The sequence below is a fragment of the Zalophus californianus genome, chromosome X (assembly GCF_009762305.2).
Source record: "Zalophus californianus isolate mZalCal1 chromosome X, mZalCal1.pri.v2, whole genome shotgun sequence".
In the NCBI taxonomy this organism is placed as follows: Eukaryota; Metazoa; Chordata; class Mammalia; order Carnivora; family Otariidae; genus Zalophus; species Zalophus californianus.
Window position 1 is genome coordinate 17,492,081 of NC_045612.1, and position 72,089 is coordinate 17,564,169.

General features: G+C 43.3%; 1 protein-coding gene and 1 non-coding gene across 2 annotated transcripts; one reads left to right on the top strand and one right to left on the bottom strand.

Annotated features, from left to right (window-relative positions):
• Positions 1 to 5,026: 5,026 nt before the first annotated feature.
• Positions 5,027 to 13,754, bottom strand: CCDC160 (coiled-coil domain containing 160). Its single transcript, XM_027608245.2, has 3 exons — positions 13,433 to 13,754; positions 12,232 to 12,289; positions 5,027 to 6,431 (listed from the first exon to the last, which is right to left on the bottom strand). The coding sequence occupies exon 3, from the start codon at positions 6,405 to 6,407 to the stop codon at positions 5,436 to 5,438; it is 972 nt and encodes a 323-aa protein (XP_027464046.1). The 5' UTR covers positions 6,408 to 6,431; positions 12,232 to 12,289; positions 13,433 to 13,754; the 3' UTR covers positions 5,027 to 5,435.
• An 11,747-nt stretch (positions 13,755 to 25,501) lies between these two features.
• TRNAR-CCU lies at positions 25,502 to 25,574 on the top strand. The gene has a single exon. It is a non-coding gene; the product is annotated as a tRNA-Arg (tRNA).
• The last annotated feature ends 46,515 nt before the right edge of the window (positions 25,575 to 72,089 follow it).

Here is a 72,089-nt window from a genome sequence, read left to right on the forward strand (position 1 = left end):
GTCTTTTCCAATCATGACATGCATCTTGACTGTTCATGTCAGCTATTTATGAAATGGCTGACTCAGGTTGAGCTCAGATCACAGTAATAAACCAGTTTGTCTTTGAGAAAGTTAAATAACCTCTATGGTGATTGAGCCTTGGTGTACAAGTTTTAGCACAAAAGGTGGCCTGATATAATGGAATGAGCATCTTATGTGGAGTTGGACAGTCTGGGTTTGGAATCTAGACCCACCACATACTGTCGGTGATACTGAATAGATTATTTAATAACTCTGAGCCCCGGTTTCCTCATCTGATGATCAAGGACTGTGCAAATCGCCTAAGACGACATACGTGGAAGTGTGTGACACGTAACACGGTTTTATAGCTAGGCTTTAACCCACAGCCCAACTGCAGCCTAGGGACTAGTGACTCTAAGAGAATCTCTCAGGTGTGTCTCCCATCATGGTCTGAGAATATACACGACAACAAATGTTGATGCTTCAAGGATACCTCAGAGAACCAGGTATAAACCCAGTCTCCTGGGGGAATGGCAACCTGAGCCCACTGAAATGTAGCAATCATCAGAAGACTGGGTGGGATCAGTGGTGAGAGAGGGGAGAAGAGACAGAGCCAGACGCTGCTCTGGCCACCACACCACGGAGATGCCACCTTGATGCTCCCTATGGAAAGGAGAGTGCACCTACAATACAAGGGGGACTACAACCTCAGTGTCTTATGGGTACAAAGAGGAAGACAATGACTTATTCTTATCTGAGCAGCTGTAGTAGTGGGGCCCCAGCTGCATGGCTCCCCGTGCCAAGGGGAAATGGAAAATACCATAATAGCCTCTCTTGTCTCCATTCCCTTTTCCTAGATGAGCTTTTTCCCACTGGAGCACTGGAGCAGGGCTTTCTTCCCACTTCTCGTATTCCGCCTGCCAGGGCCAGGAGCCAGCCTTACCCTGGGCTGATTGGAGGGGGGTTGGGTAGGCTCTGACCCAAGAAAATTCCCTTTACAGGGTCTGTCCTAAGGCCAGAAAGTCCATTACGACAGACTCAACACTCTGGCTTTAAGGCTTCATATACAAGTAAAATAGAAATAACCTCCCTGCAACTTGTCGCATCTTCTCAGACACATCACACATCATCGATACATGTACTGTGGGTGAGTTTACCATATTCTCTCCAGAGAACACAACTGGCGGGACAGTAAGTGTGAAAAGCTGGGCGAGAGTAATAGCTGGGAGGAGACAAGTAGACTTGGTCAATTTCCCCTTGTCAGTTACGCAACAATAATGATGATACCGACAAGGGTGATGCCCAGTGACTGTATGTGATCTCTTGTTAACCTCTCAACAACACTATTTATAAACCCCATCCTACAAAATGAGGAAACTGAGTTACGGGGGATTATGCAACTTGCCCAAGGTCACGCGGCTAGTAAGCGGATAAGCAAAGTCTGTGCACTTAATCTCTGTGCTGTTCTGGCTCTTCCGAGAGAGGTGCAGCGTGGTGTTTCTCTTTCACACATTTCTGCAACCAGACCACTCGTGGTGGACTTAGCTGGGTATCATGACCGAAACCCCTTAGGTCTTTTGTTTCCAAAACAAAAATGATGGCGGCCAAGGAACAGTGGCACCAGCAAAATTTTTTCCTGCAGTTTGTTATCTGGAACCTGGTCTTGATGTCATGAGACCTGCATTCTCCAGTCTATCGGCAAATGAACAGAACAGTTGGAATCACGGTTTTCAGAGCAGAACCTCAAAGGGGACTTGAAGACTCGGCAACATGCATCATCCCCGTGTTCTTGTTCATTGCTCTTAGGAGTCCTCTGAGCAGCCAAACAGATCTTCTGCATTCACATTCCAGAAATGCCCCTGCCCCTGCCCCCATGCTTTGCCTGGAAAAATCCTTCTTATCCTTCAAGGCCCAGCTCAAATGTCACCTCCTTTATGAAGTCCTTCCTGACCCCACAGGCAGAATTAATTGATCCTCCTCTGTGCTCCCAACAGCACCACTAGTATAGCACTTACCACACTGCATTAGTTAGTTGCATAAGTAAGATCCTTGAAGTCAGGGATGTCAAAATGTTAAAAAGAAAAAAAAAAAGGTATGTCTCAGAAGTGATGAATGATGGTAATAAGTGCTTAGCAAATGTTTCTGGAACTGGATTGTGAACCCAAGGTGGAAGAGATATTCCTAGGACCCTGTGACAGCCCATGCTTCTTAGTAAAGAAGGAATTGGGAGTTGGTGGGGAATGGTGTGCAACTGCATTGCTGATTTCAAATATTTAATCCCACAGATTAGTTAAAGGGATGAGTGGCCTGATGTGCTATTCCTGTGAAAAAAACACCTCCCCATCTCCCGTTTGATATACTAGAAGGTTCAGTGACAATATATTCTTTCTTTAAAAAAAAAGATTTATTTATTTATTTGAGAGAGAAAGACAGAGGGGCAGCAGGGGGGAGGGGCAGAGGGAGATGGAGAGAGAATCCCAAGCAGACTCTGCGCCAAGTGCAGAGACCCATGCAGGGCTGGATCCCATGCCCCTGAGATCACAACCTGAGCCAAAACCAAGAGTCAGACACTTAACCGACTGTGCCACCCAGGCGCCCCATCAGTGACAATATATTCTAATCAAAATTGGGGGCCACCTAATGCAACAAATGTGATTACAGTGACAATAGGACAGAGTATTTGCGTCTGTCTTGATTCTGCCTCTTTAAGCCATGTCAACCCAGTGCTGTTCACATCTGCTCATGAAGAAAACAGTTAACTGCCCAGTTTTCTCCCAGCTCATTATAGCCCTGCTTTGAAATATAAAAGCACTGGGGGTGGGTGGTGCCTGGCTGGCTCAGTCAGTAGAGCATGGGACTCTTGGTCTCGGGGTTGTAAGTTTGAGCCCCACGTTGGGTGTAGAGATTACTTAAAATCTTTTAAAAAAATATAAGAATTAAAAAAAGCGTCAAAAGGTGTGACCCCTTCCCAGCTCCAGACTGTTGGCTCTGTGAACGTTGCTTCCATTTCTCCTTGGCCCTCTGGACCTGGTGATTATATATTCTCTCCCTGGTTAGTGTCTGGACCTATGATTTTCATAGGGCCTTTCTGTAGGGCAGGCCTTACTGGGGCTCAGCATCCCAGGCTGTCTCATCAAGAATCTGTGTTCTAGGGGCACTTGGGTGGCGCAGTCAGTCAGGTGCCTGACCCTTGGTGTCAGCTCAGGTCATGATCTCAGGATCGTGAGATTGAGGCCCGTGTGGGGCTCCATGCTCAGCACAGAGTCTGCTTAAGTTTCTCTCCCTCTCCCTCTGCCCCTCCCCACCTCTGAAACAAATAAATCTAAAGAAAAAAGAATCTGTGTTCTAGCTCCTTCCAAGAAATACACCCCCTCCCAGAGATGGGCTAAGCCATGTGCTTACCTTTTCTAGACACACTCCTTCCCTGCCCCCTAAGCACACAGAAGCACACATATAAACTCATGCAAGATAAACCAACTTGTCACTGAAGACTTTAGATGTGTGGTTGGTTGACCGAAAGTCTCCTGGAGTAAAAACTCCTTTTTAAAAATTGAATTATACTAAGAAAATTGAGCCTAGTGGCTTAACACAATTTGTGCAATATTTTAAACGTGTAAGCAGCTCTGCACACTAGCAGTCAGGGACAGAGAGTCTTTCCTGGGCAAAGGACAAAAGGCTAACTTTTAAGGGGGTGATGAGGGAGAGAGCCAAATAGGCAAATTGTTCCTAGTTTGCTTTTGTGCCTAGACCCTTGGTGGGAAGCCAGGGACACCAGAAACCTGAAGGTCATCTTCCCCTTTCCGCAGGCTGCCAGCGCCCAGGTTGTTATCGGGGCCCAGTCAGAAAGCACCAAGGATTACTATCTTCCAATTTAGTCCGATCTTCCAAATTAGTCCAATTTAGGCCAGGCACACCCTGCTCAGCCTCCAAGTCAGGGTAGTCTGCCTCCCTCTAGTGCCTTCCCCGACCTTAGTGAATAAAGGAAGCGAGAAAGAACAAAGGACCTCATTTGTTTCTTCTCCTGATTTATTACTGACATAGTATTTGGGGGTGTTCAAACTACCAAAAAAAAAAAAAAGAGCCTATGTATATTTCCTTTGAAAGGGGAGGGGTCTGCCAAGAAGGTCCCCCAAGTATTAGAACTGAATGCATCCAATACCATAGGAATTCTACTTCACAGGTACAGTTAGACCTGCAAATCAAACCACTGAGAACATCAGAAGGGAACAGAATTTGGATGAGAGATGCACTCCCTCATTTTACAGATGAGGACTTTTAGGCCTGGAAGGTTAATTAGCTAGTTAATGGCAAAACAGGTCCTAGAACTCAAGTGTTTGGACTCCTAGTTTGGGGATTTCCCATCAGGGAAGACACCTAAACCCTTACAATTGTACCTGTAATTACGTTTGGCTCATTGGACTTAAAAACACCGTGCAAACAGAACTGCTATCACAAGAGATCTTGGTGATTGATACAAGCAAATGCACAGACTCAACGGGCCTAGCATTTCCACCAAAGGACCGAAGCAGTACATTGTATTCTAAGTACAAAATTGTCATTGCCCAGGCCCCTGACAGGACCGGATTCCCATACAAATCAAGCCAGCTGGCTAACAGCTCACCTAGGTGACATCTTATACCTTTCACTCCAGCCCCAGCCAGCGGGTGATATAAACCGGGCAGGAAGATTGTGTAAGTTTTCCTGGTAGAATTTGGGAAGAACTGTGTCAACAACGCCCCTTGCTGGTCAACACAAGAAAATGCAAAAGCTATTGCAGACAAAATCAGGGCTCTAGCAAAGGTCACAGCCATGTCTCTTAAGTCGTCTTGCAGTCTATGGGAACCGTGGCCAGGTCAAGGGAGAAAGCATGGGGAAAACAGCAGGGGGGGGGGGGGAAGCTGCATTTTTTCCGGAGATGTTTATATGTGCCTAATTAAGGTTGGATCTCAAAGAAAGCAGATACATTTTTAGTATCCCATTGAGTCTGAACAGGCAGCTATAAGACCCAGAGACACATGTTATGCTTATACACACAAACAAGATTTTTATTGTTAACATCAACGAACACAGATGGAAGAATATTCATGTGCCAAGGACATATTGCTCACAAGATCACAAAATGGCTGTTGATTTGTATTCGTAAATGATTTGGTGAATCACTACATGTTTTTGAGTGAAATAGATACATATAAAGAAGAGATTTCTGAAGCTTCATTTCCATTTGGACTCTCGTGATACCGTCCCGAGAAGGAGAAAACAGAAGCTTTGAAGTTAATGCTTACATACTTTTATGGATAGCCTGATTCCACCCAAATGAACACCTACTTCCCATCGCCCACGTTCTAAGTAGCACACAAAGAAAGCATGAGAAACACTGATTTGGCTCCATGATTTGCCTCATGAAAGGCTTTTTTTTTTTTTAATTTTTTTGAGTTTTAAAAAAAATCCTCCGTCAAGCTGTCCAGGGTGCTTGATGACGTCACGGAAGCAAAGTGTTTCCTAAGCAACTCCAGGGCCCTGTTATTTCTTGCTTGCAGGGTCTTCTCGGCTCTCAGCTCGTTCTTGATGGCGTCCAGCTCCCCGCGGACCTTTTCCATCTCTAGCTCATAATACAGTTTCATCTCTTCCTTCAGGAGTGCGTTTCCAATCTCTGTCTGACGCTTGAGTTTCCTAACAGCCTCTTTTAAATCTCGGTTCTCTAGGCTCAGCCTGTGGATGAGTTCTTTGGCTTGCTGGAGCTCTTCGGTTAGGTTCTGGACGTTTGTCGCTTTCTCGGATAGGTCATTTCTTAAAGCTTGAAGCTCCCAGTCTTTCTTCGAAGTTTCTGCCCCTGTTTCCTGAAACTTGAGGGGTTTTGCGGAGACTTCTTTTTTGGAGTTCAAAAGTTCTTTTTCAGCATTTTCAAATTCCTCTTCTATTTTCCTGCATTTCATGTTAAGTTCTTCCAGTTCTTCATTCAAAAGATTCAGGCGAAGTTTTGGAGACATTCCGTCGGTAAATTTCTTCTTTATGTCTGGTCGTGGTAGGATTGGTAATTCCTTTGTACTCCAGGTAGAATGGTCTTCTGTGCTGTTAAAGCTTTCTTCGGTCACCACATCCAAATTAGATGAGTCACAGGAGACAGAATTTGTGTCTGCTTCGTTTTTTGAAATGTTTATCTTTCTCTCTCTTAACTTTGGTTCTTGTTCTTTTTCATTTAGTTGAGAAATAAATTCTTTCCTCTTAAATTTATTTTCTTCTTGAAACTTTCTACTAGACAAATTATAAATTCCTTCTATTCTACTGGCCTTATCTAAAGTCATTTGTTCAGAAGAAGATTCAGGTTGAGAAGCCTCATCTAGAACATCCTGTGCACTAAAGAAAGGAGCAAACATATTCTCCTTCCAGTGTTTTCTTCTAGCGTCCATTTCTCCAGGTACGTCCTCCAATTCCTGAAAAACAAAATTTAAAATCAAGGCACACTGTTTACACTGGCAGCTGGTGTAATGGGAAGAACTACTTGTAGTGGCTCAAGGGGGAAAGAACCTCAATAGTGGAGGACGAGCTTCAGGTCCCTCTTTCATGAACTGAACACCAGTTACGTGTCACAGACTCTTCCAGTGTTAAACTTCTCTGTTGCTATGCAGTATAATCAATCAACGGACACTTTGGGCTATTTACTGTAGAGAAAACGTTTCTATGAGAAAGCAACCATACACATGAAAATGAACTGCTTCTAAAGAATAAAAGTGATTTCAAATTAACAGGTTAATATTAACAGTAGGTTACTACCTGTGCTTCCAATGTGCTTGATTTTTTTTTTTTCTAGTTCTTTTACGTTGGACTATTTATTCATTCTTTAAAGTGACTAAAACGTCAGGGCTTAATGCAATGTGAGCTGCTTTTGGTAAAGTATACCATGCAGACTTCCTTGTGAGTAACTCTGCCAAATGCCCTTCTGTCTTGACCTGCAAATTCCTGCTATTCCAGTCTTGGGCTTTGCTTTTAGGCAAGACTGCCAAGTGCACAGAATTCTATCCATTTTGACAGCAATTTCATGATGAGAACCGAATGTCAATGAGTGAAAATACCAATGCCACCGAATGTGTTCTTCTCGAGATACTGACTCCAAGTGTAGTTTTCAGGTGGAAAACGTAACATACCAAATCACAGCCAACTTTCCCAATTTCTAAAAATTAGAGGATATTTATTTGTTCCAAAAGGAATCTTCCCTATTCAAAGAGAATCCATAACACACAGCTTTCCTAACATACGGAAATATCTGATCAAATATAACTACTCCTCAGAGTAGGGAGAAAGAAGGACCCAAGCAACACACTGAAAGGCCACTGACATGTGAAACCACCAAACCAGCAACTGCAGTGATTGCCAAAGGGGAAGAAAAAGGAGGGGGTCCCGTTCTGCGGTTTATACATTCATTTGCTGCAATGCATTTACAGCATCGCCACTGAGAAAAATCAAAGGACGCCTGCATCTCTTTTTCCCAAGCACACAAATACAATTTTATCTTGGCAACTCTGAAAATGGCAATTGCTGCATTCCTTTTTTAAAGTAATATTTTCTTTACTATTATTCAAGATTATAATGTTAGAATATTATTTAGTATGTAATACATATTTACATAACATTGCATATAATATAAAGATTCTAAAAAAAAAGATTCTAATAGTAGTGGAAGCTCTTTGTAGAATTCTGGAAAATACAGAAAAGCACAAAAAACAAAAGGAATCTCCCTCATAATCCCACGGTTCTGAGATAACCACTTTTTGGTATATCATCTCTCCGGTATGTTTTTTTAACAACAGTAGTTTAAGTGCTAGGTTTCCCTTGTTATGGTGAGAGAGTAAACTTGCTATTGTGTACTGAACATGCCTAATCCCACCCAAGAAAGGGCGAAGGGACTCGCTATCCCCAAGGGTACATTCCCCACCGGCAACTACTTGGTTTTGAGGAAAGGGAAAGATACAGATATTCACTGAAGGTGTTAGAATGATTGGTTCAAAAGCCATAAACCAAGCTTTGTTTAAGTTTGGTTAACCGGACAGCAGTAATAAGCGGAGATTTGAAATTCATGGTCTATGTTTGCCATTGAAGCATCATCTCCTTTCTCTTGAAATAGTCCTTTCTGACTTTTATTATTCTACTAAATCACCACGCAGAAGCATCTATGCTCTAGCCTTCCTTAAAGGGGAAGATCATCCTAACCCTGGTTTCTCTCCTCTCTCAGGAATATGAATGCAAACGGCTGGGAGTTATCATGGTGGTCAGAAGAGAAAGGAACAGAGGAAAGATAGAAGACAGTGAAGCTAATTGCCAGTCACATTTTTTTAGCAGTCACAGTTTCACCAGACGATTCTGTAAAAGATACAAATGCCTCGAATCAGGTAGCAATGGGAGACAGGTTACTATTCCTTGTACCTAACTCTGGATGAAAGGCACTGGGAGATTGATCGGAAAGGGAGGTGTGCGGGGGGGGGCAAGGAAGGGGAGGCCACTGTATTCCTGGAGATAGTGATAACAAGAAATCTGAGATTGAGATCTGGGTACAGAAAAAGGTTAAAACAGAAAAAACTCTTTTCATTAATAAGTTTGCACCCTGAGAAAGTGACTTCTATCTCCAACCTTCCCATAAATCTCTGGCAAAAACATACATGCATTTTTTTTTCTCTTCAATTTCACTACCTTTCTTCCTTGAGCTTCTGTACAATTTTCCTGATACAGTCAGTGCTTTTCAAAGAACTGGGAAGAGTCCAGTTATTTTATAACCGAGGCTCAGAGAAGTCAGGTGACTTGACCGAGTCCACACAGCCTGTAAGTGGTAAAACTGAGACCCTGTCTCCCAGGTCAGTGCTTCTTCTAAAATTCCTCTTTATTCTTCTGCTAGGTTTCATTCCACAAACTGAAAGAAAACAACCCACTATTTTCAGAGCTTAGGTACTTTTTTTAAAGGGCCACAAAAGGAGAGAGGAAAAATGAAGGGGGGAGGGTAAGGAGAATTGCATGTCACATATCAAAGGACAGAAAGAGAAAGGTTTGAAAAGCCTTCTGGAATTTCCCTCCCATGGCTTACACAGGACAGGGTCAAGGGGTCTCTGAGCTGCCTCTTTCTTTCTTTCTTTCTTTCTTTCTTTCTTTCTTTCTTTCTTTCTTTTTCTTTCTTTCTCTCTCTCTCTTTTTCTTTCTTTCCTTCCTTTCTTTTTTTTTTTCCTCTTTCATTGGCAAGATATTCTTGAAGGGCTTGTTCCCAAATCTAGTCACAGAGTGTGGCAAAGCACAGACTGGGGGGTAAAAGCTGCCAGTCTCATTTTCCCTTCCCAAACTGCACTGTTTGTTTTTTATGCAGAACAAGTATGACATTAGTATTCTCTGGCAAGGCCAAGGAATATGCTTTGAAACAATGGCGCTCCTCTACCCTGCCAGGGCAGCCATTTTGCTCTCAATAAACTTGATTGGGTAATTTGTTGCAGCATAGGGCAAATCAAACCAGAAGCCATTACTGAAAGTATAAGCAGGCCTTTTTAGTGGGTCAATTGTGAATATTTATTACTGTAACTGCCTCCCTAACACTACATTGGTCACTGAAGGACTAAAGGGTAAGGGAAGGAGGTCCAAGAGAGATGAAAAATTGGAAGAAACAAACAAGCCAGAACACAGGAAAACACTATAAAGTCATGTGGCAAAAATAACATTAATGGTCCTCTAAGACAGCAATCCCCCAGAAGTCCTTGGGACTGCGCTGTTAAGACAAGGGTGTCCGTAATACGGCTACATCTATTCATTTGTGCCTGACATAAATTAGTAATAGACTCCTGATCGTTCTAGTTAGTGTCTCTCTGAAAACATCACCATTTATCCTCTGGTGACTTTCTTGTTTTGGTGGCAAAGTAGTAGGGCATTTTGGTGGAGTAAGGGATCGCCTGACTCATGGAAGTGGTTTATATTCATCGAAAGAATTTGGGAACCACTGATAAAATAAATTGCAAATAAATTTATAATGTAATGTGATGTAACATAAAAGAATTGTTGAGAGCTAAGCAAAGAGTGATCATTTATTATGGATCTTTAGGCAAACCATTCCATAAAAATCATAGGTGAACGCACAGCTATCGTTGAAGAGCTCCAGAAAATAATGCACCGCTATTTGCCGTGAAAGGAGAAACCCACAAAACCATCTCATTTCCATTTTCAAGGTAGCGGGCCCTGGGGAATAGACCCATATTAACGTGGATAAGTGGTTAAATATGTGAAATCTAATTATTTGTTTTCTAAAACATTCATTTTTAAAATCACACGCTTTAGGGAAATTTGCTAACCTAAAAATCAAAGACTTTTTTTTTTTTTTTTTCCGTTGCCTTATCTCATTTACATTGGAATTTGATTTCAAACTTTCAGGACCATCTCTTTTGCATAAATCTACATCTGTCTGCAAAATGCGATCATTCTTCCAGGCAGGGGTAGGCAGGGACTGGGAAACAGTTCTGGAAGACCTCCAGAGGCTTCCCCCACCCCCTCCCCTCGTCAGAGTGTTTCATCCCAAACAAACTTCGTAAATTGGGAATGGCAGTTGCAAAAGGTCATCTCCAACCTGGGACGGTCAAACTGTTGTCACGGCACTCAGCCCCCAGCCACCCTCAGCTAGAGGCGTGGCTTGTAGTCACAGCCCCGGAGCAGTAGGGGGAAGACAAAGGGCCCTTCTTAGCACAGGGAACTTTTCCCCATTATTCTTGGATGGTTTCAGTTCTCCCAACCCTCAGAAAAACTGCTTGGCCAAAATAAGGAAGGAGAAAAAAAAAAAAAAAAGTCTGCTACAAAGAAAGTCACTGGCCTGGCTTCTTTGCTCAATTGTCTGATCTGTTCTCACTTAAAACCAGTAGTTCTCGATCTTTTTTTTCTGCCTCCACTATTCCCAGGCACAAAGCATCATTACCCTCTCTCCCAATTTGAGAAGATTCTGGCCCCTCTAGGGGAGCTTCTCCATTCTCCACCCTCTTGAGAACCACTGGCTCGCAGAAAAATGTTAAATACCAAAATGAGGACCCAAATGAAGTGTCTGAAGTCAAGGTGGGGAAACACGTTGTTAGCGTGCAAAATTGTGGGGATGAAGGAAAAGGAAGTTCTTGCGAAAGGAACTGAGTGTGAGAATTATAGTGAAAAAATCCTGAGGGGTGGCAGGTATCTTGACTCCCACACTTTAGAACAATGGGAAAACTTACCTTATGTGAGCTTCAGTTTCTCCCAGTATAAAATAGGGACAATAGATACCCATTTTACAGGTGGTTAAGAGAAACGAATAAAAACAAAAACGGAAGCAACTGTAGTCTACTGTAAACAACAAGTTTTGTTCTTTTTCAGATTTTCCTTACCCTCCCTTGGAACAGAAACCAGCCAGTCAAACAACCCAACCCTTCTCCCAAGAGATGTGCTCCAAAATTGTCAGCCTGAAGTTATCAGACCCCAGAAAGAGTCAGTTTGGAGGGGGGGAAATGTAGGTGCTATTAAAACAAGCAGTGAGGACGCTAAACTCAAATCTTACATTAATTTAGCATGCATCCTCAGGGAAGGTCAGCCCCAAATCCCGAAGGTGGCCGATGCCCCCACATTTCTGAAGCCAAAGTGATTCTAAGGTAGTCTTTTCCACAACTGGAGATATTTGCATTTTATATCCAGTTGCTTTACCCAGAACTTTCCAAATGCCCCAGTGTTTTTCAGAGCCTCCAATAACTTCTTAGAAATATCACAGTTGGAGTGCCGATTTGAGTATTAGCGAGGATGACTCTGCACTCTTAAGTTTTTCCCATGCTGCTTCGACAGCATTTCATCATACCAATACACTGTGATCTCCTGGCATCCCATTCTTCTTTGTTTCCCTACACATAGTAACCACCAACAAATATCTGTTGAATGAATGAGCCTTAATATTCTTTCTGGAAATTCTATAATGCTGCAATTCTAACCGAGTTTTTGTACATACTTATAATTTCTTCTCTGGTTTATGCAATAGTATTTTGGGAAACATGGTAGGATTTCTTATTTTTTCCCTCAAAGTTTATTTGGCTTAGCTAAAGTCTCCAGGACACTTTTTCTTTTGTATTTTCGTGAGGCTTTTTTGAGAATGTACGGACAATGCAGATTAACAAAATAGTTACAAGGTTGAAGACTCGATGTTGGGTCAGGCTCTGGGCTTCTGAACACCAACAGTAACAAGATACCAGCCAGCACAACTGTACTTACACTCTCCAACGTCCAAGGTCTTCTATTGGATGCCGTTGTTCTCCTTCTCCAGTTTGAACTGAAAATAAAATCCCCACAGCATAATTAGAAAATATAATTAACCAGAATGCCCAAATCCGTGTTTATATCTGAGATGTAGCTTAAAATGACAAGTGATATACTTAGAATGCCGTGTGGCCTATCTAAAATGTGATGCCAGACACTTTGAAGCAAGTTTTCTTTTTAACTTGCCAACCCACTTTCCCAACTGTCAAGCCACCAAGTCTTCCGTCCCCAAGCAATGCAAATATCAAATAGGACAAGAGTCATGGTGGCAGGTTATTCCACACGGTATCTCCCAGCCTTTAGCACCTACTGAGCAAATGAGCCACTGCTAGTGGCCACAGGAGCATGCTTGTTATTAATGAGCGTGCCAAGAGCCACGTTAGCAAAGGGCTGGAGCCCAGGCCTTGCCTCCCTCCCTCGGAGTCGGGTTAATTTGTGAAATCATTAAAAAGGAAAGCGATCTCGATTTTTTTTGCCTTCATCTTTCAGGGTCCTAACATTTGAGCCAAGTGCTCACTTCACGGGACAAATCGTCTTCCCTATTGTCTGGCAGATACTGAGAGTGAAGCAAAGTACCATTGAAAACTGGGCCCTGTAAACGGTTTTTACCCTCCAATTCTTTGTTATTGGCGTCAAACTATTCCTTGTAGAAGAAAAGATACGGAATCACCTTAATTCCAAAGGCTGAGTACTTTATTAGTATGGAAGTCACATTCTTGCTATAAAGCTGTATCTATGCATGCATAGTTTGGGGGTTTTCTCGGTAAATGGTTCACAAACTCCTGCGATCCCTGCTTCCAGTGGGGAGAAGGGGGCTCGGGTCTGGGCGCTCCCTGCCACCTCCCCAGTCCCTACACTCTGGGGGGTGGAGTGGGGGTGCGGGGGGGGAGAGGGCAGCGGGCGAGGCCTGACCCCACTCCTCCTTCCGCACCCCACTCCCACACCCTGTTCCCCTGGCTCCCTGGCGCTCGCCAGCTCCCGCCCCGGGTTCGGAGGAGAGCCGAGAGCCGAGAGCCGCAGTGAGGCTGGGGGTGGGTGGGTGGTGGTGGTGGTGGTCCGAGGTGGCCGGGGGGGGGGGGGGGGACCGGGTGCTTCCGCCCGGGGTCCCTCAGCCGCGAGCCTGGGGCAGCCCCGGCGCTCCCGCGCGCACACGTACCTGGAGACGTGGGTGGGGTCCAGCGGGCCCTGGCCCCTCTTCCCCGAAGCCTGCCACCACCGGCGGGCGGCAGCCCTGGGCTCGGCGCTGGCCACCGCGACCCGGCCTGGCCGGCGCGGGGCAGAGCCTCTGCAGTGCAGCGCCAGCGCGGGCCGCGCCGTTGCCTAGCAACCGGCCGGCCGGATTTAAAGGGACCGGGGCTCCCGGGCCCCGCGCCGCGCGCCGGCCTCTGCCTGCCGCCAGTCGGAGCCCGCCCGGGCTCTGAGCATGCCCGGTGGGGCGGGCACAGCGGCGGCGGCGGCCCGCCGGCGATGGGAGCTCAATCGGTCGAGGGCTGAGTCAGGGCGGGAAGGGGCGAGAAAGTGCGAGGCGGCCCCACCCACCGTGGGCTTATTACGGAGGGTCTGAGTGACTCACAAAGCCACCTGGACGCGGCGACTGTGCGGGGAGGAGGGCGTGGCACAGAGCTCATCCCTAGGCCTGCCGTTTAGTGGCCTGACTTTGAAGAGGGTTAGCTCGGGGAAAGTCGCCTGGGTGTGCTTCAGGGTCCTTAACGATGTGGGAACTGCACCCTGCCGCCCACCCCCACGCTCACCCCTGCCCCTCTGCACAATGGTCTGGCCGGAATTTCTGCCTCTGGCCAGGGTTCCAAGGGCCCGCGTGTCCGGAGAGCATTGTCCCCGCGTTGTGCCCCTGGGGGAGGCTGGGCTTGTGTCTCTGGTAGCTCAGGCCTCCTCATTTGTCACCGGGAAACAACATCCCCCAAACCACTGCTGCACCCATGTGTGTGTAAAATCTACTGGGGGCACTCAGTCCTACACCACTGCTCTCTTCTAGCTTCAAAGTTTGCTCCCAGCTTCCGGCATTTGGTTGGGGGAACAAGCGCATGTTCTTCATTATGTTAAGAGACTCCAGTCCCGGTGTTTGGCTGAATAAATGTTCTTCTCAGACTGGGATTAGCCCGGTTGCCCGCTGCTGATTCTTCCATCACCAAATGGGTCACACACACTGATAACACACGGTGGCTCTGGTCCGATCTGGACCCAGCTGGGCCTGACCAGACGACAGACCCAGCAAAGGCTGTGGGGGCTGGAACAGAGCGGGTTTGGGGCGGTTCAAGATTGTGATAATTGTGACTTTTAGGAAGGCTCGTCCCTATTTTCTAGAAAGGAAACATTGGCTCTGGAATCTCAAGTAAAAGGTTTAAGCGCGTTGGAAAAGGGACAGTCTAATTTCTCCAGCCCCAGCAAGGGACTGATTTAGAAACAGTGCCAGGATACATTTCGAAACTTCAAAACTTCTTGAGAACCGGATCTAACAGGTGTTTGGGAGCTGGCAAAGGTGCATTCAGAAGCCCTGAGGCCTAGTTCTCAGTCTTCTTTTTCCTCCTTAGAGAACCAATGTCAACCAACAAGGGCTGGAGGCAGGAAGAGACCTAAAGTCATGGGTGTTTTGTTATGGACCCTGTCAGAATTAGTTTGTGGGATTCCGACAAAACTTCTTTTCTCCATATTAAGTCTCCATATTGCCTCGCATTTATCATTTCTGTTTTAATTATTTTAAAAGGGTTCCACTTGTTTTTGCGTGGTATAGGATCCCTTATTCATGTAATAAAAGAATCTTAATAGCTCTGTGCCTCAGTTTCCCTGTTTGTACAATGAGAATAATAATTGTGCCTAGCTCATAGAAGCGTTGTGAGGATTAAGTGAGTTAATACTTTCAAAACCTTCAGAGCAATGCCTGACACATAGCAAACTCTATATAAATGTTTGCTATTAGTATTAGTATTAGAATTACCTTCTTTGGGCGCCTGGGTGGCTCAGTTGTTAAGCGTCTGCCTTCGGCTCAGGTCATGATCCCAGGGTCCTGGGATCGAGCCCCGCATCGGGCTCCCTGCTCAACGGGGAGTCTGCTTCTCTTCTCCCTCTCCCACTCCTCCTGCTTGTGTTCCTGCTCTTGCTATCTCTCTCTCTGTGTGTCAAATAAATAAATAAATAAAATCTTAAAAAAAAAGAATTATCTTCTTTTATAAATTCATTACCTCCCTAAAAATATAAATTTAAGCACACAGATGGTGATAGCTCAGGGTGTGCTCTAGGAAGTGGATTCTGAAGTCTCAAGACTCAAAATTCCAAATCTTTATTTCAGATGGAGTCCCAGACTCCCATTAGGCAACCCCATTCCGCTGTCATATCCCTGAAAAAAGTGCACAAAGGGTTACTTTGGTCTTGCTGTACTTCTATTTTTAAATGTGGTAGGTCACTCTTTTATGTATTCAAACTATGAAATGGCAGAAAATCAACAACAGAGGGGACAGAGAGTTCTGTTACTCAAGGCTACTGCAGACTTGAAGATAGGTTTTCAAATAGGGAAGTCAGAAAACAGTTTACTATCCTCTGGAAACTGATCAATACAAAGGCAACAAGGCACCCGATGATAATAGAATCGTATGGTCATACGATGGAGCTCAACATTCTTGCTTTACCAAGTAGGATATTGAGACCCAGAGAAAGAATGTTATTTAGCCTTTGATCGCACAGCAAAATAAGCTTCTTTTGATTTCCCTGATGAATGATCCTTGTTTGAATAGCCTCAAACCTGGCATATTTGAGGCAATGAAAAAATAGACAGTTACGGGTGTATATTGTATGTCAATAAGTATTTAAATGATTCATGCAGATAATAATAGCTAACCTCTCTCACACCCCACGACCTGTACATTGGCAGATTCTGTTGGCTCTATCTTCATAATGTATCCAGAATCTGATGGTTTCTCACCGTCTCCACCATTACCACCCTGATCCCGGGCCCCGTCATCTCTTGACTGGACTATTCCAGTGGCCTCCTAACTGCTTCTACCTTTGTCCACTGTATTAGCTTCGTAGGGCTCCCGCCATCAAAGTATCACACACTAGGTGGCTTAAAACATCAGACACTATTCTGTCAGCATGCTGGAGACCAAAGTCTGAAATCAAGGTGTCTGCAGGGGTGATTCCATCCGGAGACTCTGAAGAACAACCTGTTTCTCCTAACTTCTAGCTGTTGCTACCCATCTGTGGCCTTCTTTGGCTTGTAGACACATCACTCCAGTCTCTGCCTCTGTCTTCACATGGTGTTCTCCCTGTGTATCTGTGTGTCTTCACATAGCTGTTTTCCCTTTTTGTGTGTCTGTGTGCCCAAATTCCCCTCCTCTTATTGTTACAGAACCTGGACTGGATCGGCCGACGGAAGAACCAAGCGGCACCTGGAGACCTTGGAGGATAGGAGGTTTTTTAACGCCGGCGGGCTCAGAGGAGAGTGGTCTCCAAAGGTCTGAGCCCCGAGCACAAAGGGGGCAAGTTATACACTTCTACTTCTGCCTACTGGGCACTCTTGGCGCGTGCGCGAAGCGGGGCAGGGAGAGGAACCCGGATTGGTGCCCCCGGGAAGCAGAGCAGGGAGAAGAACCTGGAAGAGCCCCGGGGCAGGGGCTGGGACTCTCCCACTGGCTCGGTCTTAGGACCCAGATTTTCCTTATCATTGTAAGAACATCCGTTATTGGATTAAGGCCCACCTTAATGCAGTATGAGCCCACCTTAACTTCATTAAATCCACAGAAACCCTAGTTCTAATAAGGGCACATTCATAGGTACTGAAGGGTAAGAATTTGAGCTTATCTTTTTGGGAGAGACATAATTCAACCCACAACACAGCCACCATCGATTCTCAACACACATCCAGAGAGACAATTATAAACCATTAAGTTGGACACGTTACCACTCTGCTCAGAAGTCTACAAAGGTTCTTAATTTTTTTTTTTTTTGAGAGAGAGAGAATGGGGGGAGGGGCAGAGAGAGAGAGAATGGGGGGAGGGGCAGAGAGAGAGGGAGAGAGAGAATCTTAAGCAGGCTCCATGCTCAGCGAGGAGCCCGACACAGGGCTTGATCTCATGACCCCAAGATCATGACCTGAGCCAAAATCGAGTTGGACACTTAAGCAACTGAGCAACCCAGGCACCCCAAACGATCTCGATTTGACTTGCAGTAAAAATTAAAATCTTTATGATAAGATCCTACAGGATTTGCATCGAGAATCCTCCTAATTTTTCTCTTCTTTTTCTTAAATTTCTCCCAATGCCCGTTTATTCAAGTAATGATCGCCGTGCACGTCAACGTGCCTGAAATTGGGCTAAGTGCCAGATGTATTCAGATAGCCAAATGTGATAAATGCAGTGACACAAATATTTACAAAATTAGGATGGGCTCAGGGCACCTGGGTGGCTCAGTTGGTTAAGCGTCTGCCTTTGGCTCAGGTCATGATCCCAGCGTCCTAGGACTGAGCCCTGCATCGTGCTCCCTGCTCAGCGGGGAGCTTGCTTCTCCCTCTCCCTCTGCCCTCCCCCTGCGCCACCCACTTGCTCACTCTCTCTCTCTCATGCTCTCTCTCAAATAAATAAAATCTTTTTAAAAAATTAGGACGGACCCAAATGAAGAAGTGGTCAATCAGATGGGAAAGGGGTTTGAGTCAAGGAAGTCTTAAGCTCCTTGGAAGTTGAACCATCTGAGCTGGATCTGGAAAGATGAGTAGTAGTTCTCCAGGCAGACAAAAGAAATAAAAGCAGAGGGAATAGCATGTGCAAAGGCACAGAAGTATGAAAGAGCATGACAGTTTGGAAAATCCAAAATAATTAAGATTTCCCGGAGCTTAAAGTGCAGGGCAGTGGGTGGGGGGAGCCAGAGGGAGAGTAAGAGCCCACAGAAAAAGGTAATACTTGTCAGTGAAAATGATTTTGGTTTAACAAATTGAAATATCTGAAGATCCAAACAGATGAATTCATACGGTTGCTTTACCTTACAAAATCATTTAGTTTGAGTCAGAAAATATTTATTGATTTATCTGCAACATGTCAGGTAGTGTGCTAAGTACTGGGCACCCAACAATTAGTAAGATCAGTGAACCCCAAGTGCAAGAGACATGAAAAACTACACCAAGGCACGTGATAATCACACTGCTTAAAACCAGTCATAGAGAAAATCTTGAAAGCAGCCAGAAGGAAAAAAAAAGAAAAGACACATTACATACAGATGATAGGAGATTTCTCATCAGAAAAAAGGCAAGCCAGCAGACAGTGGAACATCCTTAAAGTAGTGAAAGAAAAAAAGTCAACTAGACTTCTTCACCTAGTAAATAGATCTTTCGAAACAAAGGCAAAATAAGGAGTTTTTTTCAAATATATGAAAGCTGAGAGCGTTCAGCACCAAAAGACCTGAACTCCAAGAAATGTTAAAGGAAGTCCTTCAGGCCTTGTATAGGATGAAAATCTGGATCTATATAGGAGCACCTGGCTGGCTCAGTCAGAAGAGCATGAGACTCTTGATCTTGGGGTTATAAGTTCGAGCCCCACACTGGGTGTAGAGATTCCTTAAAAATAAAATCTTTTTTTTAAATAAAGATTTTATTTTTTTTATTTGACAGAGAGAGAGAGAACGGGAGCAGGAACACAAGCAGGGGGAGTGGGAGAGGGAGAAGCAGGCTTCCCGCAGAGCAGGGAGCCCGATGCAGGGCTCGATCCCAGGACCCCGGGATCATGACCTGAGTGGAAGGCAGACACTTAATGACTGAGCCACCCAGGCGCCCCCAAAATAAAATCTTTAAAAAAAAATCTGGATCGGGTGCCTGGGTGGCTTAGATGGTTAAGCGTCTGCCTTCGGCTCAGGTCATGATCCCAGGGTCCTGGGATCGGGTCCCGCATCAGGCTCCCTGCTCCTTGGGAGCCTGCTTCTCCCTCTGCCTCTCTCTCTCTCTCTCTCTCTCTCTCTCTCTCTGTCTGTCTCTCATGAATAAATAAATCAAATCTTTAAAAAAAAAAAATCTGGATCTATACTAAGACATGCAGAGCACCGGAAACAGTAAATATGGGGGTAGGTATGAAGACTTTTTTCTTATTCAAAAATGATGAAAAATGATCAACATTTTGTAGGTTTGTAGCATAGGTAAAAGAAAAATATATGACAAAAATAGCACAAATGTTGGGAGGGACTAAATGGAAGCATAGTATTGCAAGGTTCTTGTACTATATGAGCGTTACAGAGTACTTGTAGGTAGCATCAAATAAGTAAAGTGTGTATACAAATAGTTCTCACGTTGCTTGGTTCCAGTATGCACAAATATCAGTTACCACAGTCTAGTTAAGTAACACCAGTCTCTCAACAACACAGTTCCATTTTAGTTACCACAGTGTATTTAATGGTGAGTAATTGCACAAAGTACAGACTTGGCTGCTTGCTTTTCAGTCCACAAAAAACGGTGTAATTGATAGATGTGCATCACGATCACTGACCAATCACATCACTTCTTTCAAAGCATGTTGGCCACTGGTCACTACACAGGGTTACTCAGCTCCTGCACAGACTGCAAAGTGTGCTGTCGTGCTGACTCCATGAATCCCTGTGATAAAATCCAAGTGACATTTTATAAGAAAAAGAGAGAATTGACTAACAATTCTTCCGCAGGTGGACATTCAGTTGTCCAAGTACCATCGACTAGATGTTATGTTATACAACTTGATTTAAAATTTACCAAATAGCAAAACCTAATTTTGTACTTTCTTCATATATTCTATTTTTTTGCCTTTCTGTGCCGATTTCCAAATAATGTCTTTAAAAAAAAACCCGATTTTATTTATTAATTTGAGAGAGATAGAGCACGAACAGTGGGAGGGGCAGCAGGAGCGGGAGAGGGAGAAGCAGGCTTCCTGCAGAGCAGGGAGCCTAGTGTGGGGCTCGATCCCAGCACCCCGGGATCATGACCTGAGCTGAAGGCAGACGCTTAACTGACTGAGCCACCCAGGTGCCCCTAAATAATTTCTTTTTTAAGTTGGGATATTATTGACGTATAACATTATATTAGTTTCAGGTGTACAGCACACTGCTCTGGTGTTTGTGTATATTGTGATATGATCACCACAATAAGTCTAGTTAACATCTGTCATTACCACACAGTGACAAATTTTTTTCCTTGTGATCAGAACTTTCAGTTCTCTTTCTTTTTTTTTAAAAAAGATTTTATTTATTTATTTGAGAGAGAGCACATGAGAAGGGGGAGAAGGAGAAGGGAGGGAGAAGCAGACTCCCTGCCAGAGTCCGATGCGGGACTCGATCCAGGGACTCCAAGATCATGACCTGAGTCGAAGGCAGTCGCTTAACCAACTGAGCCACCCAGGCACCCAGAACTTTCAGTTCTCTTATAAATAATTTTTTCTGGAATGTCTTCCAATTCACTAACTGTCTCATTAATTGGATCTAATCTGTTAATCTCTTCAATTGAGTTCTTAATTTTGATCATGATTTTTTTTTTTACTCCTAGAAGTTTGATGAAATAATTTTTCAAATATCTTTAAAATTCTTTAGAAATCCTTGTTCCCCCCATTTTTATTTATATAAACATAGTGAACATAGTTCTTTATATTCTGTGTTTAATAATTCCAGTATCTAGGGGCACCTGGCTGGCTCAGTCAATAGAGTGTGTGACTCTTGATCTCAGAACTATGGGTTCAAGCCCCACGTTGGGCATGGAGCCTACTTAAATACATACATACATACATATATCCGTATATACATAAATAAATACATACATAAATAATAATTCCAGCGTTTAAATTATTTAAGGATATGGCTCTGCTGTCTGCTACTTTTGCCAGTTCTCCCTTATGGTAATTCAATTCTTCGGCTATTAACTTTTTTGTAAGCTGCTCACTTTCCTTATAAAATAATCTGAATACATTCTTGAGATCTAGGATAAAGGTGACTCTCCTCAGCAAAGGATCTATGCTTGCTTTTGCTAAGTGTCTGGAAACATTCACTTTATGGCCAGGATCACTTTAAATTTATGGCTAGACATTTCTTGAGTCCCCTAGGCAGTGTGAATTAGGGCTGCATGATGACAGCTTCTGGGCCAATTTTTTCCTCTGTGTCCTGCTTGGCACCACCAAGGCAATATCCCTTTGTAGTTCCCTGGGGGAGAGCAAGTTAAGTTCTCCTTCATGAGGGCTTAGTCCATTTGGACACCAATTTAATGGGAAGAGGACTTCTATTAGACTTTCCACCTTTAATTGGTTTCTGGGTTTGTGTCTTTTACCCCTATGTTTTGGGTGGCTTTTGCAAAATTGAAATCCTCAAACTCCCCAAATACCACAGTTGTCTTTAGGACAAAGCTGAGTTTATTACTTCACTTCTCTGCGTTCTCATAGTCTCTTAGGTTTTATCATGATAATTCCTTAACTTGCAGATCTTTGAGGCTTTTAAGTAGATGTTTTCTCATCTATTATTTTAAAGATTCTTTTGATTGGGGCGCCTGGGTGGCTCAGTCGGGTTAAGCGTCTGCCTTTGGCTCAGGTCATGATCCCGGGGTCCTGGGATAGAGTCCCGCATCGGGCTCCCTGCTCGGCGGGGAGTCTGCTTCTCCCTCTACCCCTCCCCTCTGCTCATGCTCTCTCACTCTCTGTCAAACAAATAAACAGATTTTATTTATTTATTTGAGAGAAAGGGAGTGGGGAGGGGCAGAGGGAGAGGGAGAAAGAATCTGAAGCAGACTCCACACTAAGCTCGGAACCCCATGTGGGGCTTGGCCCACAACCATGAGGTCATGATCTGAGCCAAAACCAAGAGGTGGACACTTAACCAACCGAGCTACCCCGGCGCCCCAGTGGTCTTATCTATTAACCAGTACTTTTTGTTGTCTTCAGCAGTGATGACATGCTAGAAACGGAAAGCCTATACTACTTCTTTGGTCCACTTCAACATAGCTTCTGGATCCATCCACTAAAACTCCTTTTACAGAGGTCAGAAAAGATCACTAAGCTGCCATATCAATTTGACATACTTTTCATTCCTATCTAATTCAACCTCTCCACAGTTTCTGACACACCTGATTATTCCTTCCCTCTTGGAACCAGCTTCTGGCTTTCACAACACCTCACTTTCCAATATGACTCCTAAATGACTGTTCCTCAAGGCTCAGATCTGGTTCTTTTCATTTCTACATGTCCTCTGCCACCATTCTGCCTTAAGCTCCTAAAATCTCTCTCTTATATTACTTCAGTAGACTCCTCATTGGATGTCCTGTGCTCGTCCTTCTCTCCAACCGATCCATTCTCCCCACAGCAACCGGAGTGACCTTTTACAAATGAAAATTGAGGAGTGCCTGGCTTGTTCAGGTGGTAGAGCATGCAACTCTTGGTGTCAGGGTTCGAGCCCCATGTTGGGTGTAGAGATTACTTAAAAATAAAAGGGGCTCCTGGGTGGCTCAGTCGGTTAAGCGTCTGCCTTCGGCTCAGGTCATGATCCCGGGGTCCTGGGATCGAGCCCCGCATCGGGCTCCCTGCTCGGCGGGGAAGCCTGCTTCTCCCTCTCCCGCTCCCCCTGCTTGTGTTCCCTCTCTTGCTGTGTCTCTCTCTGTCAAATAAATAAATAAAAATCTTTTAAAAAGTAAAAAAAAAAAACAAAACTAAAAAAAAAGAGAATATTAAATTGTGTCATTTTGCCCGGGTCAAACCCTACAAAATACTGCTTTTGACCTTTAGATAAATTCCAAATTATTTAACACTACCCACCAAACTTTGTATGATCTAATTCCTGCCTATATATCCATAATTATCCCCTCATATAATTTTCTAGACAAATAGACTTTTTTCAGTTCCTCAAACAGGTCAAATTTTTTCCCACCTCAGATCCTTTTTTTTTTTTAACAATTTTTTTTTTTTTTTAAGTAGGCTCCACACCCAACATGGGGCTAGAACTCACGGCCCTGAGATGGAGCTTTACCAACTGAGCCAGCCAAGTGTCCCCCCACCTCAGACCCTTAATACTTGCTGTTCCCTCTTCCTGGAATATTGTCTCCATGCTTTTTGCATGGCTAACTTCTATTCATAATTCACATCTCGCTTTAACTCTTACTTCTCAGAGACTTTCCCTGACCACCTAATCCAGTGGCATCCTGACCTTTTCCTTCAGAAAATGTATCATAATTGGTGATTAAATATTTATTGTCAGTTTATTTATTTAAGGTCTATTCCCTCAATTACCTTTAAATGTCAGGGAGGTAGGGGTGCCTGGCGAGCTCAGTCGGTAGAACATGCAACTCTTGATCTTGCGCTCACGAGTTTAAGTACCACAGTGGGCATAGAGCTTACTTAAAAAAGGTCAGGAAGGTAGAGGTCCTGTTTGGTGTCTTCCCACTCTATGCCCAGGACTTAGCACTGTTTTTGGCACATAGTAGGAGTTCAAGAAGCAGTCCTACATGAAAAGTACAATTATAATGAGAAATTCCATGTTGTGCACAGAATTAGAACAAAGACGTATGAGTCACATGAAAATAATACTCAGAGTTCAGGTTAAAATAATACACCTCTGTGAATAAACCTGTAATGCTTAAAGCGATATAGCCTAGGTTACTTGCCCTTTTCCTCAATAACTCAATATATGGCTTTCTATGATTGTTATCTGCACTTTGGTTTAAGCATATAAATAATCATCTACAAATAGCATTAGTTGTCATGTTGGCTTGGAGTTTCATTATTTGGAACTCTGAAAACATTCTCCTACAGATCCAACATGATACACAGTGGATAGGTTCCTTTGTTTAGTTCATAATGTTTAAACCATAATTCATTTATGCATTTAAAAATATTAATTGAGGGTCACCTGGGTGGCTCAGTCGGTTAAGCGTCCGCCTTCGACTCAGGTCATGATCCCGGAGGCCGGGGATCAAGCCCTGCATCGGGCTCCCTGCTCAGTGGGAAGTCTGTTTCTCCCTCTGACCCTTCTCCCTCTCATACTCTCTCACTCTCTCAAATAAATTTTAAAAATCTTTTTAAAAAATGCACTTCCTGGGGCACCTGGGAGGCTCAGTGGGTTAAACATCTGACTCTTGGTTTCAGCTCAGGTCATGATCTCCTGGTCATGAGATCGGGCCCCACCTCAGGCTCTGCAATCAGTGCAGAGTCAGTCCCTCTCCCTCTGCTTCTCACCCCAGCTCATGTTCTCTCTCTCTCTCTCTTTATCTAATAAAATCTTTAAAAAAATCCCACACTTCCTGAGGCACCTGGATGGCTCAGTAGATTAGGCATCAACTCTTGGTTTCAACTCAGGTAGTAATGTTGGGATCGTGGGATCAAGCCCCAAGTCAGGCTCCATGCTCAGCAGGGAGTTGGCTTGAGGATTTCTCTCACTCTCCCTCTGCCACTCCCCTCCTCTCTTTCTAAAATAAATAAATGACTCTTTAAAAACAAAACAAAACAAAACAAAACAAAACAAAACAAAACAAAACAGCACACTTCTTTCCCTACAGCAGTAGGACAGGCAGAGAACTACTCAGGCTTTAAGTCACTGACAAGCTCTCACAGCCCAGGACACGGCCTCCAAGAAGGCTGTAGCTAGAAAGGGTAAGAAGCCAAAAGCAGTGATGGAAATTCCAGGAAGAATGAAATGTGCCAAGAAGGAAAACACACTTCTTGCTGATGATTTGAACTGCTGTGGACAAGCAGTCCCCACCGTTCAATTGCTACTTGGCTGTCATTTCTTTCTACAATTGTGACTGTTTCTGACCCATGATCTGTTTCTTATTTGGCATTTTTTAGTTGTATAACTTTCCCCTTATTACTCTATCCCCCCAGACAAATACTTAATTTGGGGACCTTTTCTGATAAACTGAATTGTCAGTAACATAAGGAAATGGCAGAAAAAGATGGCTTCATGGCCTTACCTGTACCGTGAAATTTTATATTAAAAGAATTCAGATAGCCAATAGACAATTCTGGCTCCCTCACATTCTACCTTAATAACTGGGAGAAAGGCAGAACCTCGCTTGGGAAAAAAAGAAAAGATAAAAACCTGGTACAGGGTTAAAAACAGCATCCCTAGTACCATAGTAATGATTTGACCAGGAGGGACAATCAGTCATTAACATGGAATATACACCATAGATTTAAGGCAAGCAGGATGGGAGGGACCACAAAAATATCTCCTCTCTAAAGCCACCGGTTCAAGCAGCTGAGATGATTATAACCAGGTTAAGGGATAAGCATATGGGAGTGCCTGGCTGGTTCAGTGGGTAGAACATGTAACTCCTAATCTCAGGGTCATGAGTTCAAGCCCCATGTTGGGTGGTGGAGCCTACTTAAAATATATGTGTGTATATATATGAACTCAGCCTGTCTGTAGTAACTTCCAGCTTATGAGAAGTTTTTATTCCTTCTTATGAGAAAGGGTCGCCTTATTTTGAGGAGTTTATAAAATATCACCTAAAAAAAGCAAAGGGTTTTAGGCAACAAATGATAATATTTTTTGGTAAATGAAGTATTCACTGTACCTTCAAATTACTTCTCAGGCTCAGGCTCTGACTATCACAGGGAATATTTGAGGAAATTTGTCAAATTTAACATAATTTATTTAAATTCCAAATTTCATAGAATACAGCCTCAAGTTTGGAAAGTGTTGTCATCTTAACAATGTTAAGTCTTGCAATTCATAAACATGGGAAACCTTTCCACTTGTTTGGGTCTTTAATTTCTTTCAACAATATCTTGTAGGGGCACCTGGCTGGCTCGGTCAGAAGAGCATGCAACACTTGATCTCAGGGGTCAGGATTCCGAGTCCCACACTGGGTGTAGAAATTACTTAAAAATAAATAAATAAGGGCGCCTGGGTGGCTCAGTTGGTTAAGCAACTGCCTTCGGCTCAGGTCATGATCCTGGAGTCCCAGGATCGAGTCCCACATCGGGCTCCCTGCTCGGCGGGGAGTCTGCTTCTCCCTCTGACCCTCTTCCCTCTCATGCTATCTCTCATTCTCTCTCTCAAATAAATAAATAATCTTTAAAAAATAAATAAATAAATAAATAAACTTAAAAAAATAAAGCAATCCTTGCTTTACAAAAACCCTAATATTTTGTAGTTTTCAGTGCTCCTTTTGTGTTAAATTTATTCCTAAGTGTTTTATTCTTTTTGATGCTATTATAAATAAGATTATTTTCTTTATTTCATTTCTGGAGTGTTCATTGCTAGTGTATAGAAATACAAGTGGTTTTTGTATATTGATCTTGTATCCTGCTACCTTGCTATATTGGTTTACTGGCTCTGAGAGGGTTTGTGTGTGTGTGTGTGTGATTTTTAAGGAATTTGCTATACACAAGATAAATTCATAATGTAAAAATTCCCCAAAATAAATCTTTAGGCCTGGATGGTTTCACTGGAGAATTCTACCGAATGTTTAAAGATTTAATTCCAGGGGTGCCTGGGTGGCTCAGTCGGTTAAGCATCTACCTTCAGCTCAGGTCATGATCCCAGGGTCCTGGGATTGAGCCCCACATCGAGCCCCACATCAGGCTCCCTGCTCCGTGGGAAGCCTGCTTCTCCCTCTCCCACTCCCCCTGCTTGTGTTCCCTCTCTTGCTGTGTCTCTCTCTGTCAAATAAATAAAATCTTAAAAAAAATAAAGATTTAATTCCAATTTTGCTGAAGCAAAACTAGAAAATAGAAGGGGTGGGAAAACTTCTCAATTCATTTTATGAAATTAGTATTACCTCTGATACTACTCCAACAGAGAGGGAAAGGAGCATATCATGACTGCCAGTTGGGATAAGTCCAAGTTCTCCATGTGGGCTCCACAGATACCTCATCGGGAGAGGGAGAGAGAGGGGGGAAGCTTATTATGGGTCTGCAGATCAAAGTCCTGGCTCCTGATTTGGCTTTTTCTGACACCACTCTGGTGGGGCTGTTGTAGTACATTGTTACTCCCTTCTCAGTGTGGAATTCTAAGCTATCCACTCAGCATTTGCTGCTATGGCTGGGGGTGGGACCACAGTTTTTTCTACGATGTTTGGCTAAAGTAGAGCAGTTAATACAACAGGTTTTCTTTCTTGCTAGGCTGCCCCTTTCCTGGTCTTTTGGCTAAAGAGTGCAGGTTTTTACCGGGTTTTTTTTTGTGTGTGTCTGTTCCTGTTAGCATTTCTGGGTTGCCAACTTCTCCATCGCCATGTCTGAGCTATAAGAGGCAAAAAGAAACCCCAGAGAACTCAACACCATGTTGTTCCTTGGGTCGCAAGATCACTAGCCAGGAAGGTGTGTCTGCTTTTATTCAACTTTCTGAGTCTTCTCATGTCTGTTTTTATACGTAATGTACAGGATTTTCAATTGTACCTAAAGGGAGAAATAGGAAAAAATGTCTATGCCATATTCCTGAGAGAGGAAGTATTTTTGATAAATTTTTAAAAAAGATTTATTTATTTATTTGAGCGAGAGAGTAGGGGGTGGAGCGAGGACCAGAGGGAGAGGGAGAGGGAGAATCTCAAGCAGACACTCCACTGAGGACCGAGACCGATGCAGGGCTCGATTTCACGACACTGAGATCATGCCTGAGCCGAAATCAAGAGTCAGATGCCCAACCAACTGAGCCACCCAGGTGCCCTGATAAACTTTTTTTTTTTAACAGAAACAAAGCATTTTAGGTCTCAAAGTTTCTTATATTTTAATTTATAGTGTACTAAATTAATATTCACTTTACTGTATTTTTTATTTCTCTATACATTTATAAACAACAGTAAAAAGAGTCCGGATATTTTGATAAGAAATTTTAAGAGCACAGAACAATTGTTACTTTCTCATTAATGATTAGGATCTCTTTGCACAATTCATCTTGCCTGGTCATTTTTATAGTGCAGCCCTACGACACAAAGAGAGAATTGCTATACTATAAACCCTAAAAAAAAAAGCAGTAAAATACCACTACAAAGAGTTATAATTACTAAGTCAACAAAGGAGATGAGAAGTAATAATTAAAAATACGTGGTTAATCCAAAGGAAGGCAGAAAAAGGAACAAAGAAGAGATGGGGCAACTCAATGATAAATAGCAAAAGGGTAGACTTAAAGTCAAGCAAATCAGTAACTACATTAAAGAGAGATGGTTAATATCCCCCCCCCCCCGGTTTAAAGGCAGCAATTGTCAGGGGTGCGTGGCTGGCTCAGTCCATGGAGCATGTGATTCCTGATCTCCTGATCACATTGGGGGTAGTGATTACTTGGGAATAAAATCTTTTAAAAAAAGGCAATGTGGATAATGAGACAGGATAGTTAATGCCACTTTTAAGAAACTTTAAATATAAAGACGAATAGGTTAAAACTAAATGAATAAAGATACTGTGCTAACACTAATCAAAAGAAAGCTGAAGTAGTTCTATTAATATCAGGCAAAGTAGATTTTGGAATAAAAACTATTATCAGGAATCAAGAGTATCACTTCATAATGCTAAAGGGGTCAATTCTTCAAGATAACATAAAGCCTAAATATTTATATGCTTAATAACAGAGCTTCAAATTACATGAAGTTAAAAACTGCTAGTAATGCAAAGAGAAATAGACAAACCCACAATTACAGTTGGAGCCCTGAATACCCCTCTCTCAATAAATAAGACAAGTAGACAGAAAATCATTAAGGATATAGAAGACCTGAACAACATTATCAGCTAATTTGACCTTATTGATAGTTATAGAATACTCCACCATCAGCAGCAGAATGGATATTCTTTTTAAGTACACACATTAAGCAAGATAGAACATATTCTGAGCCATAAAATAAGTCTTAATGCAGTTAAAAGGATTCAAAGTATGTTCTCTGATCACAATGGAACTAAATGAGAAATCAATAGCAGAACGACATCTGGGAAATTCTCCAATATTTAGAAACTAAATAATACACTTTTAAATGACACACGGGTCAAAACAGATTCAAAGGTTTTTAAAAGAACTTTGAACTGGGGGCATTTGACTGGCTCAGTGCATAGAGCACCCAGCTCTTTATCTTGGGGTAGTAGGTTTGAGCCCCACATTGGATGTACGGATTACTAAAAAAAAAAAAAAACTTAAAAAAACACTTTGAACTGAATCAAAATGAAAACACAACATATCAAAATTTATGATAGGCAGCTAAAGCAGCACTTAGAGGAAAATTTAGAGCACTAAATGTCTATGTTAGAAAAGAAGCAATTTCTAAGTACTTGAATCAATTACTTCAACTTCCAACATAAAAAATCTAGAAAAAGATCAAATAAAACACCTAGTAAGCCATCCCCCAAAAAGAATAAAAAAGATCGGGGCACCTGGGTGGCTCAGTCGTTAAGTGTCTGCCTTCAGCTCAGGTCATGATCCCAGGGTCCTGGGATCGAGCCCCGCATTGGGCTCCCTGCTCCGCGGGAAGCCTGCTTCTCCCTCTCCCACTCCCCCTGCTTCTGTTCCCTCTCTTGCTGTGTCTCTCTCTGTCAAATAAGTAAATAAAATCTTTAAAAAAAAGAATAATAAAGATCAAAGTAGGAATTGGTAAAATATAAAAATACAAAAGAAAATCAGGGACACCTGGCTGGCTCAATTGGTAGAGCATGTGACTCTTGATCTTGGGGTCATGAGTTCGAGCCCTGCCTCAGGTATAGAGATTACTTAAATAAATAAACAAAAAAATAAATTAATTAAAATAGAGAAAACCAATGAAGTCAAAAGTTAGCTCTTTGAAAAGATAAATAATATTGATAAGCCTCTAGCCAGATTGATCACAAAAAAGAAGAAAAAAAAAAGAGAGAAGACACAAATTACTAATATGAAACGAGAGAGATGACATCACTACAATGTCTACAGATATTAAAAAGGCAGAATGTTATGAATAACTTTACGTCTACAAATTCAATGACTTAGGGGGCACCTGGCTGGCTCAGTTGCTGGAGCTTGAAACTCTTGATCTCAGGGTTGTGAGTTTGAGCCCCACGTTGGCTGTAGAGGTTACTTCAAAAAATATTTTAAAAAAGAAAGACTCAGGGACGCCTGTTTGGCTCAGCTGGTTAAGCGTCTGCCTTCGGCTCGGGTCATGATCCCAGGGTCCTGGGATCGAGTCCCACATCAGGCTCCTTGCTCAGCGGGGAACCTGCTTCTCCCTTTCCCTCTGCTGCTCCCCCTGCTTGTGCTCTCTCTCTCTGACAAATAAATAAATAAAATCTTTAAAAAAAAAAAGAAAAAAAGAAAGACTCACTACTGTTTAGGTATCAGTTAACTACAAATCAATCTACAGGTTCAACACAATCTTAATCCAAATCCCAGAAAATTTTTTGTGGAAATCAATAAGCTGACTCTAAAATTCATATGGAAATTCAAGAGACAGACTAGAAAAAGCACCTTTCAAAAAAAGGGCAATGTTGGAGGGCTAACATTACTTGATTTCAAGACATTTTGTGAAGCTATGGTAGGGGAGCTTGGGTGGCTCAATCATTTGAGCATCTGACTCTTGGTTTTGGCTCAGGTCATGATCTCGGGGTCATGAGATTGAGCCCCTCATCATGCTCCCCGCTCAGAGGGGAATCTGCTTCCCCCCCCTCTCCCTCTGCCCCTCCTCACTGTGGGCATGTGCTTCCTCTTTCTCTCTCTCTGACAAATAAATAAATAAAATCTTTTTTTAAAAAGCTACGGTAGGGGTGCCTGGGTGGCTCAGTCGTTAAGTGTCTGCCTTCAGCTCAGGTCATGATCCCAAGATCCTGGGATTGAGCCCCGCATCGGGCTCCCTGCTCGGCGGGAGGCCTGCTTCTCCCTCTCCCACTCCCTCTGCTTGTGTTCCCTCTCTCGCTGTGTCTCTCTCTGTCAAATAAATAAATAAAATCTTAAAAAAAAAAAGCTACGGTAATCAAAAGTGTGGTATTTGAGTAAATACAAATAGATCAATGTAACAAAATGCAGACTCAGAAATGACCCACATATATAGGGACAAGTGATTTTTGACAAAGTGCAAATGTAGTTCAGTGGGGAAAGGATTGTATTTTCAACAAATGGTACTGAAATATTTTAATATCCATATGCAAAAGAATAATTTTTATCCATATCTCACATCACATACAGAAATTAACTCCAAATATATCACAAATCTAGTCTAAACAATAGTCTTAAATCTATATAACATAAAAGAAAACATTGGAGAAAATCTTTTCAACCTTGGGTGAGGCAAAGATTTCTTAGATATAACACCAAAAGCACATCCATGAAAGAACAAATTTATAAATTGGACTTCATCAAAATCTAAAACTTCTGCTCTTCAAAGGACAATGTTTAAGAAACGTAAAGGCAGGGGTGCCTGGGTGGCTCAGTTGGTTAAGTGTCCGCCTTCAGCTCAGGTCATGACCCCGGGGTCCTGGGATCGAGTCCCGCATCGGGCTCCCTGCTCCGCGGGAAGCCTGCTTCTCCCTCTCCCACTCCTGCTGCTGTGTTCCCTCTCTCGCTGTCTCTCTCTCTCTGTCAAATAAATAAATAAAATCTTAAAAAAAAAAAAGAAATGTAAAGGCAAGGCATTAACTGGGAGAAAATAATCACATACCTTATATCTGATAAAGGACTCATACATAGAACATATAGAACTCTCAGAGCTCAATAATAAAAGACTAGTAACCTGGGACGCCTGGGTGGCTCAGTCTATTAAACGTCTGCCGTCGGCTCAGGTCATGGTCCCAGGGTCCTGGGATGGAGCCCCATGTCGAGCTCCCTGCTCGGCGGGGAGTCTGCTTCTCCCTCTCCCTCTGCCTCTCCCCCTGCTTGTGCTCTCTCGCTCTCTCTCAAACAAATTAACAAAATCTTTAAAACAATTAAAAAGGCTGATTATACCAAATATTGGCTAGGATATAGAAGAACTAGAACTCCTGCACACTGCTGGTGGGAATGTCCAAATGGTGTGAGTACTTCAGAAAATGCTTTTTCATTTCATTTTATTTTATTTTTTAAATTTGTTTCATTTTTTTATTGAAGTATGTTTGACATACAATATTATATTAGTTTCAGGTGTATAACATAATGATTTGATATTTGTATATATTGTGAAACCATCACCACAATAAGTCTAGTGAACACCTGTAACCATACATAGTCATGGAATTTTTTTCTTGTGATGAGGAATTTTGACAATTTCATAAAAGCTTAATATATACCCATTGTATGATCCAGCTATTCTACTCCCAGGTATTTATCCAAGAGATATGAAAACATATGTCCAAAGACTTGTACATGGATAGTTATAGTAACTTTTTTTAAAGATTTTATTTATTTATTTGACAGAGAGAGACACAGGGAGAGAGGGAACACAAGCAGGGGGAGGGGCAGAGGGAGAAGCAGGCTTCCCGCGGAGCAGGGAGCCCGATGCGGGGCTCGGTCCCAGGACCCCGGGATCATGGCCTGAGCCAAAGGCAGACGCCTAACTGACTGAGCCACCCAGGCGCCCCTTATAGTAACTTTATTTGTAATAATCAAAACCTGAAAAGAACTCAAATGTCCATTCACAGATGAATGGATAAACAAATTCTTGTACATTCATACAAAGTAATAATATTCAACAATAGAAAGGAATGAACTTTTGTTACATACAACAACATGGAAGAATCTCAAAATAATTGTTCTGAATGAAAAAAACAGACAAAATGACTATATACGCTATGATTCCATTAGTATAAAAAATCTAGAATATGTGAATTTATCTATAGTGACATAAAGCAGGTCAGAGGTTTTTGAGAGATGGGATGGGAAAGGGAGGGACTACAAAGAGACTCCAGGAAACTTTTGGAGGTGATGGATATGTTCACTATCTTGATTGTGGTGATGATTTCCTGGGTAAACACATATGGCAATGATTATCAAATGACATATCTTTAATATGTCCGGTTTATTTTGTGTCAATTGTACCTCAATAAAGCTGTTTAAAAACTATTTTTAAAAGTTGCAACTGAAGTTGAACAAGTTCTGGAGAGCTAATGCACAGCACAGTGATTACGGTCAACAACACTGTATTATATTCTTCAAAGTTGCTAAGAGACTAGACCTTAAATGTTCTCACCACAAAAAGAAATGGTAATTATGTGAGGTGATGCAGGTGTTAGTTCATGCTATGGAGGTAATCATATTGCAATATATAAATGTATCAACTTAACATGTTACACATCTTAAACGTACACAGTGTTATGTCAATTATATCTCAATAAAAAATAAAATAAATCTAAAAAGGGAGAATAAAGACATTGGACATTCTGGAGGGAATTAATGGAGATCGTAGGATGAGATAGTATTAGAATCTCTACGGAGGGCCATGTATGAGTTTGGAAAACAAAACATTTTGTTGCATTGCCATGATTTATTTGCAGTTACAACATCTAACTTCTTAGAAAGATTTTATTTTTTTAAGTAACGTCTACCCCCAACGTGGGGCTTGAATTCACAACCCTGAGATCAAGAGTCGCACGCTCCACCGACTGAGCCAGCCAGGGTGCCCCAAGAGGCATAGGTTTGTTTTTTTTTCCTAAAGATTTTATTTATTTATTTGAGAGAGAGAGAGTGAGAGATAGAGAGCACGAGAGGGAAGAGGGTCAGAGGGAGAAGCAGACTCCCTGCCGAGCAGGGAGCCCGATGTGGGACTCGATCCCGGGACTCCAGGACCATGACCTGAGCCGAAGGCAGTCGCTTAATCAACTGAGCCACCCAGGCACCCAAGAGGCATAGGTTTTAAAAGCTTACAAAATTAATATATTTCATTTTCAGAGAAAGTTTTCTACATCTCTTTTTCTATTGTTTCAGATCATACGCATGGGTTTTGTTTTTTAAGTCAGACCATAGAGTAGGGTAAAGAGTGAAAAGAAAAGTCTTCCTCTGTCCGTGTCCCATCCTGATCTTGTCTCTAGGCATTGCCATCGTTAATAGTTTCTTGCCAACTCATCCGAACATGTTCTACAATACGCAAGCAGAGAGAGAAAGAATTTTTCTGCTTACTTTTGTTTTGTTCGGACGCCAATGGGATCACATGAAACGTAGAGTCCACTACAAATAGACCTCCTTTATTCTTTTTAAGAGCTGCATGGTATTCCACTGCCTGATGTACCTTAGTTTATTTGACTAGTCACTCATCCATGGATATTTAAGTTCTTTCTAGCTGTTTGCTTTTTCAATATTGCCATGAACATTCTTTTTTTTTTTTTTAAATATTTATTTATTTGACGGAGAGAAAGCACAAGCAGGAGGAGTGACAGGCAGAGGGAGAAGCAGGCTCCCTGCCGGATGTGGGGCTCGATCCGAGGACCCTGGGATCATGACCCGAGCTGAAGGCAGATGCTTAACCGACTGAGCCACCCAGGCGCCCCTGCCATGAACATTCTTAAATAAGGTTTGCCATACTTACGGGCATGTATTTGTAAGAAAAAGTCACAAAACTTGGATAGCAAGGCGGTAAGGAGGGATTAAGTACACGGCCGTTGGGCCCAAAGAGGGCGGCCAAGATTGGCATTCCCACTGTAATTGTTTGGAGAGGAACTAGAGATTTCCCCGCAGCCTTGCCAACACGGGGAGGTGACGAATGCTGTCTTAACGTGCATTCTTCAAATGTGAGTGAGGTCGGGCATTTTCTTAGGTTTTACTGGATACTTGTGTTTCTTTAAAGAAGTACTTTGCTCGAGTGAGTGAAAATGCAGGGATACATATACCACGTTGAGGGAACACGGCCTTTACTGTAATAGTGCACTTCCATGTTCCTTGCACTTAAAAAAAATAAGAAAGAAAACTTTTCTATTGCTACTAGAAGTGTTAAACGTCTCAAGATAAGAACAATAGAAATACAGTTTTCTGGCATTTAAAAAATCGACCGATGATCTGTAATGTGCCACGGGCAGTAAAACATATGGTGGGAATTAAGATTTTCAGAGGGATAGAAAGGATGGCTTGTTTCTTTCACTGGCTAAAAGGTTATGACCCACATGCACCACGTGACCCGTCAGGACCCTACTGACCCCCCAATTATCCTGTGGAAAATGAACTCACTAACTCTTCCTAACTCTCGTCCAAATCCCCAGCCCCTGCTGTGTTCCCCATCTCTGTTAAAGGCATCATGTGAGGAAAACACTGTGCCCTATCTAGAAGTGCCGGGCAACGGCAGCAGGTAAGCGGTGGTCGGGAGCAGAGATTTCATGTTGGCCTTTTCCAGCTTTTGCTTTATCCACGAGCCCTAGCCCCAGCCAGCCACCACCACCACAAACCCGGAAAGACAACAGCAGCAGTGTCTACTGAAGGCCCCTGCCCTACTTGCTATCCCGTCTACCTGGGCGAATGGGTCTAGGGGACACGCACCTTTCACTAGGCAGGAATAATGGAGCGGTCCATGTGGAACGTATTAATTGAAAAATACCCTAATCTTTTTACTTTCTAACTAGAAAAGATGCTAATGATTTCTTCTCTTCTTACAGATTGGCATTGTTATTGTTATTTTAAACTTTGGTTTGGAAGGAGAAGGAGATGAAATGCTCTCCGAAAGATTTTGCAGTCAAATGCTCTATCACTGAGCTATACCCCCACTCCGAAAGATTTTGGAGGGGAGGTCTGATGAAGGCAAAGGCACAATGTCTACACGGTGGCAGGAAGTGAAATAAAAATCCACAGTCACCACCTCCTGAGCTGGTTATAGGTCATCAGTATCTCCTTTACCACAAAGCATATTTCTGGTCCATGTCTCCTACCACCTTCTGTTGGGGGGGGGGTGTTCAGAGACTACAAATTCACTTTAATTTGTCTATGATCCTCAGCAAAACATAATTAAGAACATAAATGGACTGCTTCTAAAAATAATATTGTGCGTTTCAAAACAAAATATTATGAGGTTTGGATTATCTGCTGTTTCAGATTATCTCTGCCACTGCTCTAGAGGGTCGAATTTCCTCTGCAGCTCTGTAGGCCTTGAAAACATGTGTTTAGTTATAAACATAGGTTCCCCTGGGGAACCTCCAAATAGGAATGTTGCTCTCGTTTGGGAGTGAGAAATGCGTGTATTTCCTTTGACACCGAGGACAGCATTAACGCTTGCCAATTTGCAGATAATTTCAAATGTGTTCTGACCCCCAGGCTTTGACCAGTTAGCAGAAATGTGTCTAGCATCTATTTGTCAATGAACATGACTCAGCTCAAGAAGTTTAGTTCTTAACTGCTGGTCTGGGCCATACTTGAAAGTGTTAAAAAATGAAAAGTACTTTTTAAATTAGAAAAGTAGCTAATGCCTCTCACTTGACCCCATTCTCCTGTAACACCCAGCTCCTTCTCCAGGGGCAACCCATGTTAGCGATTTCTTAAGAATACTTTTAGAAATAGCCTGTACACGTACATGCACAAATGTGTATATTTATCACTCCCCCCCTTTTTTTTACAAAAACGGGAGCATATTATTAATATTGTCCTATGTTATTTTTCACCTGTTATATCTTGGAGATTGTTCCATATCAAGAGCTCAATCAGTTGATCTATTTTATCTTTAGCAATATTATACTATTTCACTGTGTGGCTATACATTCATTTATTGAACCGGTCCTTATTCTAGATATACAGGTTGTTTCCAGGTTTCTTTCTGATTACAAGCAATACTGCCATGAACCATCATGCATTCCTCTTTTATTTTTTTATTTTTTTAAAGATTATTTATTTATTTATTTATTTGAGAGAGAGAGAATGAGAGATAGAGAGCACGAGAGGGAAGAGGGTCACATGGAGAAGCACACTCCCTGCTGAGCAGGGAGCCCGATGTGGGACTCGATCCCGGGACTCCAGGATCACGACCTGAGCCGAAGGCAGTCGCTCAACCAACTGAGCCACCCAGGCGCCCCACATCCTTCTTTTAAAAAGGGAAGTGTAGAAGATGCACAAAAGTAGAGAAAACAACCCAACGGTCTCCTGTGTCCTGAACACCCAACTCTCTAATGATAAACAACTCGTGGGTAAAGATGTTTTGTCTATACTTTTCCATGGCCCTAACTGGACTATTTTGAGGGAAACTTCCTCCATAAATATTTCATTGTGTATCTATAAAGATAAGCGCTCTTAAAAAATGCCACATACCATTACCATGCCTAAAAAATTAACAATGCTTTATTTTTTATTTTTTATTTTTTTATTTTTTTAAAGATTTATTTATTTGACAGAGAGAGACACAGTGAGAGAGGGAACACAAGCGGGGGAGTGGGAGAGGGAGAGGCAGGCTTCCCGCTGAGCGGGGAGCCCGATGTGGGACTCGATCCCAGGACCCTGGGATCATGACCTGAGCCGAAGGCAGACGCTTAACGACTGAGCCACCCAGGCGCCCTACAATGCTTTCTTTTTAAAAAGATTTTATTTATTTATTTGAGATAGTGAGAGAGAGAGAGAGCAGGAGTGGGGGGACAGTGGGAGAGGGAGAAGCAGACTCCCCACTGAGCAGGGAGCCCGACATGGGGCTCGATCCCAGGACCCCAGGATCATGGCCTGAGCAGAAGGCCGACGCTTAACCGACTGAGCCGCCCAGGTGCCCCGACAACAATACTTTCTTGATATCAATAATGGGCTGTCGGTGTTCTATTTCCCCTATGGACAGTTGTTTATGATAATTTGCTAAAAATCAGAATCCAAATAAGGTCCACAAGATTGCATTTGATTGACATGCCTTTTAAGTCACCGTCTTAAGTTTAATTTAGAAACTCCCCCCCTTTCTTTCTGGCAATTTATTTGTTGGCAAGACTGGGTTGTTTGTCCTAGAGTTTCCCACATTCTGGGTTTTGCTGACTGCATTGCGTGGTGTTGTTGAACACGTTCTCTCTCTTCCTTGTATTTCCTGCAGACTGGTGCTATAATCAGGAAACGTCATTAGATTCAGGTCTAATGCTTTGGTAGGAGCACTCCCTAGACGGTGTTGTGCGCTTCCCTCAGGAAGCCATAAAGATTCTTCTATATAGGTGGGAGTGCGACTGTTGGGTAAATTCCTCTAAGTGAAATTGCATGTGCCACTTTTTCATTTTGCCAAATTACCAATTGCCTTCCACAGAAATTATACCAATTTATGTCTCCACCTGAAATAAATACGAATCTCGGTTTTCCCATACCGATACGGCTTCATCAAGCTCTTCTTAGTTTTTGCCGATCTAGTACGTGAAAAATGTGATCTTGGGGCGCCTGGGTGGCTCAGTCGGTTAAGCCTCTGCCTTCGGCTCAGGTCATGATCCCAGGGTCCTGGGATTGAGCCCCACATCAGCGGGGAGTCTCTGCTCAGCGGGGAGTCTCCTTCTCCCGCTCACCCTCTCCCCTCCCGTGCTCCCTCTCTCAAATAAATAAATACAATCTTAAACAAATGTGATCTTGTCAAGGGTTAATACAACCTAGATTTGGCTAGAACCAGATTTCACATTGCGGCAGCCCAATTTCTTTCTTCATCAGCTTTCTTCATTAGCTCACATGAGTACACTATTGTAGGTCGAGATAACTGTGGTAGCATTAGAATTTCCCACGTCTAGGGCATCAACTCCGTGCCAAGTACGCGGAGGGATCCACGGATGTCCAAGCCAGATCTTTGCGCCAGTGAGCTTCCAGTCCTGTAAGGGAGGTGAGACGCTAATTTACAATGCAGTTAAGATGCAGCGGAAGAAGCGGTCACTTCCCCTGGAGGCATCAGAAAGAGGTGGCATTTCAAAAGGACCTTGAAGCATGGATACGCCTCAGAAGGGCAGAGGTGGAGATAAGGCTCCAGATGGCCAGAAGAGCATGAGCAAAGGAGGGCGATGAAGAAAGCGAGCTATATATTCAAGGAATCCTGAGCAAGCCAATTGGGCTGTAGAGATGAAGGACCTGTGGAGAATCCAAGGGGCCACAGACTTGGCAAGCAGAGAAAACCGAGCTAATGAGCACAGTTATTTATGAGACACAACATTTTGAACCTCTGAAAGGACAGATTTGCTGTTAAAAGTAAAAGACCAAATAGGTGATTTAAAACACCACCACCACCACAGTATCACACGCATCTTTTGAATAGCAATCACTTTATAACATGTTACCATTGTATCTTCTCTTGACAGTCTTCAGTGATAATTTTATGGGCATTTAATGTTTATGTGCATAAACACAATTTCTACAGGGTTCTGGGTAGCCTGGCTAGGAAAAGAAACAGAGGAAGCCATGTCTCCTTCGCTTCATCAGAGCTGATGGCACAGAGGCTTGGTGGGGTTTTGCTTGTTTGCTTGTTTTTAATTACAGTTTAGTGTAACAAACAACTCTTGAGGGAAATTTTCAGAATTCTTAATAATCACACCAAATTACTAGCCTCGGTGAATTTCTTCACATTGTGACTGGGGAGAAGAGATGCCATTCATCTTCCAGAAAGCTGGGCCTCTGTGAATGGCAAGCTACAACAATAATCAGCATTTTCTGCTGCCAGGTATTAAGATTCATGTCAAAGAATAAGGATCCTTTGAAGCAAGGCTGTACAACAGAACTTTCTGCAACAATGGGAATAGTCTGTATCCTCACTGTGCAATATAGAAGCAACTAGTTATATGTAGCTATTGAGTCCTTGAAAGGTGGCTAGTGAGTTACATGTAGCTATTGAGTCCTTGAAACGTGGCTAGTGAGACTGAGCAGCTACATTTTCATGTTGCTTAATCTTCATTAATGAAATTGTAAATGTAAAATAGCCTCACGTGGCTTGTGGCGTGGCTTTGAACTAAACCTGCTTATTCACTTTCCCCTGAAAGATGACGTTATTGATGAAAATAACATACACCGGTCCAACACGGAGTGCACAAAACGTTGTCGTGTTTCTGCTATGATGAGGGCGATATGCAGTCTGGAGCAACAGAACTTTTCACACCATGAAAATTTCATGTACTGTCAGAGGCAATGGTAATTTACTTCTTTATGCAAAGTTCACTGGGTCCTATTCTTCTGACGAAGGCAAGTACGCCCATGTTGTACAACACACTTTAAGTACAGATGAGAAAAGATTAAAACTCTTAAGTGGCAATAATCAAACTATGAACCCTCTTGCTAAAATTCTTTGACTTGAATGGAGCTGGGTTTTCTTTTTCTCCACATGTCTTGAAGTCTCTAACCTCTCTGGATGCTTCATGCGGTGGAAGTGTGCCTTAAGTTACTAACCAAGCGCCCCCTTCGCAGGACTTTTTAAAATGGAATTTCAGATTCGTTAGAACAAAAGGATGCACTTTTCTCGACCTTGGGAGCTCGTGACCATTGGGAGGTGAAAAGAATAGTGACAGTAAGGAAAACTATTGTCCAGAAAAATAAGCCTCTCCAAGGGGCACCAGGAATCCACAATAAAATCCCTGTTTCCAAGAAAAATCCAGGCATTTCCATCAAAAAAGCCTGGAAAGATAAATAGAATGTCCTTAAAAGCCACAGGTTTTTAATAATACAAAATGTCTAAGTCCAGGGTAAACAAAGAGCTAAGAAAAACTAACATCGACTAACTCAAGTTTCTCAAGACCCAGGTCGTGACCTAGAGCCTGATCACAAGGTATTTGCAAAAGAGCTGCTTTTCCTGCGACTGCGATGAGTTTATTTTGTGGAACTTATTTGGCTCCAGAACGCGAGGACTGCACAGAAATTTTCAAGCCAGGTGAATTACAATGACTCCATCAGTTCGCAACAATGAGAAATGGGATTTGGGGGCTCCTTTAAAAAGTGGCGTCCGTGCCTTCTGTCTAACAACCCAAATGAACTGGACTGATTTGCTGAATTCAGAGTTAACACTTATTTTCATCTTTTATCCTGATACCTGAGTTCCTTTCTCTCCCGATTTCCCAAAAGTGATTAGTGAAGCTTTTCGAAGTGTGATGAATTCTTCACCTTCGATGCTTTCTGAAGGAGCTATTTCAGTATAGTTCTTTCCGATTTCCACCCTCTGGGAGGCAGAAGTCACCAGATCTCTTTCCTTTGTTGCACAACTTGCTACTATACCACATCCTTTCTCGGACCGGCTGACTTCCAGGAACTAACCTGTGGTTTTGAAAACAGACTATTTTCCATAGCAGGCTCTATTAGTTATTATTGACATTATTCATGTATTCTGAAGGTGTGCCCAAGGGCTTTTACAATGAGCTACAAAAAAAAAAATCAAAGAGCAATAAACAAAAACCAGGAGTCTTGCTCAACCACCTAAATGTTAATTCATGTGTTTTTGTACTTAGCATTTTGTTCACTGAGGTAGGCTCTGAAAATGTTAAAAGCAAGAACAAAATTAATTTCCCATGGTCCCTGAAGTGTTTTTTTTTTTTGCATGATTTTATAAATAATTCAAGAATATGTCATTTTTCTTTTCAAAGTTCTGTTAAGTAACAACCCTTGAGAATTAAGCTGTCACTACACTATTCCACACTGGGACTAGCTTTGTAACTTTTCAGTCTTTATCCAACAATAGGTGAAATCATCCTCTTTCATACTTGAGGATTTATTTAATGTAAACTATTTTGATTTTTTTAATGATTTAGGATAAATTATGTAGGCAGGCAAAAAAAAAACATTAAAGAGCAGGCTCTCATCATGCTTGTTAGGAGAACAGGTTGAGGTCAAGTTTCACAGCCATCTCCACTTTGAAACATAATATATAAAAGCCGGGTGTTTTTTTTTTTTTAAATACGAAATCAAGTGTGTTTTGGGCTTAAGTGGGAAACATTTCAACATTTAAACTATGGTCAAGCTCTCCACTTTGAAATAGAAGGATCCGAGGAAAGAGCAATGGCTAGTTTGCTGCTGAAAGAAAGAATCTTTGTGAGATGTTACTGCTGTCCCTTTGGCTGAAATGATGACCTGCACTAATCCTAAAGGTCAAGCTGGTAACAATGCTTTCTGAGTAGCACGTTTTAACATCATTAAAAAAAATAAATCTTTAAAGCGAAAGGGCTAAACCCAACCTCTTCATACTGATAATTGTACAATTTCAATTTTGCTAATTAGACATTTATTCTCAAGAATTCGGCAGTATGTAGGAAATCTAGTAAGTGTTTGTGACCCTTAAAGAACTTAATCTGTTGTTGGCCTGGTGAAGCATTTAGAAAACAATGTAAATGCTTAACCAAAGGCGTGAACAAGGTAAGGCAAGAGGAATCCACTTTAACTCTGAGCTCTCCAATTTCACATTTCTAAAAAGGGTAAATGCTTTTTGCACATTCGGACACGAGAAAGCATGATATTTGGCAGAGAAGACAAACATTTGATAGAGTGTATATTAGTGAGAATAGACCTGCTACACTGTTGTATCTCCTGCATTACAAGTAGGAAGCACTATGGTAAGAGGTATTTAGTAGGTATTAAGTTACTTGGAGTCCATTTATCTGGGTTCTAGTTCAGCTGGGTAACTGAGCAAGCCTTTTTTTTTTTTTTTAAGATTTTATTTATATATTTGACACAGAGAGACACAGTGAGAGAGGGCACACAAGCAGGGGGAGTGGGAGAGGGAGAAGCAGGCTTCCCGCCGAGCAGGGAGCCAGATGCGGGGCTCGATACCAGGACCCTGGGACCATGACGTGGGCAGAAGGCAGATGCTTAATGACTGAGCCACCCAGGCGCCCCCTGAGCAAAAGCCTCTTTAACAAGCAAAGCTGCACTTTGTTGATGAGATTGCCTTCAGGAACCCTTCTGGCTCTACAATTCTATGGTTTTTATGCACACTCTCTGTAGCCTGTGTTTGATATCGTTTGTGTGTGTTTGTGTGCATTTGTGTGTGTGTGTGTGTGTGTGTGTGTGTGTGTGTGTGTGTAGGTACAGACCCACACAGGTAGGCGCAAACCCTAGATACGTACTACATCTGTACTAGCTGCGATGGGCAGCTACCACAGAAGAGGAAAAGCAGTTGTATGCAAATTCCTCCCAGGTCTGGGGGGCCTGGGAGGGGGAGCTGAGACCATGTTGTCACTGACTCAGATGAATTGCTACCTAGCTGGTTGTCTGAGGCCCTGGTTCTAGAGCACAGCTGGCCGGGGTTGGGGTGAGGTGGAGAAGGGTTTAAGCCTGTGGGGCTGGAATCGTGGCTCCTCCACTTAATTAACAGTTGGGTGGCTTTGGGCAGTTAAATAACTTTCGTTTCCTCAATTGGAAAGTGGGGAGATGGTAAAAAGATCAGCTTGTGGCTCTGCTGTGAGGATTTTATGACTTTATATATGAAGCGAAAGCACTTAGAAGCATGCCTAGCACGTAATACATATTCAGTAAATGTTAGCTGTTTCTACAAGATGAATATGGAGCGAACCCCTTATTAGCAGAGATGGCTTGATGACCTGGAAACATCGGCAAAGCAATATTAACAGCTAACAGCCACGCTGTGGATGATGAATAAGAAAGAGGGAGACAGAGTAGCTGGTGCTATTAATAGAGTGGTCGGTGCCAGAAGGCAGCACAAATCCCCTAAGCCTGTGTGTCCAATATGGTCGCCGCTAGTGAGCGCTTGAAATGTGTTTAGTCTGACTTGAGATGTGCAGCATGTATAAAATACACCTGGGATTTGCAATACTTAATATCCGAAAAGTAAAGCATGTCTTTAATAGTTTTTATGTTGATTACATGTTTAAATGAGTATATTTTGGATATTTTGGGTTAAATAAGATATACTATTGAACGTCATCCTTTCTTAAAACTCTTGTCATGTGGCCACAAGAAAGTTCTAAATTACACGTGTGGCTTGTATTATCTTTCTATTGGACAGCACTGCTCAAAAGTGTGAAAGGAGCCGACTGCCCCGTCCTTAAACTCTTTCCCATTAAAGTTTCTCACTGGTGGGTAAACCACCATGTGACTCTGTCCCGGAAAATTCCATTTCCCTCCCTCTCAGAATCTCTGAAGGAAGCCACATTCTTTCTTTCTTTCTTTCTTTTTTAAAGATTTTATTTGTTTATTAGAGAGAGAGAATGAGAGAGAGAGAGAGAGAGAGAGAGAGAGAGAGAGAGAGAGAGAGCACATGAGGGGGGGAGAGTCAGAGGAGGAAGCAGACTCCCCGCTGAGCAGGGAGCCCGACGCGGGGCTCAGTCCCAGGACCCTCAGATCATAACCTGAGCCGAAGGCAGCTGCTTCACCACCTGAGCCACCCAGGTGCCCCCAGAAGCCACATTCTATCACTGACCCTAACGCTGTGATTAACTCTGACTTACTAATCCAAATGCGCCCACCATGGCTTTGCTATGTCTCCTTTGTGTTGAGAATCGAGATTTCTGAAAAGGTGCTGAGTGACAGGCCTCGCTTGGAGCTCAGGTTCCATCATGTCCCACTACTTGTCCTCTTAGAACCTCAGTTCATCATCTAGAACAGAAGGAGAACACTAATGACTGCCTATCTAATAGGGCCATGGTGTGAGATATTTGTACATTCAGAGCGGTGCCTGGCACATAGTAAACCCTCAATCGATGTTACGGATTATTTATCCTATCTTTGCCTGGAGTGTCTTTTAAGGTAGAGGGGTCTGAATTATTAAATCTGTTTTGGGTTTGGGTGAAAAATCTACCCAGGCTATTCTGGTGTTGAGTGATAAAACTACAGAATCACCAAAGATGCAGCATTTGTGGTTCTGGTGTCCCCCGTTTGAGGGAACCGAGGGAGGAGAAAGAGCAGCTGCAATCACTTCTCAGGGGCCAGGTGGGAGCGAGGAGCGGGCTTCGTGAATGCGGAACACACAGAGGACAGAGATTGCATGGAATGGTGGCATTTGTAGGTCCTGTTTTCTGCCAGTGGAAATTGGGAGAACTTCAACCCTCTACCTCCCAGGTTTCTGCAGGAGGTGTAACTCGAAATGGCCATGCTGGTTCAGAGGAGGCAGAAATCACCGGGTGCTGATTTACCAGGAAGGCTTTCTGCAGGAGGTGTAACTCGAAATGGCCCTTAAAGAGAGAGGAGAGAGAACCAGAGGCCATTGATCTGCGCAAATGGCGGCCAGTCACGTGTCCGTGTCATGAGTTAAAGTACGAATCCACTTCGGACACACTCATAGTCAAGGGGGTTCCCAGAATCTTTCTGCTGACTTGCATGACTACAAACCCTTATTCATAGCATAAAAGATGAGGTAGAATGCACCCTGAGACTCGGGTTCCAATGCTCACTGTTGTGGAGTAGTTTCCTATATGGTAGGTCTCTGTGGAATAATTCCACATGAATCCCTGATTTACTGCACTCTTTGTGACCAAATGTTTTGTGTTAACATTTATATCCACAAAAGAGGAACATTTTGGGCTGATTATTGAATACTTAAATGTAATAAAGCTCCTTAAATTTATGAGAAATTGTAATTCAATCAATAAAGCAAGCGCACGGAAATAAAGAAAGAAGTTCATGACAGAGATAAAAAGGCAAAGTCTCCATTAATTCTCCACACACCATCTCAGCTCTCTCTCCAGAGGTAACTAATTCATTATTACTATTATTGCAGTTAAAAGGAAGACCAGGAAGAAGGGGTGGGGGTGGGGGGGGGAAGGAAGAACATAAAGGAGGGGGAAGGAGATAAAGAGCAAAGATTTATGGAGTGGGAAGAGACCTCAGAGGTAATCTAGTAAGTGATTTGCTTAAATGTCATTCAGCTAGTTAGTGACACAGCACAGACTGAAACTGAAATCTCCTGACCCTTTCTCTCTCCAGGTCCCTTCTGACACCACCACATGGTTTGGGGAGAGGGAGCTGTGGGAGCAGTCAGTGGAAAGGGTAAGGCCCCAAATCCCAGCCTCGGTTCTTCTTAGATTCCCACCCCCTCCCCCTCTTTGAGATGCAAAACCCTCGCTCTTACACTTTGAACTGGCTTCCCTTAATCTTCTCCTACCCCTTTCTATTCCAAACCACCAAAAGGAACTTCTCTGTGAGCTGTCTAAATCTTTACAGAGAAACTCCCTGGAGTTATCTTTATTTACTAGGGGAACAGGGCTTGATCTCTCAGTTATATATTTTTCGATAGAGTTAAAGAATTGCTCGTGTTATCTAGTACCTTCCATACGGTTTTTGGTCGCTAGTAAACACTTAGTGTTGAAATAGAATTTACCAAGTGGAAAAGAGCGGGCATTTCTGATATCCCCCAGTACAAATATTCGACCTAGTCACTAGACCAACAATGGAAGTGTCAACGGCTCTGAAAGCGGGCTCGTAAAACTACAAAGTTGAAGATGTCTCCACCATCACAGAGTTTACAATCTAGTTGGGCGGATGGACAAAGCTCAATTATCCATAATGGCCTCAGCAAAGATGTGATAATACCTCATCTCATTAGCATGTTAGCATATGCTATAAAATATGATAATTTTAAACTCAGATGAACGCTTTTTATTCTTTTTCTCTATAAAAGGCTGGGGTGGGGATCCAATTCATGACATTCCTATGCAACAATGGGGACACTGTTTCCACATTGCTCATTCCAAAAGGCATTTCTGAAAGCTAGAGATAGATGCCTTTTAGAAAGTAGACCACATTTTCTGGCACAATACTTAATTTATTCTTCTTTGATGACATGCCTGGTGGAATGAAGGAAATGGGGGGGGGCGTTCCATAAAACCTGATGAGGCAGAATTATAACACAGATGGTATAACAGTTTATACAATATTAACAGCTCTTTTAATGTCAAGCTAGTACATATAAAGGCATCAGTGAGAGAACGAGCCGTGTTTCTCCTTTTTAGCTATATAGTTGAAGAAAAATCTGAGATGCACTTAACGCGTCAGGAACATTTCAGTTTGCAGATTATGAATTTCAACCTAAAGCAGCATTTGGATGGTCAACTGGTCATTATCTGGTATCATGATTGGGGATCCCAGTCTGGAGCAAGGGTGTGTGTTGGGGGGGGTGAGAAAGCATGTACCCATTTCCCTGTGCGACAGCCAGTTTCCCTGGAACACTTAAGTAGGAGGCTGGTAGTTGATGTGTCTTTTCAGCTGGTAGACTCAGATCGTAGTTGAAGTGCAAGGATGACTAGATGGTTACATTTTTGATAGCACCAGTCTCCCCAAACCCTCTTTCAGTGGCTTGCTTGCACCTCTGGTGCTCCAGACCTTGGCAGTAAGAAGTCAGGATCTTGGGAGGGATTCTGAAAAACAGGCACAGGCCATCAGCAGCAGAGAGCAAAGAAGAAAGACCGTGGGTCGAGCGCTCCGGAAGTGCCACCGCATTGTGATGACTCTCTCACTTTCACACATTATCTCATTTTAATCTTGGCAACAACAACAACTGCCCCCCCCCCCCCACCAATCGAGCTCCAAAATAAATCAAGGACTACCTAAGTGGTTTTCTTTATTCTGGCAGGGTGACAATTAGTGGGGGCGTCTCAGGCAAGTTATTTTGGGGGAGCTCAGTTTCCTCATCTGTAAAATGAAGTGATTGGGTTAGATGCCCACTAAGGACCTTGCTGACCTAAAATATTGGCTCCAACTCTTAAGAGATACCTTGCTATGTCATTTCAAGCTCTAATGCTGTTATGCACAGTAGTTCATCACACACTTAGTGTAAGAATTAGGATGTAAGAATTTGACCAGGAGTCAGGCAAAATGCAAGGCAAATTGGGATGTGGGACTTTTTCCGCCCCCAGGAATTGTGCCAATCTCAAATACTAGCGTTAACTTCTGAGGCTGCAAATACATGATAGTGTTAAAGCCAGCAGAAATAATTTTAGAATTAATTTGCTAAGAGCTTTAGATCTTAAATATTAAGACTTTTGTGTAAACTTGTAACTTTGTTGCTGGAGTTTAATCAAGTAGAGAGATTAGGTTAAGAATGGTGGGGTTTGAATTGTAAATGAAATAGTTCAAATTGCAAGAAACCAAGGAACTGTAGAGCAAAACAAGTGTAAATAGGACACTTTGTTAAGGAACCAACATATAAAATGCATTCTCTTAACTTGTATACTTAAATTTCTGACACAGAAGTAAAAATCAAGTAAATGTATGTCATCCGCCCCCCCCAGCAGATTTTAAAGATGTTATAAACTCCTATTTAAAGAAGAGTCTTTTGAAGCTTAATGAAGAGGGGGTAATTAGTTGAGTGGGACTATGGCAAAGAAAATTTGGTCTTGCTTTTGTTAGGTGGTTAACCAAACGGATGGGGTCTATTTAATTTCTAGTTTGTTGATTATCCCTAGACATTAGATTTTTGAAAATAATTTGGGTTGAGGAATAAATATAGGGCTATAAGTACATCTAGTAAACTAATAAAAGATGCAACATCCAAATAGACTAATGCAGAACACGATGTTGGAAGAATAAGTATGTTTCTGACAACTGAAAAAATGTGATTAAAATACACAAAGGAAGAAAACAAATTTTATTTCAGATCCAATTAAAGAAAGCCTTAAGTAGTATCATTAGATCTGGATGTTGTTGACATTTGCAAGGTGTTATGTCTTACTCTGAAGAAGCTACTTACTACTGTTCATCAAGATCTAGTGGTTTCCATGCTTTTGTTTAAACAATCTTTAAACCAAAATTGCTAATGAAATAAATATGAAAGGATTTACAGATTAGTCAAGTATTACATTCTAAAAATATATTTTAACCCTAGATATTCACTAGGATTATTTGTCTTGCTGTTTCTCCAAAATCAACAAGCAGACTCTATATTTAAAATGGCTTTGTTTATTAGCCTTGATATCCTCCAAGGAAACACTGAACTTTGGTCCACTTAATTAATTAGAAAAAACATAAAAAGCTTTAACATGCTGCTGTACAGTATTTTTTTGTAATACATACCAACATATCATGTTTGCTTCTTTAACCTTGAGTTCTGGAATACTTAAAACACATCCTATAATACTGTTATTTAGTTTAGCAAGTTTATCAATTTGATACCTAAACAGTTCCACAAATATACAACCCACACTTGAATCATAACTTCCACATTTTCTCCTTGCTTTAATCTCCTCGTGCAGAAACCGTTTTAATTCTTAAAGATGTTTTAGTAAGTAGCAGCTATAGAAATGGGATCACTAACAGTTATAAAGGGGCCGTTTGTCTTAGTGATGTGACTCATTTTTTTAAATGTAGGGAGTAAAGTTTCAAGTAAATTCATGAGGGCTTGCAGAAGTGTGGGATGATATGCACAGATCACTCTTTTTTTTTTTTCTGAAAGAATAAAAATACACACAGAGCCCCAAAGAGGGTGATAAATGATATGATTAGAAACAAAATAAAACTCTGTCCTGCCATGTTTGATTTTTAAATCGTGAGTCTTCCTGTTGACCTAGACATCCTTTCAAACCTTTCAAAAGTAAGCTAGATTACATTTGTTTTGAGAAAAGAAAATCTCTCTTTCATTTTTAAAGCCGATGTGCTCCGTAGGCTGTATCAGTTGAAAGATTCCCTTTGACAGTGAGTGTCAGCCCTGTTATTTCTGTCGTTCCAAGCTTTCAGGGCATCTGGATAATTCAACACATTTCACTGCGCCTTCCTCCTCAGCATGAAGAAGGCCAGACAATAGATCTACTTCCTTCAGCAATCACAAGTCAGGAGACAGTTAAAAGAGAATCTCTCAGCTTAGCTGAGAACTACCAAGCTGAGGATAAACGTTATCTTTGAGGAGAGGGGAGAAAAAGAGAGAGAGAAGCTCTAAAAAATACCACTCTGCTCTCTTTCCACATAGGTCGTAGGCCATCACCAGGCTTTGGTTCAGTCACAGCGGAGAGAACATTAAGTTGATTAATTAAATTCAGTTTTTCTCACTGTCAATGAATATCTGTGACCCAGGGCTTTTACCTCTGAATTGTGACAATTTCAAATAGCACGCTTACTAGTGTAAAATGATTATATAATTGGATCGTCTTTAACACCACGATCTGCTTGCTTTGGAAGCAAATGGTGTGGTGACATGTTTTTGGACGTTGTGTTCCATACCATGACTATTTTCACGTAGAAATGTATAATGGAGCCAAGATGGACAAATTTAATCAGAAAAGTAATTGAAAAAAGTGATGTGTGTAAAACATTTTTGTTTTATAGCTTTTTCTTTGATTATAGTATTACAGTCTGCTAGCAATTTTATGGTTTGTAATACCAGAAGTTCCACTTCTAAGGTCACATAAACAGGAAAATCAAAGTGTTTCAAACAGAGTGTAAAAATACCTTTAACACTATTTAATCTTAATAGTGAATCACTTTAATGTCTACTGAGTCTATTCTCAAAGTAGGAGAATTAATTTGAGAAAAATTTTTCTACTGATGGAAGGCAGGCTCTTTTTGTATCTTCTCAATATTTGCATAAGTATTTTGTTTTAAAATATTTGACCTGTAAAACATAGTTTGTTAGTGAGAGGAAACAGTTTCAGCATACTACTGGGAAGCAAAGATCCACAGAACAGTGTAATTTTAAAGCACTGCATATTAACCAATTAGTTCCGTGTTGTGTTAGGACCAACATACTTCATCCGAATTCTGTAAGATGTAATTTCATTCTATAGTCATTTAATTATTCTTGCCATTCAAAATAAGACTAGCTCATCAATAAACCTGAGAAATGTTTGTAAATAATGAAGCACTTATTCTTTAAAAAAAAAATCAAAGTTAGCAAAGACCAGCTTATAGAGGTAAAGCTTACTAAGGGATGAAATTTAATAAAATGTGTATCTTAAACTTATTCACATTTCAGACAGTCGATCCATTTCTTGCTGCCATTTGATCTTTGATCAGATGAGGTTGGGATAAATATATTTTTACTTTTTGCATTTTTAAACCAAATTGTATTAACTGTGCATGTTCAATTAGTGAAATTTTCTGCTTCTTACCAAGGGGTACACCTTTTGAAATTGATATTTAATTCACATTGACACTATTTCGTTGAAGATGTATTGTTTATGTTACTTACATGATTTATGTTGGTACATGCTATTGAAAAGAAATCACATTCAGAAGTTCATTGATGCCTCTTTTTCCCTTTTTTTTGCTGACATGTTTTCATAAACAAATTAAGGTTTGGTGAACAAAAAGATTCAAATTTCTTTTTTTAGGTTAATTTATCTTAATATTGTTGCCATTCAAAACAAGACTGATTCATTTTAAAAAAATACGAAATGTCGGTAAATAGAAGAACACTTACTATTATTTTTTTTTTATAAGAACAAAGTTAGTGAAGACCAGTATTATCTGAATCTAATGAAATTATGGTTCCTGATCTAGGATCCAAGAGCAAAATAGCGTTTGAAATATTTTCTCCTTGGACCCTTCCCATTTTGTTCAGTGAGCGTTCTCATCTGCTGGCTTTGTTTTAGGCCTCATGGGCATGCACACTCACACATGAACACAGAACCACAGAAATGTAGCAGAACACATATTGTAGGAAGACGCCGAATTCCTGATCCCAGGCAAAACTAGAGCGTAAGAGGCCTTAACTGCAAATATAGTCCAAAGAAAATTAAAGTAGTAAATACACATAGAACAAAAGCTCTATTCTAGTTGTGCAAGGAACATAATACTCTTAAATTACTTTCTGGTTTCCATGGGGACCTTTTTGTTCTAAGATACCAATCATTAGGTTTAACGGAGCCACTTAATATTATTTCTAAATCAAGTGAGATGATTTCTCAACTGGGTAAAATGTCAATTACCGGTAGTATTTTTAAAGGTGCTAAAATCCCAACTACTTGGGATCGCTGCTTTATGTGGGCACAATTAAATCTCGAGGTCAGTATAGAGGGGCCCCTCCTCCCCTCTTCAGGCAGATAAAAGCTCAAAGTATCTCTCTTTTGGGGGGGATACTTTACAGGATATCCACTTTTTAAATTCATTATAATCTCAAAATAGTGGCAAGAATTTTAAATTGCAGTGAGAATTCGTAGGCTCACAAAAGATAAGTTCTCCCTCCCTTGGACCAGTTTTGATACCTTTCTCACACATTCTTCTAGAACATCTGGGCTTCTGTGTAAGCATATGTTCTATATGATATCTATAGATACACACACACACACGCACGTGCGCGCGCGCACACACACACACACACACACACACACACACACACACAGGCCAATCTGTTTGGGCATAAATGATGTGCCTGGGGCTAGGAGTTGTGGCTCCTTTATTTTGCAGAATGCCTAAGTATTGTTTGTCTCACAATACTGGGAGCAGAGCAGGAGCCTGGTGGGAGCCTGGAGCCTTAAGCCCTGGGCTGTGGTCTGGGGGAGGGGACGGGGTTGCGGGGTCACAAGCTCTTAGCTTTTAGCCTCAGCATGACCACAAGTTTTAAAGCATGAAGGGATCACGTGCTTTTCTTGGAGCTGTTAGTTATTCTGACTTTTTGGGGGTGTGTGTGTGTGTGTGTGTGTGTGTGTGTGTGTGTGAAATGCTTTGTTCTTTAGCTTTTTTTGATTGTCTAGGTATTTTGGCTGATGATTACGTTTTTTTTTCCAAAAGAAAAAAAGACAAAAATAAATTACTTCGTGTGTCAAAGTGTCCTCAGTTTTAAAATAACCAATATCTTGTACTTAATTTTACCTTGTGTTAGGCAGGTACTGAGATGGAATAAATTATTTTCGCCAGTTGGGAACTTGATCCAGACATTCTATATGTTGCAAGCCTTTAAAAAAAGTTAAGAACAAGAAAATATCCTGGTAAAGCAATCTCAAAATACCTTATTCCGGGTATTGTTCTGGCTTTAAAGGGAAGGAGGGGTGGGAGGAGGGGTAGGAGTTGGGGGAGGCGAGTAGGAAGACTCTGGGAGGATGTCTTGTTTAATGAACTGTTTAAAACTTTTGGAAAATTTTAAGCTAGTGAAGTCCCTCAATGTGGCATTTCCATCTGAAAGCCTCTACTTAAATATTTCACTTTGGGGGACCCACTTCTGCTTGTTCCCCTTTAAAAGGGATGGTTTCATCTTTTCCAACTCTCTTCTGTCTCTCAAACCAAGACGCATAGAGTCGGAATGCCAAAATTAAGACTTTTGATGATAATGAGGTTTATTTGGGAACATTTTCCCAAATCAGGGTAATGGGTCTTTCTGTTCTGATCGCGAAGAGGCCGAGGATATGTTTACTCACTGACCGGGAGCTCTGGTTGCAGCTGCAGGACACAATTAATTATGCTAATAGTTTGTGAGGAGCGGATGTAACTCCCCCACCCCCCTTTTTTCGGGGGTGGGAGGGGAGTTTGGCAAAAGGGGAAGGAGACGCCCTGGGGTCGGATCACATGATATTATCTTCGCGCCACTTTCGCAAAAACCCTTTTTTTACTCCAGGTTTTGCTCGAGCTCAAAGGTACTGTTCTTATCTTGCTTTAATACAATGTTTCTTGAAGTCGGGCTTAAGCTCTCTTCCCTACCCCTCCTCTTCTTTCCACTGCTAGTGGTTACCATTAAAGGTCGAAAGTTGCATTGCAGTCGGTGCCATCACACAGGAGGGATCTGGTTGGGTGGTAAACTCCGGGCCGCGTAGTTTCCAGAAAGTATCAGACGCCCCAGGGTGGGCTGCAAGGTCTGTCTGCACGTTTTATGTAAAGGGGAGAAAGCCCACCTGTAGCGGTGACTTCTGCTGGAGAAATGAGTGTGGCTTGCGTGGCGTCCCCCGCTGACTCCCCAGGGGCGCTGGCCGTGCAGGTTGGACTCCCTCGCGGGCCAGGGGCGGGAGAGGCCAGTCTTTTGTGATCCGCTTGCCTGAGCTACTACTGTGCACCAGGTTGAGAGTCACATGGCGCCCTTGTCCTCTTCTGAGCTTTGGGCTCCCACTGGCTCCCCCGGTAACAATAGCGGCGAGGGAGGGGTCCGCCTTCACTTGGCACCCCCGCTCCCTCCTTACCCCCCGCTGGCCTTCCAGCGCTTTCCTCCCCAGACCCCGCAGGCTCACTGCCCTCTCTGATTTGTAACTCTCTCGCGCACTACCCCCCGCCCCCCCCAAAACTCCCTCCCGCGCCCGTGTCTGCCTGGGACGTGGAGTAGGTATAGTCTGACTATTGCATTTTGCCCGGTGTTCAAAGTCTGGTAGGCACCATTCCATGTTGGATTGTGCTTCTGAAACTGAGACATCGTCTTACTTTTCACACAGAGTACTTGGGCTTTGGCCTTTAAGCAGTCCGCCCTCAATTGGTTCTCATTAGCCGCGGAGTGAGAAGAGAAAGCAAGATAATTGCACCGTATCTGCCTTGCATTTGTGCGTGTACTCGGCGGCAGCTACCGTTAGCGATGCCTGCCAAGAAACCCTGATTTAGTGGCTGAGCGCGGGGTGGGGGGGGGACGCCTGGCAAAGGCGAAACCCTCCGAACAGTAGCACAAGGTGCCAGAGGTTAAAACTTTCACATGTGCACAGGGTGGAAATGCTGTGTGTTTCTTTCCTCCTCGGGCCTTCGGAACACTTTCAGTCTAGCGGCGAGGCGGCGCGCATGCGCGCGCGCCGGGTTGGGGAGGACACCCGGGTCCCACGGCTCCGTGGGCCTCGTCGTCTTGTCTCCGGTGGGGGGATGGGGCGAGCGCGCCACCCTGGGCTCTGCGCCAGTGGCACCGGCTCCGGCCCGGCCGGCGGCCCAGGCGCGCCTTTAATTAAAGCCTGCAGCTTGGGGCAAAAGAGGGGAAAATGCCGGCTGCGCCCGGCCCGTGGGTAACTGCGACTCGGTGGGGTTTGCGCTGTGGCGGGGTGGGGGTTCCGTTTCCTAATTCCTGTGCGGCCGGGTGGGCGGGGGCGGGCTTTTTTCCCTGGGCTATTAAAGGCGGAGGGGCGGGCTTTTCCCAGGGATATAGCTTCGGACCGAGGGCCGAGGGGACGGAGCGCTCCTCAAGTGGTGGCCGCCGGGCCAGTGCCCCGCGCCGTCGGGACCGGGGTGGGGGGGGTGGCGCTCGGGTGAGGCGTGAGCCCGCGGCCCCGAGGAGTCGCCGGGACGCGTCTCCCCGCTTCTCTTCCTCCTCGGGCTCGGCGGGAGGCAGCGCTCGCCCGGGTCCCCGGAGCGCTACGGGCGGCGTGTCGCGCGGGCGCCGGGAGCGGGCTGGCCGGCGCGGGGTCGCCGCGCGTGCCACCTGCGAGGGCCGGGAGCGGGCAGAAGCGGGGACCTTCGTGGGGGCCGCCGGGAGCGGGGAGGGGGGTTGACTGCTGGGTGGGAGGGGACCGGGGGGGGAACGGAGCGGGCGGGACTTGAGAGCTGCAGAGGAGCAGAGTGCAGTTGAGGGGTAGCGGGGAGCGCGCGGGAAGCGGGGGGGGGCCTCCTTTCTCCTCCGCCGCTGACCTTTAGGCTGCGGGGGGGGACCTGGGGGGGGCGCGGGCCGAGGGGGTGCACGTGGAGGGGTGAAAAGGACTCCCCTCCCCCTTGGCTTCTCTCCCACCAACCCGGGAATGGAGGGGGAGGGAGGCGTGGGCTTGGCGCGTTTTTGGTGCTTTGAATGGAGAACTCCGTTTCCCATGATGCTTTGTTTCTTTCTCTTTAATCCCGGCGGCGGCGGCCTCAGCACGAGGACGGGAGCGCGTGGTGCGAGCCGCTGGAGCACACCCTGGGCGCGGGCGCTCCGGGCCCTCAGCCGGGCACTAGGTGAGCGTGTGCGACACGCGGGAAGGGGCCCGGGGGTCCGCAGAGGCGCGTGTGGACGGCGTTGGGGGCTTTGCCTTCTCTTTACCATTCGAAGAGCTTTCAGTGGCCGCCCGGCGGGCGCGATGTATACCAGATGACCGGTTAATTCAGGAGCAGTAGTAAGTGTGCACGGCGCGCTCTCGGACCCTCGTGGGGCGCAGTTTTGCCAAGTGGACTCGGCAGATACTATGCATTAGGAGTCCACTGGGGAGTATTCTTTTTGTTTAACGGAGAAAAAAAGAACTTTGTGGGAGTAGAAACTCCATTTAATAGGAAAAAGGTCACTCCCCCCCCCCCCCCGTTAACTTGAATCTTCCTCCCCTATAGAAAATTGAGTTTAGATTTAAGTGTAATTGTAATGAATCAGCTGCGTTTTCATTTAAAGACCAGATTAGTGGCATATGGGGGTACCATGACGGCAGCCCGACATGTAAAATTCTCTCATTTAGGTAAACATACTACAGATTTTGGTCTAAAATTTGCCTTTTTTGACAAAACTTAAAAACCATCGTGGAAGAGGTGGGGGAGCCCTGTGAGCCCTTTTCAAATGGCTCCCTTCCTCGCTGCATGTTCTTAGGTAAAATAAGCACTTGGAAATGGGAGAAGGTTTTCTTATGGACGATAATGACATGACGGAAAGAAGAGCTAATCGGCCTTCTTTGGGTTTAATGGAGAAAATGGGTCCATAAATGTTTAAACAGAACAAGAGCCCTTTGAAATAGATCAAAATGTGACATCTCTGGGCCATCTGTGCATTATGTGAAGGGCGCGCAAGGCTAGGTTTCTTAAACCAGCTCTAAAATTTCTCTCGTTTTTCTATTAATGGGGTGGGGGTGGGGCATATGCATTTAATCCCCCAGTCACATTTTGCATAGAGGCCCTACCTCAAGAAGCAGATACCCCGATTTTTACTCGCATCCTCCTCTGGATGCACCTCTTCTAAAATCAGGGTGGATCTAATGGGCCTGCAAATGTACTGGGATTCAGGTCTCAAGTTTTCTTAGATGGCGAGGGGAGGTCCCCAATCCGCTTATACTTACGAAGTGAACTTTCGAAACTGCCAGTGTTCCTTGTGTTCAACTCTGTGTACATAATTCAGATGAGTGATATTTCTCAGGATTTGGCTGAAACTCTGAACAAAACTTAGCTTGGACTCTAAGCCAAAGGGAAGCTTGTTTCAGGAATATTAACTAGTTTACTCGGTTGGTGACTAATTTGTTGTTGTTGTTGTTTGTTTTTGTTTTCAACTAGGTGAGTCTGCACAGATCCCTGAGGACGGAAAAGACGAGCTCGGTGGCGGAAGACCCTTTTGCTCCAGGAATAGGCCTTGGCCATGTAAAAGTGCTTACAGTGCAGGTAGCTTTTTGAGATCTACTGCAATGCAAGCACTTCTTACATTACCATGGTGATTTAATCAATGGCTCCTGAGAACTCTAGTTTGTGCATAATGAAGTTGTGGATGCCTTTAAGCCGTTCCTCATAATGTGTCTCTTGTGTTAAGGTGCATCTAGTGCAGTTAGTGAAGCAGCTTAGAATCTACTGCCCTAAATGCTCCTTCTGGCACAGGCTGCCTAATGCTCAGCAGTACCACGTATGCCCTGAGTAATAATTTGAACAGACCAAGCTTCAAAGGTTTGTTGTTCTATGGTTCCATTGTTTGCTGGGAGCGGATGGTGGGGCCCGTGGGCAGTGTGCGGTTTCGTCACGGAGAAGATCGGGTCCTCGTAGTACCAAAGTGCTCATAGTGCAGGTAGTTTTGACTTTACTCTACTGTAGTGTGGGCACTTGCAGTACTCTGGGGCGACGAGTCTCTCGATGATGGAGAGAATGTTGAAAGACACTGCCACTTACGGTTAGTTTTGCAGGTTTGCATTTCAGCGTATATATGTATATATGGCTGTGCAAATCCATGCAAAACTGATTGTGATCATGTGTGCTGTCTCCGGCTTTGTGACTCTACACACGCATCTCCCGCATTCAGGCCCATTCATCCGTGGGTGGGGATTTGTGGCATTACTTGTGTTCTATGTAAAGTATTGCACTTGTCCCGGCCTGTGGAAGAAAGGAGGATTTTATCGTCTTCTTATTCCCACTTCAGATTGTAAAGGTTGTAAGTTCTGATATTTGGTAATTGCAAAATGACCTGTTTTGCTGTTGTCGGGTGGATCACGATGCAATTTTGATTAGTATAATAGGAGAAAAATTGCACGGTATCCATCTGTAAACCGCAGGACCTTTGTTGACGACAGTCTGTGTCAGTACTCAAGTAAGATGGTAAAATCCTTTCTCTAGTTACTACTATTAAGTTTTTTGGAATGTATCTAGGTTTTTTTTTTAAAAAGTTAATATTTTGAAATAAAATATTTGAAGTTATGTAGTGTGTGTTTTGTCAGTTTGGTGAATGATCAGATTGTTCCTGAATGTCACTGGGCCTCGAGTTTCCCAAATAAATGAAATTTTAAAATCTGAAAAATTGGATTCTGTTTTTTTTAAAGATTAACAATGCTAGGGGAAAAACACTCGTGGTGGGGGGGGGCATGGGGTGGTGGTGGTCCTAAAGGAAGAGTTAGGCATAGCTGCTTTTCATGTTGCATCTACAGAAAGCACCAAGACACCTAATTTGGGGAATTTGATTATGCTAACACATTTTAGACAACATGTGTTCCTTTTAAGTACATGTGCTTATCCATGTGAGGGGTTGCAAAGTTGTAAACCAGTGGGACGCCTGCCCCTCAGGAACTGGGCATGCCTGAGATCTGAGATGAGAGAAGCGTGAACTTGTCCAACACGGTTTGGGATTCTGACGAAAGCTTTGGGTGGAATGGCCCCTGGATGGAGAGATGCGGCCTTTGCTTCGGAGGCTAGTACGCCTTGGAAACCTGGATGTGGGCCTATTAGGTGTGAGGCTCAGGGGCTCTGTAGGGTGACTAAGCTCGAGCAGAAATTACTCACGCCCTGCTAGCTAGCTGGCTGAGACCTCACAAGGTAGGAAAAGTGGGTATTGACTAATAACACAAAGTGTTAGATGTAGGCAGACAGTTGTCACCCAGATAAGGCCGTTTGGATCCTCTAGTGGTTCTTAAACTCCAGCACTTGTTAAAACACAGCTGGCCGGTCCTTCAGAGGTTGATTCAGTAGGTCTGGGGTGGGGCCTGAGGATTTGCATTTCTAACCCAGGTGAGGCTACTCTTGGCCAGGAGACCACACTTGGAGAACGACTGCTTCAAAAGAATCTGAAGACCTCAGCCTCTAGGACAAATACAGTTAGCAAAGGAAGTTAACCTATTTTTAATTTCATGCTTAATCTTTGCTTCTCCACAGAAAGATGCTAGCAAACTAAAGAGGCTCTATGTGTGTGTTGCTCTTCTTTGCTGCTGTGGAACTTGGGAATTTTCAAACCCTCTTAATTTTCCCTTATACCATGGGCCCAAGTTAGTAAAAGGGGCTCCTGCCGAATTGCACTTTACCCTTGAGCTAGTTGCCCAGGTCTTCTGTTTCCTCATTAGGGGAAACAGCGATAACATTGGTCCACCTCAAGGATAGGCTCCACCTCAAGGATGGGCGGGTTAAGTCCATTCTCCGGAGGTAGTGGTTGGGGGGATGGATTTTAATTCTTAGTGATGAAGAGAAATCTTAATGAAAAGAGACTTTCGGTAGTAAAGTCTCTCTTCCAGTATTAAGTATGTGTGTGTGATTTTTTTAAAGCGACTAATGCTTGAGGCAATTATAGGAGCATAAAGAACTCTACAGATATTTCCTGTGCTGTCTAATGCTTACTACTTTGTTGGTGCCTAATCATAGTGAAGTTTGATGTGGCAGCAAAGCAAAGGTCTCCCTCCCCTCTAATAAAGTAGCTCAGTAAAAGAGGGGATTAAAGCTTATTTGTTATAATCCTTAACACCACCAAACCTCCGCTTTAATAATACAAGTTTATTGTCTCTAGTGGTTCACTGGTGCTTTACCGAAGGTGGCTAGTTTGCAGACAGTTATTGAAGTTTCCACTTTTAATGGGCATGTGTGGAGGGGCCGTGTTCCTTAGGGGTAGGCCACTCTCCCTGTTAGAGTCCCCATTTCTTCAACTACAATCAGGGCTGAGCTGGATGATTCTAGGGCCTCCTCTGGCTTCAAAAATTCTGAGCGGTCCTTGTTAAAGTTACAGGTCTTCAATAATTCGAAAAGTGCTTTGCACCTAATTCATTTGTCTAGGAATTTGGGGGAAAGGGGTATTTGAAATCATTAGTTACGGGCAAAATTTGTAATCTATATGTAGGGCTTACTCATTTCTAAAGAATTGCAGTAAGTTCAGTGGAAGGGCTACCAGGTGAACGTTCTGTCTTTGCCTCAGAGGGTAGCTTAATATCTTACGGTTTCTCAAGGTCGTCCGTGTGGGCATTAATTTTCCCCAGACAGAAGAGTTGATGTGGCATAGGCTTAATTAGCCCAAACCTATGTTGACTTGGAAGTTGCTTTTTTTGGCAATCCTCGCTTGTTTTAGCTTTGAAACCGAGGGACAAAAAGCAAAATGGGTAAAGCTGAAATTTTAGCTGAAGGAAATAGTCCAGCTTTCTTCTTTAGTAACAGGACACTGAAGCCCAGGAAGAAGCACTTGCTCAAGGTGTTGAGAAATAATCAGGGACCAGTATGGTGAGTGCCACGCTAGACGTCTTGGAAGCAGGGAGCAGGCCGCGGGACTCTGGTTTCTGGTTGGGGTGTCAGGGGAAGGGGCCGGAGGGGAGTCAAGGCCGGCAAGAAGGCCAAAGGGGCTTGAGAAGGGTCTCTATTAGGTGGAGAGCTTTTGCAAAAAGGCAAAGGAAAGAAGAGGTCAGATAAAGGCTCCTCCAAAGACCCACACTGGGTTCAGAATATCTGCTGTGGGGGAGGGGGGGTAGGTTAGGACCAGGTCTTGGAGCCTCGTGCTGAATAGAAAGGGAAGTCGTTTAAGAGTTCTAAGCAGAGAATTGACCTAGGCCAAGTGTGCCCATTCAATAAGATTACTCTGCCAGCAATGTGGAGGCTGGCTCGTCGAGCACTGGGCCTGCAGCCAGCTAGGAGGCTAGTCTACAGATGGGACATGAGGATTCGAATCTGGACACCAGTCACAGGATAGATGGAGAGGCAGCTTCCTCGTCCAAGTACAGGGATACATTTAATACAATTCCAACTAAAATTTTGAAGGGAGGGTTTCCAAACCTCAAGATGACTCTAAGGTTCATCTGTAAGAAGGAACAGGGCAGAACAGTCAAGAAGATAGGGAAAAAAGGAATCAACCAAGCAGAACTCGCACGAACAGATATGAAAACCTATTCTAAAGCAGCATTTTAGAGGTAGTGCTGGTGCAAAAAGAGACACGCGTTGCTGAGGTTTCTCTTCTGATTCGCTGATCGAAGTCTATGGAAGTATTTAGGTGACCACTAGGGTATTGTTTCAGGTTGGTAAAGAAAAGAGAGGGGTGCCCGGGTGGCTCAGTCTTTAAGCGTCTGCCTTCGGCTCAGGTCATGATCCCTGGGTCCTTGGATCGAGCCCCGCATTAGGCTCCCTGCTCGGCGGGAAGCCTGCTTCTCCCTCTCCCACTCCCCCTGCTTGTGTTCCCTCTCTCACTGTGTCTCCCTCTCTCTCTGTCAAATGAATGAATAAAATCTTTTTTTTTTTTTTTAAAGAGAGATTCGTCAATAAAAGCTGTTGGGACAATTGGTTATCCATTTTGAAAAAACCTACAACAAAACAACAGCTAAAGCTCTCTCATCCCACACATCAAAGTAAGTTCTGGATTGATGAAGGGCTGAACATAAAAAAAAAATGAAACTGCGTATTATATTATTCTCTCTACTTTGATCTATGTTTAAATTTTTTGTACAAATTTAAAAAAGAATTAAACCATAAACTACTACGAAGACAATAAGGTGAATATATGACCGTGAGATTGGGAAAAGCTGTTTTAAGCATAACATTGATGGCAGAATCCATGAAAGAAAAAATACGAATTTGGATACATAACAACTTCACATCAAAAACCATCTTAAGGGGCGCCTGGGTGGTGCAGTCGGTTGAGAGTCCAACTCTTGGTTTTAGCTCTGGTGGTGGTCTCAGGGTCGTGAGATCGGCGTGGAGTCTGCTTGAGATTCTCTCTCCCTCTCCCTCTGCCCCTCCTGCTCATGCTTTCTCTCTAAAATAAATAAATCTTTAAAGGCAAAAAAAAAAAAAATCTTAAAAGGGAAAAGACAAACTCAAAAGTCATGGTGTTTAATATAGTATATAGGAATAGTAAACTTCCTTCTCCTTTTCTCCCCCCCTCCCTTCCTTCCTCTTTCCCTCCCTCCCTCCTTCCAGGAAAGTTTCTTGAGCATCTATTATGTGCCAGGCAATCTCTTAGTGCTAGGAAATCAGTATGAACAAAACAAAGTCCCTGCTCTCACTGGTTCTTATACTCTAGTGAAGGGAAACAGAAAAAATAAATATTTAGTATGTCAGATGGTAAATGCTATGCAGCAAAATAAAGCAAGTGTATTGATTTGCTAGGGCTGCCATGACAAACTGGGTAGATTAAAACAAAAGAAATTCATCTTGTCATAGTTCTGGAAGCTAGAAGTCTAAAATCAAGGTGTTGGGACGCCTGGGTGGCTCAGTCGGTTAAGCGTCTGCCTTCGGCTCAGGTCATGGTCCCAGGGTCCTGGGATCGAGCCCTGCATTGGGCTCCCTGCTCCGTGGGGAGTCTGCTTCTCTGTCTCCCCTCCCCCTGCTTGTGCTCACCTTCGCTCGCTTGTGCACGCTCTCTCTCTCTCTGTCAAATAAATAAAATCTTAAAAAAAAAATCAAGGTGTTGGCAGACCCTCTGAAGGCCCTAGGGGATGATCCCTCTCTTGCCTCTTCTGGGCTTCTGGTGGTTGCCAGCCGTCCTTGGCATTCCTTGGTTTGTATATGCATCACTCTAATCTCTGCCTCTGTCATTACAAGATGCTCTTCCTGCGTCTCTCTGTACATGGGTCTCTGTCTCTCCTCTCGTAAGGACACCGGTCATTGGGTTTAGGGCTTACCCAAGCCCAGTGTGATCTCATCTCAACTGTATTACATCTGCAAAGATCCTATTTCCAAATAAAGTCACATTCACAGGTATGGGATTGAGGACTTGAGCATGCCTTTTGAAGGGAAACAATTCAACCCAGTAGAGCAAGATAGGGAAATAATTCCAGGGTTGGCTGCTAGGTCAAAATACAACAATCGGGGGTGTTCTCACTGATGAGGTGACAATTGGGTAGAGAGGAGGTGGTCATGAGGGAATGAGCCACGTTGGACATCAAAGGAAGAGCACAGTAACTTCCGAATCTACAAAGAACTGCATCATAATAGCTAACGTGCGCTGAGCACTTTCTGTGTTTCCGACACCTGCCACAACAAATGGTTTACATGCGTTATCTCATAATTTTCATAATCCTGTAAAATAGTAATATTCTGGAAAATCAATCTATTATTATTTCCAGTTTCGAGATGGATAAACTGCAGCTCAGAAAGGTCAAGTAATTTGTCCAAGTTTGCACATCTAGTAGGCCAAGAATCAAGTCCGTATCTTTGTGTCTCCAGAGTCTAAGCCAATGGAATAATGGATATAAAAGAAGGAAATTCCCAAGTGATAACTTTTGATAAGTTCGTCCTCGGGATGCCTGGGTGGCTCAGTTGGTTAAGTGTCTGCTCTCGGCTCAGGTCATGATCCCGGCGTCCTGGGATCGAGCCCCGCATTGGGCTCCTTGCTCAGCGGGGAGCCTGCTTCTCCCTCTGCCTGCCGCTCCCCCTGCTTGTGTTCTCTCTCTCTGACAAATAAATAACATTTCAAAAAGTTCATCCTCAATAGTAATCAATGCAAATTAAAACAACGGTAAGATTTGTTTTTCACATATCAACTTTACTGTGGTTAAAAAGATTGGGGATAAGAGTACCTACTGTGTAACTCCACATCTATGGAGTTCTACAATAGAGTAAATTGATCTCTTGCAGAGAAAAATCAGAACAGTGGTTGCCTCTTGGAAGGGTGGGGGTGTCCCAGGTGTGAAGGGGCCCGGGAGACCTTTCCGGGGTGAGGGAAATATTCTGTGTATGGACAGAGCTTTGGATTCCTTAGGGTGTATTCAGTTGTCGAAAGTCACCAACGGGTACACCAAAGAGTTATGCCTTTCACTATATGTTCATTTTACCTAAAAAGCAAACTAAATATTGAATTCTAGTTAATGATATGCATGTGAAAGCATTTAGGGACAGATGCTTATTTTGAAACTTACTTTGAAGTGCACACAAAATTAAGACGGACTGATGGGTGGATGGATATATGCTTTTGTCCGAAGAGCAAGCTGCTAACACGGTAGAACCTAGGTGATGGGGATGTGCATGTTCACTGGACAATTCTTTTAGTTTTTCTTTATGTTTAGGAATTTTTATAATGAAATGCTGGTAGAAGCGCATAATTGGAAGAAGGAAGAATCTAGATCATTATAATCGTGACTAGTATTTACTGAGTGCTCACCAGGGGCCAGGCACTATGCTAGCACTTTACGTGCAATGTATCTTTTAACACACGCAATCACCTATGAAGTACACATTCTATTATCTCTCTCTTCCAGATGAAGAAACTGAGGCCCGTAAAGGTTAAGGAGCCTGCCCAAAGTGGCACAGTACCCAAGTAGCTAGCGTCCACGCTTTACATGCAATCAGATAGGAAGTGGGATAATCTTGCTGGTAGCTCATCTAAGTAGAATGTAGTAGCACCTGGAGTAACTTAACTCCCGAGCCCACACTTGATCCTTACTCCTTGCAGTCATTCTGGAATGGCTCCCACATTTCTGGCAAGCCCAGCTGAGATACAGAGGAAGTGACGCTGCATGGCGGAGGTGATGGAGAGAGATGGGAGCTTGCTTTGGTATATACAGGTTCAAGAGGGCTTTGGGACATCCTGGGAGAGACGGGGACAGCAGGTGCTAGAGCTGAGGACATAGATCTGCTTCTGGGTGGCTGTTGAAGCACTGGTAGTGAGAAGACCAGAGAGTGACCAGGACAGAACCTTGTTGCAAGAGCAGAGGAACAAAGAGTATTCAGCCCAGCTGAGGGTAGAAGAAACAGCCCAAGAAACTGGTGTCATAGAGCTCAACATTTGTTGAGTATCCCAATTTCCTGGCATTTTCACTTAAGAATATTTGCTCTTATGTTGGTAGGTGCCTGAATCTTTCTATACCAAACCACCCCTACGTAGCCTATCTTCTCTAGGAAAATATGAGAAAATCTCCTCGTGAGTTATAGTCACCATATCTAATGGAGAATATTTTTTGTTGTTGAAGATTTTGTTTTTAGATAATCTCTACACACAACCTGGGGCTTGCGCTTAAATCCCCGAGATCAAGAGTCGCATGTTATGTTACCAACTGAGCTAGCCAGGCGCCCCTCTAATGGTGGATATTTTTAACAAGACAAAGGGAAAGCAAGTGCGCTTTGGGAACCATAAAAGTGTTTCTGTTCATGGTGAAATAGGGGCTCTTCTATATTATTCCAGTGATTCCTCTCGTTCCCCAAGAATTTTTCCAGCCCTAGATTACTTCAACTACGTGCCAGAGCCCCTCTACTGTTTTCGGAGAACCAAGTTGCCAAACTGCATCTGTTTTATAGTGACTCCTGTTCTTTTGTTGCTTTGAGTGATTTATGTAGCATCGTGCTTAAACACTGTATTATATATGTTGGAGGTCTGGGATGGTTTCTCGACTGACTTGTCAGAAGCAATTATAATTACTATCTATAATATTGGTTTTTAAAGGGTATCAAATTTGATTTTAGTACAGTCATTTGACAAAGGCTTAAGCATCTCTAATTTGTTTAAATTGCTTCGGCCACCAAACCAGGGATATTATTAGATCTATTTCTAGGAGCTGCTCAAAAGCATTGACTGGGAAATGGGCTGTTCCAGCCATTGCTTCTAATTTATTTTGAGCATACCCCATGGTTTTCTGTATTGAAAAATTTGAAAACAACCATAGTTTAGCTTAATGCCCAAGTATGTTATTTTAATTTTGACGGAGTTCTTAAATTTCAGGATTAGGACTGACTGTACAGAATATAATTGGAAATGAGTGTACCTGTTCGGGGGTAAAAACATATCTTCAATAACTTTTTTTAGAGACAAAAACTTCAGGGGCTCCTGGGTGGCTCAGTCAGTTAAGTGTCTGCCTTCAGCTCAGGTCATGATCTCAGGGTCCTGAGATCGAGCCCCGGGTCGAGCTCTCTGCTCAGTGGGGAGTCTGCTTCTCCTTCTCACTCTCTCTTTCTCTCAAATAAATAGTCTTTAAAAAAAAGACAAAAACTTCATAATGCCCCTAGTGTTTTAGGTGCTGATTTATGTTATACCATGTCTGCTTCAGACAAAATTCAAGTTAAGAGATTGATAATCTTTTTTTTTTTTTTAAAGATTTTATTTACTTGAGAGAGAGAGAGAAAGAATGAGCGGGCGGTGGGGGCAGAGGGAGAGGGAGAAGCAGACTCCCCACTGAGCAGGGAGCCCGATGTGGGACTCGATCCCAGGACCCTGGGATCACGACCTGAGCTGAAGTGGGTGCTTAAACCAGTGAGCCACCCAGGTGCCCCTAGAGATTGACAGTCTTTAATATTAATAACTGGAAGCCATACTTGAATAAATAGTGATTCTCGAACCTGAAAAATATCTTAACTCTGAAACCAAGAACATTGTTTTTGTCTCATCAAGTTGACCAACTTTCCCTTCCTTTTTTCCTGGCCCAACAGTGTGATCCTTCCCACATGTCAGACTATAGCTGAAACATGGCTTAAACTTTTACTTGTAGGTACATTAGTAACAATAAGTACTTAAAGGTTTGACTACCTTCGTGGTGTGTGTGTGTGTGTGTGTGTGTGTGTGTGTGTTTAGCATTGTGTTTTTAAAGTGTGGTCAGATGAGGTTCCACCAAGTGATCTGAGGGTTGGCCTATCATATGATAATCTCTAGCTTAGCTCTTAGTATGGATTCTTCAGGATAGTGAATGACAACCACAGTTCATCACATTATTCTTGACAAAATCAGCATCATTCTTTCCACTAATGTGTGTGTGTGTGTGTGTGTGTGTGTGTATGTCTTGTGATGGGATAACCAGTCAGTAGAGGTTTTAGTTCTGCTGAATTGATTTTTTAATCATCACCCCAGGCAACCCTGGTCTAAGCCAGAAAACAGTGGCGAAGGAACCCATAGCCTTGAATTCTGGTCTGAGCTGGCTATAGCAACTTTGTTATGTGACTTTGGGTGTGAAAATTAAACTCTCCTGCTCCCTTACTTGTAAGCGGAGAGAATCACAGCACCCTTTCCCTACCACAGGTTTCCCTGTTCCCCCCTAAAGAGAAATCAAGGTGCCAGGCCCTTGGGCAGTATAAGGGTCCAGCGGTAGTTATCTTCCATAACTTAACTGCTGAAGGTTAAATTAGTGATTAGGAAATCTAGCTGGAGCCAATTGGCAGAATTAGAGGACATTAACTTGCTGCTTTGCCAGCTGATGATTTTAGAGGAAGGCTTATCCAGATTTCATGATGAGGAGGCCCTAAATTGAAGGCATCTTGCTTCAATCCCAAAGTGTATGTATAATTTTTGCTAATTTGGGGGGAACTTGATTTGCCTGCTAAATTCCTGGCTTATTAAACTGATTAAGCAGCTAAATAACTGCCAAAGCAGATTGTGTGACCTTAAGTCATTTTCAGGAGAACCCTGACTGCTCGAGCTAGAAGGGGAAAGGCTTGTGCATTTGTGGAGTGCTTACTACGTGCTGGAGGGTCTACACATACCATCTCACTGGATCATCACAAGGATCCGGGCACGTAGGGATTAGGGCTATTGAGGCTCAGAGCAGTCGCCTATTGTAATTTTTTAAACTTCCTGCCGTTTGGCCAAGGTCACAAATCTAGTAAAATAATAAATTGGCTTAAATGGCACTTCTTTTTGTTTTAAAGATTTTATTTATTGGGGCGTCTGGGTGGCTCAGTGGGGAGCCTGCTTCTCCCTCTCCCTCTGCCTGCCGCTCCCCCGTTTGTGCTCGCTGTCTGTCAAATAAATAAATAAAATCTTTAAAAAAAAGAAGTGACATTTAAAAAAAGATTTTATTTATTTGACAGAGAGAGAGAGAGAGAGCACGAGAGAGCACGCACGCGCACAAGCAGGGGCAGAGGGAGAGGGAGAAGCAGGCTGTCCACTGAGCAGAGAGCCCGATGCAGGGCTCGATCCCAGGACCCTGAGATCATGACCTGAGCCAGCCAGGTGTCCCAAATGTCACTTCTTTAGAGGAACCTTATTTGATCACCTTGTGGAAAGTAGATCTTCCCCTTCCCCATCCCCACTACCATTTCTATCATAGTGTTTACTGTGTGACACTTACTTTGATTTATAGTTATTTATCTGTTTGCTCATCTCTTGCCTGTTTTCCCAACTAGAACGTACGCTTCATAAGGGCAGGCACTACCCCACTATCGGCCTTGTTCACCACTCTCTCCAGTACCCCCGCTCAGTGACGGGCACATAATGGACACTCTGTAAGCACTCATTTGGTGAATAAAAGAATGAACAAATAAAAATCTTGTCGGACACAAACCTCTTTTTTCTTTCTATCACGTAACATTGACTTACGTGTTTATAGATGGAAAAGCTGAGACTCGGAGATGTTAAGGAACTTGCCCGGGAGGCCTGATCTAGGTCAGACCCCAAAGGCTGGTCGCGGTCCAGAGTCCTGTGATTATGGCAACTCACCGTGGTCCCCAGTTGCTTGTACTTTAGTTGGCTATAGAACCATCATACAAGCAGCACGAAGGATCTGGGATAAAAGATACAAATGAGGGAGTGGATGCAGTCTCCGGTGACTGTCTAGCTTCTTGCAGAGGTCTGGTGGTCAAGCCAGTCCTTCAGTGGTGAGAAGCCTGCCAGGCAGGAAGAGCCCCAGAGCAGGGCTTCCAAGCTTCTGTAAGATTCTGCTGGGAGTGGCCACATCCTTCCTACAGTGGAGGAAAGTGGCAATTTACTTAACCTCTTTGTGACTCAGTCTCCTTACCTATATAATGAAAATAAGAAGTGTTTTATGGGGGCGCCTGGGTGGCTCAGTCTTTAGGTGTCTGCCTTCGGCTCAGGTCATGATCCCAGGGTCCTGGGATTGAGCCCCGCATCGGGCTCCCTGCTCGGCAGGAAGCCTGCTTCTCCCTCTCCCACTGCCCCTGCTTGTGTTCCCTCTCTCGCTGTGTCTCTTTGTCAAATAAATAAATAAATCTTTAAAAAATATAAAGAAGTGTTTTACGAAGATTAAATAAGTGAATATCTGTAAAGTACTAAGAAAGAATCTGACACATACTAAATGACATATTAGGGCTTATTAAATAAGATAAATACAAATGCAAATAAAATAAAGGACAGGGGCACCTGGGTGGCTCAGTTAGTTGCACGTCTGACTCTTGATTTTGGCTCAGATCATGATCTCAGGTTGTGAGATCGAGCCCCACCTTGGGCTCTGCCCTGGGCACGGAGCCTGCTTAAGATTCTCTCTCCCTCTCTCTCTGCCCCCGGCCCACCCATAAATAAATAAAAAATAATTAAAAAATAAAGTATAAAGAAAGAGAGTTTCAGGGCGCCTGGGTGGCTCAGTCGGTTGAGTGTCTGCCTTTGGCTTGGGTCATGATCCCAGGACCCAGGATCAAGCCCTGCACCCAGGGATCCCCTCAGTGGGGAGTCTGCTTCTCCCTCTGCCCCTCCCCCTGCTCGTGCTCTCTCTCTCTCTCTCTCCCAAATAAATAAATAAAAAATCTTTAAAAAGAAAAAGAAAGAGAGTTCCAGGTAGGGTGGCTTGACCCATCTTTCTCTCTCTCTTTTTCTAAGTAGGCTCCATCCCCAGTGTGGAGCCCAACACAAGGCCTGAACCCCCAACCCTGAGATCAAGACCTGAGCTGAGATCAAGAGTTGGATGCTTAACTGACTGAGCCACCCAGGCACCCTGACCCATCTTTTTTTTTTTTTAATTTTTATTTTTAAGTAATCTGTACACCCTGGGACCCTGGGTGGGGCTCAAACTCAGATCTGCCAGGACCAAGAGTCATGCTCTACCCACCCAGCCAGCCAGGACCCCCTGGCTTGACCCATCTTAATGTCTTCATTTTGGGTCCTTAACTGTCATTTGGGATTTTTACCTTGATGAGACTGCATCTCTGATTTTATCATTTTCCTCAGAGGTTTTCCTCCTAAGTCCAAAATCAACTTTACAGAAACATACTTTATAGTGAGCTTTATTAAAACAAAGAGTTTCTTTGGACTCTCACCCCTGAAAGGTTCAAAGAGGCCCAGGGAGCCCAGGGGTTAAATTAGACCATCTTGAGAGAGAACAGAGGAAAGCTAGAATTATATGCTTCAACAGGTGTTTTATGATGGAAACTCATTAAACTACATGAACATGTGAAAATAATACCCTGCGCTTGTATGATACTTTTCACTTTTTCCTTCAAAGTACTTTCATGTCTAGAATTTCATTTGTTCTCCTAAGGGCTGTGTGTGGTAGGGAGAGCAGCTATTCTCATTTGACATAAGAAGAAACTGAACCTGGACAGGTTACATTTATTCAACCAACGTTTATTGAGCCCTTACAATGTGTGAGGCATTTGTGGTACAAAGGTGGATAAAATGTAGTACCTGCCTTTAATTAAACCAACTCTGGAAATAAAGTATATGAAAGGCTATTGAGTGGTATATGGGATCTAGGAGGGGCAGAATGATCGTGTGTGTGAGCCCACGTGTGTGTGCGTGCACGCGCACGCATGTGTGTATGTGAAAGGAAATCAGGGAAGGCTGCATAGAGGTGTGCCTTGGGTTTGGTTATAAACAGTGGTGTGCTCGTAACTACTTAACAATGGGCTCTCCAGGGAAAACAAAGCCCCGACTTGAGTTTTGTGTTGTAAATACTCCCACTGCAGCCAACTTCACGCTACCCACGATGGGAAGTCGTTGGATGTGGGGGTTTGGAAGAGAGGTACGGTAGCACATCATCACAGAATCGTCCCACCACATGGATAAAAGGGACATACATAGCATCCAAAACACGGATAATAGGAGAATGTGGTAACATGATTAGGACGTGGTGAGATTTGAGTCTTTAGTATCTTTTAATATAGCTTACCTGATTTGAAGTTAACTTAGTTTTTAATAAAAGCTGTGTTTAACGACCGGTTCACAAAATCTGTGTCCAACAGTCAGGTCGTGTGAGCTTGTGATCTCATTCCAGCACACCACTGGCAGAGAACGAGTGGCCAGGTAAGTAATGGGGGAAGGACATTTCAGGTGGAGGGGGTCATGCGTGTCAAGACAGCAAGCGCATGAAACAGTGTGGAGCATTTATGAAACCGCACGTGACTTGCTGAGTGTTCTTAGAAACAGATTTACTGGGATGCTAATGAATTTGAAGCTTCAGGGCTCCTCACTTGTGGGGGCCTCATCCCTCCAGAGAGCCTCTTAATTTATTTTGTATTCTTCTTCTTTTTTTATAAAGGTTTTATTTATTTATTTGACAGAGAGAGAGAGACAGCGAGAGACGGAACACAAGCAGGGGGAGCGGGAGAGGGAGCAGCAGGCTTCCTGCAGAGCAGGGAGCCTGATTTGGGGCTCGATCCCAGGACCCTGGGATCATGACCTGAGCCAAAGGCAGATGCTTAACTGACTGAGCCACCCAGGCGCCCCAGTGGAGAATCTTTTATGTCTCACAAAGAAGTGGACTTAATTGTATAGGTACTGAGGGAAGTGATCTGGTCTGATCTGTGCTTTGCTGGCACCATCTCTGGCTGTATGTGGACAATGAGGGGAGGGGCCAGAGGAAGTATGTGGAGGTCAGGTAGAAGGCTCTGGTAGCAGAGCCACTGCCTGGGTGGCTCAGTCGGTTAAGCGTCCAACTCTTGATTTCAGCTCAGGTCATGATCTCAGGGTTGTGAGATTGAGCTCTGCTTTGGGCTCTGTGCTCAGTGGGGAGTCTGCTTGGGATTCTCTCTCCCCCTCCCTCCTTCCCGATGTCCCTCCCTCCGTGCTCTCTCTCTAAAATAAGTAAATACAATATTTAAGAAAAAAGATACTTTTGAGGTAAAATCAGCAGGACTTGGCAATGGATTATATTTTATTACATGGGGAAGGGTAATGAGGAACAAGAGACAAGAATAGTTGTCCATGTTCTGGCTTAGGCAACAGAAGGATGGTGGTTCCACTAAGCAGGACAGAGCCCCATCACTAAGGTGTATAAAACTAGGGCACCTGGCTGGCTCAGTCAGTAGAGCATGCAACTCTAGATCTTGGGGACGTGAGTTTGAGCCCTACGTTGGGTGTAGAG

Bases quoted from the DNA above. Each gene is read 5' to 3' on its own strand.
- CCDC160 (XM_027608245.2), bottom strand. From the start codon at position 6,407: ATGGACGCTAGAAGAAAACACTGGAAGGAGAATATGTTTGCTCCTTTC.